Source organism: Sorex fumeus, unplaced genomic scaffold (assembly GCF_029834395.1).
Source record: "Sorex fumeus unplaced genomic scaffold, SorFum_2.1 ptg000044l, whole genome shotgun sequence".
In the NCBI taxonomy this organism is placed as follows: Eukaryota; Metazoa; Chordata; class Mammalia; order Eulipotyphla; family Soricidae; genus Sorex; species Sorex fumeus.
Window position 1 is genome coordinate 46,031,074 of NW_026606101.1, and position 72,089 is coordinate 46,103,162.

Sequence of the window (72,089 nt, forward strand, 5' to 3'; positions counted from 1 at the left end):
GGGGGTCAAACCTGAATCAGCTGCATGCAAGGAAAGTGCCTGACCTTCTGTACTATCTCTTCAGCTCTATGGAGAGTTTTATCAGAAATAGGTACTAAGCGAGTTCCAAGTTTTTACATTGTATAAGCGATCATGTGATTTTTATCTTTCCTTTTGCCTCTGTAGAGTATGGAATATTACATTAATTTATTTTAAATATTGAACCATCATCAGTCCCCTAAAGGAATTGCATTTGGTCCTGGTGTATAATTCCTTTGATATATTGATGAATTCAATTTTCAATACTTGAGTTTTGGCATGTTTGTTCATCAGAGATGTTGATCTGCAGTTTTCTTTTTTATGACCTATTCCTGTCTGACTTGAGAATTGAGATAAAATTGGCCTTGTAAAATATCACTGGAGAGAGAGAACACAGGGGATTGCCCTGCCACAGAGACGGGGGGATGGGGGGATGGGGGTGGGAGGGATATTATCCATGGTGGTGGAAAATGGGCACTGGTGGAGGGATGGGTATCTGATCATTGTATAATTGAAACCAAAGCACAAAAAATTGTAAATCTACAACTTTAAAAAAAATAAAATAAAATAAAGGGGGAAAAAAAAAAAAGAAAATAAAAATGTAATGCAAAAGCAAAAAAAAAAAAAAATATATCACTGGGAGCATTCCCCATTCTTTGGTTTTGTGGATACTTTCGAGAAGGATAGACATTATATCTTCTTGGAAAGCTTGGTAGAATTCACTAGTGAATCCATCTGGTCTTTTTTCCTTAAGGGTACATCTAATTACTTTTTAATTTCTGTGCTTGTGATTAGTCTGTTCAGGTTATTTGTTTCTGATTAGTATTGAAATTGAATGATTCTAAAAGTGTGTCCATTTCTTCTAGTTTTTTCGTTTCTATTTAGATTTTAGTAGTGATTATTTGTAATCTTTTTGTATTTCTGAAATATCTATTGTAATTTGGGTTTTTCACTTCTGATCATTTTATTAAGGGTTTCTGGTTGGTATATTTTAAGTCCTTTTTGTACCCTGATCCTATCTAAGGTTTTATAAATATGGTTTATACTACTATGAATTTCTCATTTCAGGCCACTTTTCCTGCATCTCATCTATTAATAGCTTATCAAATAAATTTTCTTAGTTTACAGATAATTTCTATTTATCCATTAATTTTTTACATACCTAAGAATTAGTCTCCCAACTTTTGGGTTTTTTTTTTCTGTTTTCTTTTATGATGCCATTACAACAAAGTCTCCAATGGAGACGTTACTGGGCCCACTCGAGCAAATCGACGATCAACGGGAGGGCCTTTACTTTACTTTTTGTTGGACTTTCAAAATTCTAATAATTTTTATTTAATTACAGAACTGTGATTTATTAAGTTACTTATAGTTGAGTTTTAGACATATTTTGACACCAACCCCACCAAATCCTACCACTAATACCAACTTCCCTCCCATATTTCATAACCACCTCCAAACACCACCCTACCCCCCACATGTCAATTTGACAGTCACAAACAAATTTCCAGTGGTTGCAGCTTAGATCTCATGTTTTCAGTATTACTGAGCCTATGCTTTGGATATAGGACACTACTACTCACCCATATCACCAGTATAAATGAAGTCATAACCACTGTTCTCCCATTACTTCTCATTCTCTTCTTCCCTCCTTGATTTCTTTCCTCTGTCATTTCAGTCTTTTAACACTGAGGTCAAGGGTGATCTAGGCACACCTCACACACACACACACACTTTTCTATAATACATTTTCCCACATGATTTAAATCTGAAGCATTTGTGATCAGAAAAACTGTATAATTTGATCTGCATTCATTTACCAAAGCTTTTTTTGTTATCCATTATGCAATCTATATTTTAAAATATTTCTGGGCAATTAGGAACAGAGGAAATTTCTTCATGTATCTAATAAGCATATGTAGTCAGTGATAACACTTGAGGCTATTATTTTCTCCTTAGCTGTCTGTGAGTACGATATAACCTGTTATGCAAGTAGGATGCTGAGACCCTTACTTTTTTTGTTACTGTGAATAACTTACTTTAGTTCTATCAATTAGTCTTTTATATATTTAAGAGCACCTGTGTTACATGCATAGATATTACTGACACTTATAGCTTATTAGTGAATGTCCACTTGAACTTATTATGCCTGTCTCTTATTACCATTTTAGGGAAAATTCTCATCAGAATATGGCATATTAGATTATATATATATATATATTCATATAGATACAGTAGTTCCTACCTTTTACTTTGTGCTCTTAGCTTGAAAAGACTTACTCCAGCCTTTCACTATTAGCCATTTGTTTTAGATTTCATATAGGTTTTCATATATATATATACATATATATATATATATATATCCAGCTGGAGCGATAGCACAGAGGTAGGACGTTTCCCTTGTGCGCAGCCAGCCCAGCCAAGCCGGGTTCAATTCCTCCGCCCCTCTCGGAGAGCCCAGCAAGCTACCGAGAGTATCTTGCCCGCACAGCAAAGCCTGACAAGCTACCCATGACGTATTCAATATGCCAAACACAGTAACAGCAAGTCTCATGATAGAGACATTACTGGGCCCGCTCGAGCAAATTGATGCATAACAGTCACGTTCCTCCCGTTATTAATCAAGATATATATATGCATATATATATATATATTGATGTCCTTGCTGGGGCACCATAGAGGGGGGGCGGGTTGAGTTTCCCTCTGCCCCGAGCAGAGCTCCAGCAGCCAAAGACCTCCAGAACCAGCCACAACCATGCTGAGACCACTCTCCACGTGCATCAAGGCTCTGGCAGAGGAAAAAAGGCATGCGGGTCCTGGGCCTGAGATCTCCAAGCCTACTCAGATCAGGGCTGAGCATCCTTCACCCAAATCCTCCATCTTCCAGAAGGCGGGGGTCACACCCACCAACTGCCCCACCCCCCCAGCACCATTTAATCCCATCAACGGCCAAGACCCAGAGACTATAAAACCCAGATCCCGGAAGCAACATCTTATTATCTCATTCTTACTTTGGACAACCTGGCAGGCTACTGAGTGTAGCCTGCCCACATGGCAGAGTCTGGCAAACTCCCCGTGGCATACCCAATATGCCAAATACCAGTAATAATGATGGGTCTCATTCTCCTAAAAGAACCTTGAATGTGGCACTTTTTAGAATTTCAGGGTTAGGACGAAGGAGACGTTACTGGTGCCTGCTCGAGGCAATCGACGAACAACAGGATGATTGTAATTGTGTGATATATATATATATATATATATATATATATATATGAGTCTCTTTTTTCTGTTTGTTTGGGGGCCACATCTGGTGATACTCACGGGTTGCTCCTGGCTCAGAACTCATGAATTACTCCTGGAGGGCTCGAAGGACCACATAGGAAGCCAGAGATTGAATCCCCGATGACCACATGGAAGGCACACACCTTACACACTGCACTATCTCTCCAGTCCCACAAAGCCTGCTTTTTTTTAATCCATACAGAAACTGGAATTTTTTCTTTGGTAAATTCAGACAATTTCAGATTTATGGTTATTATTATAATGCTATTCTACATTTTCATTACTGTTTGTATTTCTTGTTTCTTTTCTAAGAGTATTTATTTACCATTTATTTGTAAAGGTTTCCCTCATGATACAAGTCATTCTATTTTATCTCTAAGTGTATATGCTCATATTTTTATTTTGTGGTATCATGGGGACTATAATAATATTTCTGTATCTAAGACTATGTATTTTATATAGAACTCCTTTCTCTATTTATTATATTGCAAGTTTTGTTATAATAAAATCTGTTAGTATTTCTGGGAAGACCTTTATTTTTATGCCATATTCAATAATAATTTTACAGAATAGCATATTCTTGGCTGGAATATTTATCTTTCAGAATTTTGACTATGTCATTCCACTTTCTCCTAGCCTTTAGACTCTGCAAAGAAATATGATCAGAGTTTGATCTTATTTTTCCTAGCAGTCTTCAATACATTTTCTTTATGCTTTATAATTTATTGATGATGTGTCTTGGCAGAGTATTATTTTTTTGCATTTTGGAATTTGGTATTCTATCAGTTTACTGTACTTCTACAGCTAGTTATTTCCCTAGGCTTGGGAAGTTCTCTGTTATTACTTATTTAAATAGACTTTCTGTACACTTGTCTCATCTTGCATCATCTTCTAAGATACCCATTATGCTCATGTTTTCTTACATAATTCATCCTTTTTAGAGCATTCTGATTGCCTGAAAACTATGATGACTCTAAGGTCCTGGTGGAAGCTTGCCTCTGAAGATGCTGGGAGGAACCAGACACCTGCCACATCTGTCTGTTTACGGGAACAAGTTGGCCATAGTGAATATACTCAGCCTGGGAGCCACAAGGATTCTTCTCCCCTCCACAAAGGAGCTCACTGTAGCCCTTTAGACTGGCATGTTTCTCAGAGATTGGGCCCTTTCTTTACTTGGACTATAATTACGCAGACTCGGGATTCTTCCTTTACTGATGGCCTGAGTTTAGGGCTAATTTATATAGACTAAGGCTACTGAAGCTTATTGAAGTATGGTCTAAAGGCAGACCTCCTGAATGGAGAAGTGATGCAGGCTTCATTTACCTAGTTCATGAAGGAGCTCACTGGAGACCTATAAATTTGAGTGCCCACAAAAGCAAGACCATCCCCCTGATTAGATTGCAATTCTCACTGAAATGACTCCACAGTTCTCTGCTTTGTCCAAGTGTTGAGTGAAGCTTCAATCTCTCTTTCTATTCTACCATCTTGGACTTTTGGCCACTTGTCTTCAGAAATGCAGGGATTTAGGTTTAACAGATATACTCTAAGTGATGAGTTGGTAAGATTTTCATAGCATTCATTGTTGTTTTCTGGTTGTATTTTAAGAGTAACTTTCCCTGATACCATTTACTCTATAGTAATTCTATAATATTTTATTGGCATTCTTCTGTAATAATTTCTTCAATTGGAGTCCATCACTACTCCTTAAACATATGTCAGTGCCTACCCTATTGAGGATACGATAGATAGATCTAACCAAATAATACCTATAACAAACAATGAACATGTCATTTTTACTTCTTTTTATCCCTTCAAGTATGTTACCTGATCCAGATATTCCTTCATACAATATGCAAGTTTTCCATTATAATCTTTTGCTATATATAAACTACCTAACTTTCCTCTTTATACCAATTGACCTTTAATATGCCAATAACCTAACACCTTTATTACAAAACTACTACTACTTCTATAAAAGAAAGAGAAAGAAAGTGATAAAGAGAATTACTTATTGAATTTTTATCAGATTCTATCTTACTCAACTTTCACTTTAAGTTGAAGTCTTCTATAATTACTTTCCTTTATATATGACAAAATTCCTGCTTTTGTAAAATAGGAATCTTGCCTAAGAATAAAGATGCACATTTAAAAACTCAGTTCAAGGGCAGATTCCACAGGCTTATTAGCCCCTCTTATATCGTTCTTTCCAAAAGAATAGATGATCTTTGAGAGAGATGTCAAGACTAAACCCAAGTTAGTTTCTATGTGAAGAAACCAAGATCAGTCCCTGGTTCTCAATTTACAGAGTCTTCCCATTAGCTGCATCTCGAATTGTCTTTCCATATAACTTTATGTTCAAACAAAACAATAAAATAACCCATCAAATTGTCTCACTTTCTTAAAAAAAACAAAACCTAAAAAATTTCAGTCACTAATAGCAACTACATAACTAGTACACTTAATGATTCCTCCAAAGTCCTTCCTTTCCTGAGAATGTTATTTTGGACAATCAGTAATTTTGCCACTTCTAAAAGTGTGTCAAACAAGCTGTACCACATACAAAAGTAATTTAATGCTATTAAATAGCAAAAATTCTTTATATTTTTTAAATTTTACTTTTTATAAAGTTGTTCACAATAAATGATTACTCAAAAAATGCTTTCTATTAAAACATACAGCATTCTCTGAATCCACGAAAAACCCAGGTATGCAGGTATTATGACTGAAATCTCCAGGCTCACATGGAGTCAAGAGTCAGCACCCACCCCCCCATCTCCTTCTGCTTCCAGGACCCTAGAAATAACACTCACAAGCTGCCTCTGGGTGCATATAAGTTCATTAATTGCCATGCTCCAGAGCTTACAAATAAATCTCAGAGAGAGCAACACACTGCAGGGATGCTTCCAGACCCCCCAAACACCATCCAGTTAGAAATTTAAGTCCAGCTCTATTAAAAATGTTAGAATTCCTGGAGTGACATCTCATACTTTATGCCACTTATGTACCTAGAGTAGCACACCACATTTAATGAGATGTAAAGTAGAAGGCATTTTTGATCTTGATCAAAAAGTAAAAAGCATAGATATAGATATTAGCACACAAGGCTCAACTGTAACATATTAGTGATCTCTTATACAGGGACTTAATAGCTCCAAGGTGAGATAAAACAATTTTCACACATTTTCCTCTAAGGAAACCTTTTTGGATCATTTTGGTGGATTATTTATAACAAGAAATAGAAAATAAATTATTTAGGATCTGCCTTTGAGTCAGGCTTGGGTGGTGGTGGGAAAATGCAAAGTAATGGTGGTGGGAAGGGGTAATGGTGGTGGAATTGGTATTGGACTATTGAATGTAATAAATTATTATGAACAACTTTTTAAAAATTAAAAAAAAACACATGGCACTCCCAATTTCTTCAGGAAATAGACAAGTAGATGTAAATGGAAAGGGGGTGTATATAAATACAGAAGGACCTGTACCTGCCCCAAGGGCCCCTCCCTGCCCCAAGGGACTCATCCTTGGCAGGCAAAAACCTCCAGAACTCAACCCTTGCCAAGCTCACAGTCACTCCCCATACATTTGGGCCGAGCCTCACCCACAAGTAAACCTATCATACCTCACACCACTCGTACTCCAGGAGTAGTGTACCACAATTGAAGGGGTCTAACGTAGATGGTATAGATAGATAGATAGATAGATAGATAGATAGATAGATAGATAGATAGATAGATATCAGCACACAAGTCTCAACCCTTAACAACACATTAGTAATATCATATAAAAGGGCTTAATGACCCCTGGGTGAAATACATCAATCTTCACACACTATCCTCTAAGGAAAGTTTTTTGTAGCTTTTTCAGCGGTTTATTCATTACAAACAATACAAAATAAATTCTTTCAGTTCTGCTTTGGGTCAGGGATTGGAGTTCAGATGGAAATATCCCAAATATGGTGATGGGAAGGTGTAATGGTAGTGGGACTGGTGTTTGAATATTAAATGTAATCAAATATTGTGATCTATCTTATAAAAATAAGATTTAAAAAATAAGTATAAGAAAAAGAATCATGCAACTTGCTACTAAATGGATAGATCTGGAGAGTGTCGAACTGACTAAAGTTAGTTGGAAGGAGAGGGATAGAAACATAATAATCTCCCTTATATTAGGGATTTAAAAAAAACTAGAAAGAAAACAACAAATGCCCAAAGGCAAGAGACACTGAGAATTGGTCTTCAATAGGAAGCTTAGCATCGCAAGGTGAATGGGAGAGAAATATAAGGTGGGGGAGAACCACTTGACAGAGGGAAGCTGGTACTGGCAGAGGACGTGGTATAGAATCTTTTATGTATAAAACCCTACCATGATCAGCATTAGAAATCAGAGTGAAATGTGTTTTAATTATTTAAAAAAAAATTATGCAGTCAAACACATACATCTGCCTGTTGAATCTGACCCAAAGGCAACTAGTTTAAAAGGGCTGGTTCTATTTCTAATTTAAAAAATATATCACTGATGAACATTTAGCAACATAAAAATTCTTCATTATCAACAGCTGTTTACTTATTGTTCACCTTTCCATATTCCATTAAACCAAGTTTAATTAGTCAGATACCTATATATACAGTGCTGAAAATGCTCAAATAGAATAGGAAGTTCTTCTCACTGCCTGTGGAACATTATTCATTAATGTAAAGACTGAAGTGTATTTAATAGCCCCAAGAAAACTCAGGTCTAGTAGCCTGAATTTTGATACAGATTTTGATACCCTGTTTTGATGAAGATTGATAGGAAGTCAAAGAAAGTCAAAAAAGATTGTAGCACTTAGAATAGCATGGGAGAAGCTACATATAAGTGTTGCTTCATGTTTGGGTCAGATTGTAAAAGTTATTTCTTTAAAACTACTATGAGTTTATAGTAGGTAAGTTCAATGATTGTAGGACATCGAGAATAAAGTGAAGGAAGGCATGTTTCCACAGATAACTATGTGATTTCTCTTTATTTTATTTATTTACTTATTTATTTATTTATTTATTTATTTATTGCTTTTTGGGTCACACCTGACAATGCACAGGGGTTACTCCAGGCTCTGTACTAGGAATTACTCCTGACAGTGCTCAGGGGACCATATGGGATGCTGGGATTCAAACCCGGGTCGGCCACGTGCAAGGCAAACGCCCTACCCGTTGTGCTATCTCTCCAGCCCCGATTTCTCTTTATTTTTTAACTTACAATATTAATCTTGGTTTTTGTCTTGGGATAATAAAATCTAGGTAACCCAACCAACTTGCTTTACACTTGCTCTCATGAAAATTAAAAGTTTTGATAATACTGACTGTAGCTATAACTATGAAGTAAGGTATAATCTGAAATAACCATGACATCATTATAAACAAATTGGTTCTTGAAAGAAAGTCATCCTTAGGATAACATCTTTTTAAAATTTGGCAACAGAACTAAAATATTGGCACATTTAATTATGTAAGTTTGCTGAAAATGTTTATTTATTTTGTAAAATGCCTATTAGTATCTTTGCTAGAATCTTATTTTTAAATTATTTTTAAAGTAATTCTAACATAGCTTGTGAATTTTTTAAAACAAGTCAAAAATATATAAAATAAAACAAATAAAAAACCTTATTTTCTTCCACTTAACCTTTCCTTTACACATCTATTCTTTGGAAATTTTCTCTGTAGCTACAAGTTTATATATTTATACTTACAAGGTAAACTTAAACAAACATTACTTTTTCAACTTGTTCTTTATCATTTTTAGGTATGTTATGAGATGAGCCAAAAAATTACTACAGGGGTTAAGTAACTGCCTTGCTGGGATAACTCCAGATTGATCCCTGGCAACGTTATGGTTCCTCAAGCACCATTGTGATCCTTGAGTACTGAATCAGGATTAAGTTCTGAGCACTGTAAGATGTGGACCACCACCACCACCGTCAACAACAACAACAACAACAAAAGAAGTGTTGCACGAGGGTTTTTTTTCTAACTGAAAATCCCAGAATTTGCTTTACTGAACTTGATTTGATTACTGAATCAATTGAAAACTATGTACCTCGTTTGCATTTTTTTTTTTGCTAGTACAATCTATGGCATACATGAATTGCTTTAGTAAAGAAGTCAAGTTGGTAAAATTTCACAGTTTTAAATCTGTCTGTGCTCTGCTGTTTTTCAGAGTTGGGACTGGGAACCTCCACAACCCCCATAATTCCAGAAACTCTGGCAGCCACATTCACCTTCCACAGCCACCACCTCTCCCAATTCACAACTAAATCTCCCAAGAGATGCATGCCAAGCAGCTAAAATGTACGGAATCCATCAGTCCCTGCAGCTGAAAACTCCCAGCACCCTTGGACTGAATACCCATCCACTCAAAGCTCCAGTAGCAGCTGCACCCACAACCTACCACTGCAGTCACACCACGGACTCAACTCCACCGCCTCATGAATATTCTCTGCGGAGATGCCAAACTGCGAATAATTTCAGGTACTTGGTGCCCAGGCTGAAAACTCCGGTGTCTTTTGAAGTTGGGTTGGGTAATCTCCCCCCAACCCTCCATGCTTCCGGAAGTCCTGCAGCCAGGCCCATCTCCCACAGCCACCATTATGTCAACTAATTGGCACAGACCATCGATCCTGAAGTTTCTAGCCACCTTCTAATTTCTTAGTACTAAAATGCCAGTACAAGCACACCAAATTAGATGGTAAAGTAACAGACGCCAACTAAACTCAAATAAAACAATAACACAGATGCTCAACTAGCAGCAAACACTTGCCAAAGGATGCAAGGGAGTTATTCCTGGCTGTGCACTCAGAAATTACTCCCAGCAGTGCTCAGGATATGAAAAGCTGGGGTTCAAACCTGGGTCGGCTGCATGCAAGGCAAACACCCTACCACCACTGTACTATCACTCTAGCCCCTGCAACAAGAAGATTAATAAATGCTAGACAAGAACTTGACACTGTGATCAGATATAACAATTTTCACATAAATTGATTTTTAGACTTACTGATTTTAATATTATTTTAATATTAATTTAATTAATTTAATTCTATTTACTGATTTTAATAATAGAGCTTTGTTATGTAATCAACTCTAATTCTAGAATTCTATCAACAGTTGTAGTACTTTCTACATTAAAATAAATAAAAAATTTAAAAACTATCTCTATGATCTATTACCAGAACATTACTAAATTATTCTAATAGTTGTGCTTTGTTATAAACTATAATATAGCTATACACAACTGATACTATAATTAAGGCATTAATATGAAAGCAGTATCATAGCAGATTAGTGTACTTGTTGAATTTATTCGCTGACTATATTGCCCACCTCTTTAGAATTGGTTTTAGCATGCCTGAATTATTTTAAGGTCCAAAATATTGTATTATTTATATATGACAAGCATATTTAAACAATATATTTAACAAGCATATTTAAACTCCCAAGTAAACTCTTAACTATTTTTTAGTAAATTAACTCATAATTCTTTATTAAAAGAAGCAAAAAAGATTGTTTAAGCAATAAAAATTTGTTTGATTTTTAGCAGAATTTCATACAAAACACAAAACCCCACCAGCTTCTAGAATAATATTTTTATAATAGGCAATGTTACAGTTAAGTGGTAATTGGTTCTAAACATACCTTGCATAAAAAATACTGATTCGAAATTCCATCAAATACAATATTTCAAATACTTTTCTGTTGATATCGGCTTATCAATGTCTTGAGTGTCAACATAATAGTTCTTACTCTTCAGCAGTTTATCATTTGATTAGCTTATAATTTAATATACAATTAATTTTATATAACTAAAATTAACTACACAGCTTAGCCATAAGAGTTCATGGATTTAAAAAAAGTTATTCACTTATTTATTAATCATTTATGTTTGCTTTTGGAGATCAATCCTGGCTCTGCACACAGGAATTATGCCTGGCAGTATCCAGGGGACCATATGAGATGCCAGGGATTGAACCTAGGTCAGCCGCAGGCAAAGAAAATGCCCTAACCACTGTAGTATCACTCTGACCCCAGTTGGCATTTTTTTATTTGACTCAATTTTTTAAATGAAAATGCCACTGTGAAAATGTCAGAAACAAAAAGGAAATTTTTGAGAGTCCTTTAAGAATAATTATCAGTATCATCATTCCTTTCAATAAATCTCAAAAATTATTGAAAAGCAAAATTGAAAAAGTTTATGAAATTATCAAATTTAGGGCAAGTTATTTTTGAGACATCAGTATTTAAATGCAAACATTTAAGTGAAACATTTCTGTTATCTCGTTACATTTTCTGGCATTGCATGTATGCATGTATATGTAGTGGTGTACAGGCATGCACACACATATGATAGAACAATTTCTCAAAACTGAAACTAACTCATACAAAAGTATTGAAGTGGTGAGTATGTGCCCAGCATGTGCAACTGCCTGCATTTGATCCCATCCCCTCTAGCTGTGGCCCTGGTGGCCTTCAAGCACCACTGGGCCCAAATACTGTATCATGGATCCAAACACCTAACATTCCAGGCTAAGTATCTCAGAGGGGCCCTGGGCACACAGCACCTCGCCCATCCAGCCAAACTGCCAGTCATTGCTCTTATTTTTTTAAATGTATTTCAGGAACAAGATGAGACAAAACTCAAATGAGATACCACAATTCAATATCACTCATATGGTTGAAAAAGAAACTGCCAAAATGTTTAATTTTGTAAATAACTAATAAAGATGAAAATGATTCTAGGATAGCCTGATAAGTTATTTGTATTGACAGGTATTGTATAATTAATTTTTCATAACTAAGTTTCAACAATTATAGAAAAACTGTCTATCAAAAAGGGTGCTACTTGTTTATAAATGCAGCACAATATATCAAAATCATACAAAGACAAAGAGGTACACAGTACTTGTCCTTGAAATGACAAGGGGTCGTTTGGATTTCTTTACTTCTTAATAAAGGCACTTTATAGAGAGTCCCTAAATCAAATATGAGTATAATTTCCACTAAAACACAACTTAGTAACTTTAAGTAGAGAGAAAATTTTTATTTCTAGAAAGTTAATAAACAATAAACTTAGTTCTACATGATAATGAAATTCAGTCTTTATAATTTTTTTTAAATCACTCTAATTGATTTGAATTATTTGCCTTGGGAAGAATCAATGTATTGTCTACTTTTCTCATCAAAAAAGTGGTCAGGGAGATAGGGCAATGATGAGGCAAGAGCAAGTTTGAACCTTGATCCCTAATCCTTTCCCCCAGCTCACTGGGTATGACCCATGGCAGCACCTCTGAGCAAGCGGCACAAAATTGTAGACCCAAGTATAAAATCTTCCAGTCAGGTTGAATGACTATCTCTGAAATTGGCCCTGGATCCCCTGACATTTTAAGCCACTTTCACTTTCCCACAAAAAAAAAAGAGTAAATAACCCTATAACCCTGACTCTTCTATTGCAAAACCTTCAATATCCAGAATATATTCCAGAATTTTACCCCAATTTCTCTGCTCTAATTCTAGATATTTCTCTAGTCTATCAATAAGGAAAACCTTGTGCTCTAGTTTGCCTACAGAATTCTGATTCACACCTAACATTCCATAATTGATAACTTCCCCCTTATACCAAAATACTCCTAGTTTGGAAAATTAATATTAGAGTAACTCTCAGTAAAATGAACAAAAATGTTTTGGGTAGAGTCATTCCAGTTTGGGGCATCATGCTTCTTCAGCTAATCAAGAAACTTATTAATGTTTATTGCTATAATGCGGTTCTATCAGGCCTTGTTGTTTAGCAGTCAGCATCTATTAATGACACTAAAAATTTATTTCTATTGACAATAATTTTATAATCATCAATAATGCAGCTGTCAGGAAAAATGAAGTCATTAAATTTTCCTATAAATGGATGGACATGGAGAGTATCATACTGAGTGAAATGAGTCAGAAGGAAATGGACAGATATAGAATGTATAGAATGATTGCACTCATTTGCGGTATGTAAAAATATATATGTATATACACATATGTATATACAGTAGAAGAAGAATATCCATGGCGAGGGTAAGCGGGGGTTAGGAGGACTGGTCAATGGTTGGAACTAACCACAAATGTGTGTGGGGCTGAGGGTAGGTAAGATAGAGTAAAGACCACTATGACAATAATAGCTGGGAATGATCATACTGGACAAGATCTGACTGTTAAAAGTAGGTAAGTGATATCTCGATAACCTTTCAGTGTCAATATTACAAACCACAATGCTCAAGAGGAGAGAGCGGGAAGAAGGAGGAGGAGGAAGAGAAGGAGCAGGAGGAGGAGGAGGAAGAGGAGGAAGAGGAGGAAGAAGGAGGAGAAGAAGGAGAAGGAGAAGGAGAAAAAGAAAGTATCTACCATAGAGTCAGGCAGGGGTGGGGGATGGGGGGGGTGATGGGAGGGAACCTGGGGATATTGGTGACAGGAAATGTCCACTGGTGGAGGGATGGGTGTTGGGATAGTGTATGACTGAAATTCAATCATGAATAGCTTTGTAATGCTCTAAAAATAATTTAAAATTTTAAAATTTATTTTTACTGATAATTATTTTATAATTTTAGTATTTTATTTTTTTCTAATTTTTAATATTTTAATGCCTTATTTTGTTAAGGAACAATAGTTATCTTATAGACAATGGGGGCCCCAGCCAGTGATTATTTGGTTGGTTAGTATATTACAATCAGTTGGCTGTGCATTTTTTATTTTTGAAAATTCTAATGGTAAGGAAGTATTAAGAGCAAAAAGTTGTTTGGTGTTTTTTTTTAAATTTTTGGTCACACGTGGTGGTACTTGGGGTTTACCCCCAGCTCTAGGTTCAGGCATCCCTCCAGGTGGTGTTCAGGACCCTTTTGGAATGCTGAAAATTGAATCGAGGTTGGCAAGTGCCCTAATGCTATACTATCTATTCAGCCCCAAGAGCAAAGAGACTTTAAATGAATTAGAGTTTATGAATCATGTTGTGTAAATTTTTTACATGTATCTTAAATGGAATTAGAAACTTTTGGTTAAACGTAATACTAATTCTGTTAAAATGACATTATAAGAGACCAAAGTATATAGGGATTGTCCACTATCTTTTGAAAAGTGGAGGGCAACAGAGAATGGTTACTGGCAAAATGACTAAAGGGAACTAGCATACTGGATTATGAAGATTATGAAAATGTGGTATATGTACATACACAATGGAGTACTATGCAGCTGCAAGCAATGGTGAAATCATACAATTTGCTGCAACCTGGTTGGATCTGGAAGATACTGGTTCGAGTGAAGTAAGCCAGAAGAAGTAAGACAAACCCAGGATGATCTCATCTATCTGTGGTATTAAGATTACTGGATGAGGAAATTGACTGTAGTAAAGTGAGGATGTCTAATTCACCCTTGACCCCAGCATTATAGAGGAGAAGGACAGGGAAGGTAAGAAATCAAGGGGGGAAGAAGAGGAAAGGAAGTTAAGGGTAAACAGGGGCCAGGGTTTCTGTTATACTGCTGAGATGCATGAGTGCTATAACTATATATCAAAAAAGCAGACACGATAACAAAGAAAAAATGAGAGCTAAGCTGCAACCATTGAAAATTTGTAATGTGCCCATCAGGTTGACAGGCAGGAAATGGGGCAGAGTTGCGGGTAAGAATAGAATATGAGAACATGGTGGAGGGAAGTTAACTCTGGTGGTGGTGTTGAAACATTATATATCAAAAACTCAACTATCAATCACTTTATAAATCACAGCCTTTTAATTTAAAAATTAATAATAATTTGCAGAAAGAAAGAAAAAGAAGTGGGAAGCCAGAAAATAGGGTACCTGAATAAAAGGAGAACAAAGGGAAATCTCAGAACAGCTTGCCCTGAGCCAGAGAACAGCCTTCCAGGGTGCTGCAGGGACAGAGACCTTCAAGAGAGCTCTGCAGAGCTGGGAAGAAAAAGGAACTGACAGTGTTTGGAACTGTTTGGGCATTTGGAAAACTTATTAATAGACTTGACAGATCTACTGAAGCATTAGAAAAACTGTAAAGGGACACTCTGAACATAATTGACTATAGAGCTGCAGCTGAGAAGCAACCAAAATAAAATTATTTCAAGCAAAACAAAGCAAAACAAAAAACTTGGAAGATCTTATCTTGAAAAATAGTGCAAACTAATTAGGATATAAAAACATGTTGTATTCTGTAAGAGATCAAGAAGATAAAATATGAAACAGGAAAGAACTAAAGAAAAGGAATGCAGAGACAAGCTCCAGAGAATTCCAACCCCCCCGCCCCCGTACACAGTGACTTTAAAATACTGAGGGACTAGAGGTATGTTTCAAGTGACCACATCCTTGCACATCCCTGAATTTGAGTCCCAGCAAGCATGGCCCCTGCAACCACTACTGAAGTTGCCCTCACATGTCAAAGCAATGATGATAGCAACTCCAGTCCTCTTATCTTTTATAGAACTACATTGAAAGTTTAAAGTTCTCAAGCTCTGCCTAAAGACTTTAGCCATTAAATATGAAATATCTGAATTATCCAACACTGAAATATCTAATTCTTCAAACTGGTGAAACTTTTAATTTGGCTAAGTGGCAATACAGCTGTGGGAAGCCAGTGTTTCTAGATTCATGGAATATAGCAACCCTTACCATTCATGCTTCTTTGCATTCATTTTGAGATGACCTATCTCAAATGTCAACAGAAATGTGACTTATTGAGTAGTAATTTTAGGTCTTCAGTAGAAGAGGAATTGCTGAGTTTGCAAACAACAGTAAAATGTTTAAGATGATTTGTTTCCTTGTAAGCTTAACTTACTAAGTTTGTAATAGTTGTTAAAGTTCATGAGTAATTTGTTCACTTGAGTTACTGAACATTTGAAAAGTGAAAGTATCATTTATGTCTAATTTTTATAAACATTATTTGACAATGTAAAAAAATTTTAGATGATCAGAAATGAGACTGGAACACATACATTGCATGAAGGAGACTGAGGTTTAATTCTCAGCACCACAAGATCCTTGTGTGATTGGTCATAGCACTGCTGGGGATGAGTCCCTGCACACTGATCAAGAAGTAACCCTAAACAGATGTGAACCAATAAAAAAATTGTTTAGAAGAATTGAATCTTCTCAAAATAAATAGAATTTAATCCAGAAACAAGTAAAAGAAAATGGTGCTTTTTAATTTAAAAGATTGATTTTAAAATATGATAGATGACAGAAAGACAGTAAAGACTTGATGCACCTGACCTGGTTCAATTCCTGGCACCACATATGATCCCCTGATCTTCTCCAGAAGTGATCTCTGAGCTCAGAGTCAGGCATAAGCTATGAACACCAACAGCTGTGGCCCTGAAACCTAGGTAGGTAGAAAAAGGATATATGTGTATGTCTATCTATCTATCTATATGATATAAAATAGTTGGATATAAAAAGCTTAAAACTAGATTTTGACATTTATGTTCAGTAAATCAAGTATTATTTTAAAACACAAATATTATGCTTGTCCTTATTTCATTTTTATTTAAATTAAAGAACTGTGGTTTGCAAAGTTATAGATCATTGAGTTTTAGGCTTAGAATATTTCAACACCGATCCCTCCACCAGTGTCAACTTCCCTCCATCAGTGTTCCCAGATTTCATCTCCACCACAACCCCCACTCCACCCTCACCTGTCAACCTGACAGATACATTAAAAAGTTTCAGTGGTTGCAGCTTAGATCTCATATTTTCAGTTTTGTTGAGTCTGTGTTTTGGATACATGGCTTTACCACTCACCTATAACACCAGTATAACATAACCCTGATGCCTGTTCACCCATTACTTCCCATTCTCTTCTATTCTCCTTAATTTCTTTCATTTTCTGTCTTTCTACTTTCCAAACACTGGGGTCAGGGTGATCTAGGCATTCCCCTTTTAACTACAGTACATTTCCTCATCCAGTATTCTAGGTACCACAGATAAGTCATATCATCCTGTTTGCCTTTCTTCTTCTGGCTCACTTTACTCAACATATCTTCCAGTTCCAACCAGGTTGCAACAAACTGTATGATTTCATCATTCTTTGCAGCTGCAGAGTATTCCATACTGTATGTATAGGACATTTATCTGTCATTGGACACCTAGGTTAATTCCATATTTTAGCTATTATAATCACTTAATCACTTAACTTCCCGTTAGTCGTCGATTTGCTCAAGCAGTTGCCAGGAACGTCTCCATTTGTCCCTGTCGCGTGCTAGTGTAGCCCAGTGGCATCTGTTCGCTCTGGGAACATGAAGAGCCTCAAACCGATCGTTCATGATCTTGACGAAGAAGTCTGACCATCTGGTAGGTGGGCGGCCACGCGGTCTTTTGATATCCCGTGGAATCCAGTCAGTAACAGCTCTAGTCCAGCGGTCGTCTTTAAAATCTCATTACGTGACCAGCCCATCTGATTTTTGACACCTTGGCAAATGAGATAGCGTCCCTGATTCTTGATCGACGACGGATGTCGGAACTCTGGATTTTTTCTCTCATTTGGTGAAACGTGATATTCCAAGCATAGCTCTTTCTATTCTTCTTTGGGAGACCTGAATAGCGTTCTCATCCTGTTTGCATAGGGCCCAGGTCTCTGAGACATTTATTAATGCAGGAAGAACAGTGGAATCAAAGAGATGTGCCCGGAGCCGGAGGTTCTTCGTCCTCTTAACTATTTCTTCGACGTTCTTGAAGGTGTTCCAAGCCTCTCTCTTCCTCCTGCGCAGCTTGGGTGCCAGGTCATTTGTCATGTTGACTTCTCGACCTAGGTACACATAGCTGTTGCATTTGGAGATGGTCGTTTGGTTGAGAGTAAATGGGGCATCAGGAACGAGGCTGTTTCTCATAAACATTGTCTTCATAAGATTCAGCTGTAGTCCTACCTTTCCACACTCACGGTCAAAGTCGGCCAGCATTTGTGCCGCTTGGCTGATGTTTGGTGTTATTAAAACAATGTCATCAGCAAAGCGGAGGTGGTGTAGTTGCCGACCATCTATCTATCTTCACTCCCATTCCTTCCCATTCCAGTGGTCACATGATGTTCTCGAGGGTGGCACTGAAGAGTTTCGGTGAAATGGTATCACCCTGCTGCACCCCTCTCTTGACATCAACGATCACTTCTTTGTAGAATGGTGAGATCCTGGTAGTGAATCCACAATACAGCTCACGGAGGATCTTGATGTATTGGGCTTGAATACCCTGATTGGCTAGGGCTTCAATGACCGCTTCCATCTCAACAGATCAAAGGCCTTCTTTAAATCAATGAACGTTAAACAGAGCGGCATCTTGAACTCCCAAGAAACCTCAATGAGTTTGGTTATTAAGTGGATATGGTCGATGGTGCTGAATCCTTTGTGGAACCCGGTTTGCTCGCATGGTTGTACTTCATCTAGTGTTCTGCCAATCCTATTTAGGATGACTCGAGTGAACAACTTGTAGATGACAGACAATAGGCAGATCGGGCAATAGTTGCCAATGTCATGGATGTCTCCCTTCTTGAACAGTAGTACGGTCCTGCTGGTTTTCCACTGGGATGGAACCTTGCATTCAGACAGGTAGCGAGTGAAGAGCCGAGCCAGTGTATTGATGAGTACTGACGGCAGGTTCTTCAGGTGTTCAGGTCTGACCTTGTCTGGGCCGGCTGCTGTTTGTTTCTTTACCAATGAAATGGCGTGTCGGATTTCAGAAGGGAGAACGTTGGGAACGACATATCCATCCTGTGGAATTTGGTATGTCAGCAAGTGGACGTGGCTATTGAAGAGATTTGAGTAGAAGTCATGGATAATCTTCTCCATTGCCGTTCTGGAGGATGTGATGGATCCATCAGGACATCGGAGGGCAGTCATCTTGGTCTTGTAGTTGGCGAAGGACAGGAGGGCATAACGAATACTTTTCCCAGCTTCTGCCGTATCTACCAGTACTTCTGCTCTTCTCTCTTTGAGGTCTTCCTTGATCACATCTCTGCACTGCTTTGTGAGCTTGGACGTTAGCTTGCGGTTGCCTGAGGCATACGCCAAACCACGCTGACGAATTAGCTCAAGAGTTTTCAAAGACAGGCATTTTTTTGTGGCTATCTCTCTCTTGGCGTTCCTCGCACATTCATGGAGGTGCTGAACCAGTCGATCGTATTCCTTGTCAATGTTGTCAACAATGGCATCTTCCCATGTTGCCGTAATAGTGCCAAAGAGTTCCCAGTTGGTGGTCTTTCTGGGAGTTCTCTTTTTGAACTTTGCAGCCCTTTCTCCCCGCTCTGTGAAGTAGAATTTTGCACGAAGGAGACGGTGGTCCAATCCCGTTCGAAATTTTGGGACAACAGTGACAGCGGTCAGGCAAAACCGTCGATTGAATATGATGTGGTCTATTTCGTTGTGGAATCATCCACCGGGAGACTCATATGTCCTTTTGAGAGTGCTTTTATGTCCTGGGGGTAGAATTTCAATGGTGGAATTGCTAGGTAAAACTGGATACATATCTTACGCCTCACACAGAAGTCAATTTCAAGGGTATCAAAAACCATGAGATCTGATCAGAAACTATAAAGTACACTGAGGAAAATAAAGGCAGAACACTTCAAGATTTGGATCCCAATGGTGTCTTCAATCATCTGATAATACCGTCAAAGGCAATAAAATAAAAAATTAATAAATGGGATTATATAAAATTAAAGAGCATCCTCATGGCAAAAGAAATAAGGGCTAAAACTAAAAGACATCTAACTCAATGAAAAAAGTACTTACATTTAACACATAAGATACAGGTTTGATCTCTAGGATATGTAAAGCATTCACAAAGATTAAAAAAATATCAAGAACTCTATCAAAATATGTGGAGAGGAAATTAATAGACACTTCTCAAAGGAAGAGAGGTGGATGGACAGTAGGCACATGAAAAACTGTTCAGCATCACTTATCATCAGAGAAATCCAAATCATGATGACACTGAGATACCATCTCACACTAGTGAGAATGGCACCCATCAAAAATAGTAGGAACAATCTGTGTTAGCGGGGATATGTTGAAAAAATAACTCTCATCCACTGCTGTTGGGGATGTTGTTTGGTACAACTCCTGTGGGAAAGAGTATGGACAGTTCTCAGAAAACTTAAATTATATTGCCATGTGACTCATCAATTCCACTCTGGTGCAACTTTCTGTATATGTATGTTTAAAGTTAGAAAAAAAGGTTGAGATTTCTCTGACCTTAATTTTTTTGCCTTTGTAATAATATCTTGCTAATGAACTATGGAGAGGCTTAAAAGTACTTATAAGAAAAAACTTTTTAATCAAAATTAAAATGCTACTATACAAGGGGAGATGTTAATTCCATTCTGTATCTGAGGATCCTATAGAGAGTATGAAAATTGGTTCCAAGATTTTGAAGCTGATAACTAAATAAAGCTAAGGATTGGAATTATTTTTACTTAAAAAAAAAACAACTAAGGGACTGTCAACTGAAGATATCTTATGTATAATGTGCTACAAAACTTTTAAATGTCCTATAGTATGCCTCCCTGGCCCTTTGCTTTCTTCTCCTTTCTCTGTCCCTGTTCACTCACAGACCCAAAAAAAGATTAAAATAAAATTTCCAAACTTTAGGTTGTTATAATAGGCCTGAAAGGCAAAGTTTTCAGATGAAATAGCTGGATTCCTGGGGGTTGGGGGAGGAGAGAGAGAGAGAGAGAGAGAGAGAGAGAGATTGAGAGAGAGAGAGAGAGAGAGAAAGTTTGTGTTTGAGCCCAGAATATTAAAAGCCCAGCAGCATTAGGTCACAGAATGTGGAATAATGAATTATGTTTGGGAATCCCAGTTTTCCTGCTCAGGTGAAAATGTGTATTGGAAATGATCACACTCCAGACAAGAACTGAGTGCTGAAAGGAGATTAATAGATACACATTATAACCTCTCAAGAACTATAGAGGTAATACCCAAAAGAAGGGAGAAGGAAAGGGAGAGAGAGAAGGAAGAAGGGAAAGAGAGAATGAGTTAGAGAGAGAGAGAAGTGTCTACCATAGAGACAGGCTGGGGTGGGGGTGACAGGAGGGAAACTGGGGACATTGGTGATGGGAAGTGGACACTGGTAAAGAAACATTGGAATTTTGTATGACTGAAACCCAATCTTGAACAACTTTGTCACTGTGTATCTCCTGGTGAGTCAATAAAAAAATAAAATAAAGGGGGAAAAGTATATTGTTAATTCTTTGGAAAAGAAAGAAAGGAAGTTACCAAAAAAAAATGAAAAAGAGAATTTAGGCCCAGATATGGAGCACAATCTATTCAACCCACTTTCCCCGGGTCTGTTTGGATCCCTTCACAGAGGAAGGAACAGAAAAGTAAATGAATTGTCTACTGACGATGTACTTACTTTTGTAAAGGTAAAGTAAAGTAAAGGCCCTCCCGTTGATCATCGATTTGCTCGAGCGGGCCCAGTAACATCTCCATTGGAGACTTTGTTGTTAATGTGTCTGGCATATGGAATACTCTCGGTAGCTTGCCGGGCTCTCCGAGAGGGGCGGAGGAATCGAACTCGGGTCGGCCATGTTGGCTGCGTGCAAGGCAAACACCCTACCCGCTGTGCTATCGCTCCAGCCCTACTTACTTTTGTAAGGCTTTCAAATATCCTGGGCCGTGAGAGCAGGAGAATTCCTCCTCCATCTGCCCAGCTGAGGCAGGAAGACCATGATTCCCTCTGCCACCATTTCCTCTTGCAGTGCAGCTCCAACCCCACATACACAGGGAGCACTGGCTGGGAACTATTCCTTGATGCCCAGAGATGTACCCTCCTCTGGCCCTGCCAATCTCTCTCCCTGACTCCGTGCCACCTCATTCCCCTCACCAGAAATTGGAGGTTTTCTTGTGTGCCTGAGAAATCACAGATAACTCCGCCTCCGACTCAAACAATCCCTTTGGCTCTCATCATTTCAGTCCGGAAACCAGAACGGAAGCTTTGATGAATATTTAATAAGCATCTATACAGTACCTGTGGGAGACACCTTGAGGAGCCAGGGGAAATGCTCCTGGAAAGAAGTGATAGACATGATATGCCACCTACAATTACGTGTAATGATAGATTATATATCTATATATATACATATATATATAATAGACTCTAAAAAATGCTCATGGATCCATAAGATAGCACAGATGCTTCTAGACAGTATTTCCTGAACAATAGGAAATTTGAACTACTGAAGATAAGCCAAACAATTTTAATTGGTAGTATATGTTTTTAAGATATTAATACATATTAAAAATTACTCAGCAACTGTCATCTCATGAATACTTATTGTTTTAGACAAGAAACATGAAATATATGCTTGAAGATTTGACTCAACATATTTGAAACTAATATGTAAAAAATATATAAGGATATATTCTGAAAATAGAATAGCAATTTACTCAGTGACTGAATCCTTAAAACACTGAATTAAGGTAATGAATTATTATTTCGTTTGAAATAGAAGGAAAAGAAGGTGTAGTTGCATGGACAGAATGGACCTAGAATTTAAAAGGTTTGGATTAAGATGCTGGCTCTGCACCTGTGTGTTTTGTAAACCACAGTTTGTAAAACAAACTGATCTCGTCATCATTCTTCTCCTCAGTTTACTTATCTCTAAACCAAGGATTCACAGCACCTTTATAGCAACAATTTTATTTTAATATAACTATTTTCAAAAATTATATAATGGGTGCTCTCTTCTATAAAACAAATATTTGTGTATTTAGGATGCATCTGTGAACAAAGTGAATGAAGCATCTGCTTTCGTGGGGCTTACGTTTTACCTCAGGTTCTATGGGGTGAATATTTACATTTTTACATAGAAAAGGGTTTAAGGTCAATTGTTGGCAATTGCTTAAGGTGATTTGCAAAGAGGCAGAGTTAGGACTCAGATTCAGGGCTTCTGATTCACAGACTGTATTCTTTCTACACTACACACATTATAAAGAACATAGTTCAGAGTAAAATAGTTACACAAAATACAGAAGCTATCACTAACTGAAATGGCTATTAGATAATATTAACATATGCTCTTATTAAAGGTCTTTGATGATGCTAATCATATTTTAAAGAAATGAAACCCTGATGGCACTAAATAAGAAATAGGTCTTATGAAACAGATGCTACAGCAGATGGTAGATTGCTCCTTTTCTTCTTGGCATTTCCTCTTGAAGAATGTGATATGCAGAATGGTTAGGTATGCTTGACTTCTTGTGTCTTAACTAGTAGATATTTCTGGAACAGATGCTGTTTCCTTATCCTGAGCTCAACAAATTCACAAGTGCAATCTGCAATATTTTCTTTCCTAACACTCTTCCTATATCGTGCCCACTTTGTTGGCTTAATTAAACAACTTTATATCGAAATGTAGGTCAAAATAAACAGTTTTATAACAAGCATACCAAAGAAACTATTGAAAGTCTCCATTTTTTCTCAATATGGCTATTAGAACTTTCAAATAAGTCAATCAGTTAAATACATCTTCCATTCAATAGAAATTATCAGGAACAGCAATATGAACATTATCAAAAATACTAGCATGGTAAGATGTAATCTTGTCTTCAGGTATTTTATAATATAGGAGGGTCTTAGTTAGAAACACAACTATTTTAATACAAGGCAGAATATGGTACCAGTTATATAAGTAATTCCAAGGAAGTTTGGGAATTCAGAGGGGGAAAAGTGGAATGAATGAGATCAACTGGAGTATGGCAGAGTTAGTGTGAATAGATTTGCTAAAGTAAGATTCCACAGAGTGAGAGTTCTACAATCAGAAAAAAACAAAGAGAACTTTGCAAGCAGCATTTACATAACCGTGGAGGTGGGAATGTCTTGATTTTGACTAGAGCATATAAAATAAATGAAGAAACTGACTTGTGATGACCTTATAAATTAAGGCGAGCTATACACTGTAATGGGAGCTATTAAAGATTTTATACAAGAATAGATGATACAAGGGTTATCTTAGCAAGGTGTGTTACTTGAGTTGGATAGGATTGTAGGGGAGAAAAATATAAAAAGCAAGAAAATTAACAGAGATTCTCCTTATACCCCAGAACCCAGAAATGGAGGATCTGGAGTAGATATGGAACTTGTATGAAAATGAAGACAATGAATAGAAGAGATGTTGAAAGGTGTTGCTAATATTTCTCCACTAAAAGAGGGGAAATTTCATATCCTCATAAGAATTGCTACTATTTAATCATGATTGCTAAGCAAATAAATCACTAACCTCTTTGAAGTCCTAAAGTTGGTAACTTTCTTTCCTATGATTTCACAAATTGCTACAGAGTTTTATATTTGCAAATGTTTATTCAAATTATTTGAAGTATATCTTGAATACTGACATAATCTAAAAGTTAGAATGCTAAAAAAGAATTCAAAATAAGTTTAATTAAAATACTTCATATCAAATATTATATAAAATATGAAATCCTGTAATTCTTCAGTGTGATTATATAATGCAAAAATCAGGTATCATTAAATATTCATATCTTTTACCCAATGTAATTAATAAGCATGTACAATAAACAATGTTAGTATCTTACCGTGCACAGGACTTTATTAAAACAAACCATCTTTTTTAAATAAATCTCTAAATAAAACTAATTACAGAAATTAAAATTGTTCGTAGTTTGAGAGATAGAATTGTATTCAACTATATAAATAGACCAGCTCCTCTGGGCCAGAGTGAAAGCTACAGAGCTGTTTGCTGTGGCCTATATAGAATGAGTGAATGAAATCAGGCCATATGCTACAAAATGGGCTGGAGCAATAGCGCAGAGGGTAGGGCGTTTGCCTTGCACGCTGTCAATCCGGGTTCAATTCTTCCATCCCTCTCAGAGAGCCCGGCAAGCTACCGCGAGTATCCCGCACGCACGACAGAGCCTGGCAAGCTCCCTGTGGCGTATTTGATATGCCAAAAACAGTAACACGTCTCACAGTGGAGACATTACTGGTGCCCCTGGAGCAATTCGATGAACAACAGGAGGACAGTGACACAGTGATATACTACAAAATAATATTTCAGCCCATTCCAAAAATTCCAGTCCATAGTCAAAGGTTGGAACTAACCACAAGTGTGTGGGTGGCTGAGGGTAGGTAAGATAAAGAGGAGACTAGTATGATAAAAATAGCTGGGAATGATTATGCTGGACAAGATCTGACAGTCAAAAGTAGGCAAGGGATATTCTTGATAGCCTTTCAGTATCAATATTACAAACCATAATACTGAAAGAGAGAGAAGAGGGGGTGGAGAGAGAGACAGAGAGAGAGAGAGAAGTGCCAGCCATAGAGGCAGGCAGGGGGTGGGGGATGATGGGAGGGAACCTGGGGACACAGGTGCTGGGAAATGTACACTGGTAGAGGGATGGGTGTTGGAATACTGTATGACTGAAATGCAATCATGAACAGCTTTGTAAGGGTCTATCTCACAGTGATTCAGTAAAAAAGTTTAAAAAAAATTCCAATCCACCACAGAGAAGGAACAATTTTGCAACCCCAAATTTCAAGCACTTAAAAATAATGTTGTACCTTACTCTAGATGCAAGCCTAATACAAGAATTCTCTGCTCTGGGAACTTCCTCTTGAATTCCTTCCATATCTTTCTCTCTTCTTCAGTTGATGTGAATCATCTTTACCACCTCTAAGAGTCCACCCCAAAGCTGAGCTCATTTTTTGATCTCCCATCCCCTTAGTATAGGTCATCTCCCTTGAAACCACTAAGCTCCCCAAAATCAGAATCCACGTCTTGTTTCTATAGCTGCATGTCTAGTGTGCTACAGAAATCACTGAGAGTCATATGAGCCTCCACTTTACAAAATTCATTCTATTCATGCTTTAAACGCTTAGGAGAAAGCAGAAGATTCTTTAAAACTTGTAATAAAAAATTGGATGAATCTCCAAGGCCTTGATGTCAGTTGCCAGATTCCCAGATCTACCTGGGGTGCAGGTTGGAGTGTCAACATTTCTCAAATGTTATTTATTCTTACTGATGATCACCTTTTCTCCTCCTCTAAGCCCTATTATAGCCCTCGAATGAATCATATAATATATTCCAGCATTTTATTTTTCATAAATTGAAGTTTTTTTTTTCTAGTGTTTTGTTTTGTTTTCCTTTTGTAGTGTATCTTTCTCTGCCTTTATCACCTTTACATTTTACAAAGGCCTCTTCTCTCTTGGGAAATATTCATTATGTTTTGCACTATAAATGGAAATGATGTCATTATATTCCATTTTGGAGTTTCTGCTCAAACTGCTGTTTCACAGGAATTGAATATAAACTGAGACTTTCTTCTTTTCGCAGTGGCTGTTTGTGTTGATCCTGCCAAAGTGCTACAGACTTCCGTCTCACCCATTTTAAATTTGTTTTGTGTAACACTGTATTTTGTGTCTTAAGCAGTGGAATTGCACTGAAATTGCTAGACAGTGTGGATGATCAATGAAGTGCCACCATAGAGTTTCCTATAGATGCTGAGTTTCAATCTTTAATTAATCTCCCAGATCCTTCCTGGCTCTTGCCTTTGGACACACAGAGGATTAATAACAAAGAGGAACAGCCTAAACCCTCTTAACATAATGCATTTAGTGCACACAAAAGACATTTAAAACAATAAACAGAAAATTAGAAAAGAAAAAATAGAAAGAAAGAAATAGCTTTAAGTCTGGCTAAGGAGAAGGGTCTAATCAATCGAGCATTTGTTTTTCCTCAGTTCATTACATCAAGAGGACAATTTAAAAGGCATAGGAAATGCCCTTAAAGGCTTGAATTGCTTATTCTTTTCATCTTTCCACTCAAAGAACTGTTGAAGCATTATCCAATTCCACTGAACCATTAGCCGATGATTCAAATCATTTGTAATATCATCTGTAATAACATATGACCGTGTCATTTCTATAGGCTGTTCTCATTCTCTACATTAATGAAATGTTTCAGTTAGACAGTCATTTGTTCTGAAAACTAGGCATGGTTTCCATTTTAAAAGCTGAAGAAACTTAATAACCAAGTATTAACTTTAACATTTCCTACAGAAGGGAAGTAACAACAGTGATGAATAGCTAGGTAAAGCTCTTCTTATTTGCTAGCCTACCTTTGTTTTTACTTAAAATCTTAAGATATCTTCTATTGCTCAAACTTTTAACTGTATGACAAAAGTACAGTAGTACAGAATAGGTATAGCTATTAAGCACGTTTTCTAGAACCACCACCAATGTTCAAGGCTTTGGCCTTCTCAGTATTGTCCTGGAAGCATAAGCAATTGACTTATATTTGACTTACATTTCCAAGCATAACAACTGACTTATAGTTCCTTTCCTCAGTTTCCCTTCCACCAAATGAGAATAACTATAACTATGTATGTACTTGTGGACTTGCTGAGAAAATTACATATATATGTGTGTGTGTGTATATAGTTTGTGTACATAATCTATATATATACACATATATAATAATAGTTAACAAGCAGTTGCATGAATACAATTATAGCTATATATAATATATATGTATGTATGTATATATATGTGTGTCCATATATATACATATATATATAGAGAGAGAGAGAGCACTTGCTTGCTTATAGACCTCCTTTATATGAATTTATGTTGAATCTCACAGTAGGGATTTGAGATGATAGTCTTATTGCCATTTAGTATCTGAAGAACTGACATAAAGGGGCATTATGTCACTAGTTCAGTGGTCCCCAACTCACAGACCTTAGAAGTTAGCACACAAGAAGTTGACTAGGCCGTCTGATTCTAATATGGCCTTAAAAAAATGCTTTAATGACAGTACCTTGTGACTTACAAATTATAACTATCCTTCTATATAGCAATTTATAATGATATGGAAAACTTTCAAAATGTGAAATTAAAACAGTTTGAAAAAATAAATTTTAGAAAATTGGATCAATCTTTCATTTAAGATATTTTAATATTTGAAATATTAGATTCTCCCTTTGGAGCAGCCCCTAAGACAAAGCACTCACTTTAAGTTTAAAATTTTAGTAATTGATTTCACAAAGATCATTTATGCATGCTACTGATGTGTATTTATGCATACATTTTTCTGTATATTATCACTTACAAATCAAAGATCATATTACATCCTCATAGTAAAATGTTTAATTGCTATAATGTAAAGCTTTCCATATTAGTATATAATTCTTTTTAAACATTTCTGTTTTAAATGCACTATTTAATATGAACATAATATAGCAAATCCTAATTAAATGCAGGAGCATAGGCTAAAAATCAGAAGGACTCTGCTGCTACTTACTAGTTGAAGGTATTAGGTAAGTTATTGCCCTCTATACTTTTGTCTCCTGGGCTGAAACAATAGCACAATGGGTAGGGTGTTTGCCTTGCACAAAGGCTGACATGGGTTCGATTCCTCTGTCCCTCTCGGAGAGCCGGGCAAGATACTGAGAGCATACCGCCCACACGGCAAGGCTTGGCAAGCTACCTGTGATGTATTCAATATGCCAAAGACAGTAACAAGAAGTATCACAGTGGAGATGTTACTGGTGCCCGCTTGAGCAAATCGATGAACAACAGGAGGACAGTGCTACAGTGCTACATTTACATATAATATAGACAAGGAAGTAAGCCCTGAGCACTGCCAATGTGGTCCAAAAGCCAAAACAAATTTTAAAACTGCAACTATAGAGCAAGAAAGTTAACTTACAAAATGATAATGACTGCTAACTATAAAAATGTATTTTATATTTTATTTGTAACTGGATTTTTTCATTATTTTGGCAGGAGTAGGATCAGAATGAAATGATTCTGCTAAATTAAGAGGAGACCGAACAGGGGGAAAAGATTCTAATAATCAGTGTATGTAGAGGGCAGTGGCTTGTGATTATAGGGCAGGAAAGATGGAGCCATGGGAAGCACTATTAAAGCAAATTAGGTCATTAATCTTCTGACTAATGAAATATACACCATATTTAAGTGAGTTCTCTAACTCAACATCACGATGGTAATGGTTTCTATGTTAACATCAAGAAAGAAAAGCTTTGGCCAATGGGTTCTGTTCCCTCACCCCCAACCCCATTTATTGCCATTAGGCATATAGAGGCTGATGGTTTTAGAGATAAAAGGAATTTTAGAGCTAAACATGTCACTAAAAATAGACATCACTATGACTGTAACAAGTCTCTCTTATGACAAGTTAGCACAATGCTTTCAACATTAAATAAATTTTTTTTAAGTCTCCATCCAATGTCACTATACTAGGGGGGTAAATAGGACATTAGAGAATCAGATCGTTTCATTCCTTAGAAATGGTGGCATCTACTTTCACAGGAAGCAGTCTCATTTATTTTGAAAATGACTCTGTTTGGGTTTTCTTCACTTACTGATCATTAAATCATTAATCTTCTGACTAATGAAATATACACCATATTTAAGTGAGTTCTCTAACTCGGCATCACGATGGTAATGGTTTTATGTTAACATCAAAACTCCTTAAAACTTTTATCCAGGTTATCCCTACTGGTATCATCACATATAAATGGAATTATTCTATGGATATGAAGGCATTAAAAGATTACTGTATAAAAGTCACTTTATGGAATGTTAACTTGATCACTTGACATCCTGTTACTCATCGATTTGGTCAGGCTGGTGCCAGTAACATCTCCATTTATCCCTGACACACGCTAGTGTAGCCCAATGGCGTCTGCTCATTCCAAGAACATGGACAGCCTCAAACAGATCTTTCAGGGTCTTGACGAAGAAGTCTGACCATCTCGTAGGTGGGCGACCATGTGATCTTTTGACATCCCATGGAATCCAATTGGTAATGGCTCTAGTCCAGCGGTTGTCTCCAAATCTCATTACATGTCCAGCCCATCTGATTTTCGACACCTTGGTAAATGAGGCAGCGTCCCTGATTCTTGACTGTCGACAGAGGTCGGAACTCTGGATTCTTTCTTTCATTTGAGTGAAGCGTGATACTCCAAGCATAGCTCTTTTGATTCCTCTTTGGGAGACCCAAATAGCATTCTCATCCTGTTTTCGTAGGGCCCAGGTCTCTGAGGCATATGTTAGTGCAGGAAGAACAGTGGAATCAAAGAGATGTGCTTGGAGCTGGAGATTCTTCGTCCTCTTAGTAATTTCTTTGATGCTCTTGAAGGTGTTCCAAGCAGCTCTCTTCCTCCTGCGCAGCTCAGGTGCTAGGTCATTCGTCATGCTGACTTCTCGACCTAGGTACACATAACTGTTGCTTTCAGAGATGTTCATTCTGTTGAGAGTGAATGGAACATCATGGAATGTTAACATAGGGATAAATATAAGATCCAACAGCCTATTCAGAAGAAGGGAGTTTCACTTATTTGACAGTATTTTCAAAGACTGAAAATTTTTTTTACAAAATCATTGAGGATTAAAAAGACTAAAAATTATAACAAAAAAAAGAAATGTCAAGAGAATGGCATATGGGCTAAGAGGAATAGCTCAATAGTTTAGAACACCCACTTTGCAAGTATATAATCACTAGTTTGATCCCCTTTGCCACCACATGGGACAAGTGTGATCCTGGCAGGTTTTTTGTTTAAGCTTTGCTCTCTGCAATTACTGGCACTCTGGCAATTTCCAACTGCAGACAGGTGGGTACAAGCACCAAAACTAAAAGTTTGCAATCCCTGGCATGAAATCCCATTTTGAAAAACTATGTATGAATACCACAGTGAAAAAATGAAACACATGGTGAGTACATGTTGAGCACCACAAAGATGTGTGACTAGTGTCACAATCAGACATTGTACTGCAACTAATGAGTGTAACCCCTAGTGAACATATATGCAAACACCACAACAAAGGGAGTGCAACCTCATTTAACACAGCAGACAAGTATGAAAGCAACACAATGAATATACAGACTCAACAGCTAAACTATACAATTACTTTGTGCAAACCAAGCATATGTGCAATTACCAGTCATTACAACATCAACAAAAAGGAAAGAAAAGGAGAAAAGAGAGGATTTTTTTTAAAAAAAAGAAAATGACATAATACTTCAATAATAAGCCAATATTTTATTTTTACTTAACTAATATAGTTACAAAAGATTTTTAAATTTATTATTTATTTATTGTCCTGGACCAGAATATTAAGTAGAAGGAAAACTCTAAAGAGAATAAAAATAATGATATATTAAACATAAGTTGACCTCTTTCCCCCTCATAAAATCTTACTACAATAGCAGCAATTTATATAGTCATAAAAGCAAAAAAAAAAAAAAGGCAGTGGACAAAGAGATACAAGTAAAATTTTGAGTTTGAAAAGAAGCCAACAGCAGAACCAAAAAAAAATGTTGCTGATGGAGTAATAAATGTTAGCTCATTTATAAAGATTCAGAAATTGGGTAGGTACAAGTAGAGCAGGCACAGAGTACAGGTACCTAATTTTGAAGAATTAATTGCTATTATACCTGCATGTGTAATTCCTACACATTCCCGTATTTGCTTTTATTGAAAGTGTGATATATGAAAAAATATGAAAAAGAAATGAAGTATGAAGAAAAAGAATAGGAGCCAAATAGATGATACGGCCAGTAGGGTGCTTGCCTTACATGCAGTTCACCCAGGAGTGAGCCCCTAAGCACAGAGCCAGGAGCAGCACAGCCCCACCTCCTCCCTCCCCCATCCCACACACACACCCCCACAAAAAAAGGTGGGGAATATTTTGGAATTCTGAAAGGGTACTAGTATGAGCTACCTGGACTGAAAATTTTAAAGGAAAAGTAAAGGTAAAATAAGGACATTTCAAAAATAATATCAATAAAATTCATATTTAATTTTTTTGGTGTACTTTTTTCTGGATGATTCAAATTTTCTTTGAGAAACATATATCACTAACCAAAAATTTTAATTCAACAAAACTAAGTTGACCGTGTCATCTTTTTTTGAACTTCTTGGTTTCCAAATATTAAAAATACTGTTTTCTAGGTACATTTAAAAAGTCTCCTTACCACCTTCTCTAGAATTATTCTAGAAATTACTATTAAATTCATTATTCTCTTCCTATGAAATTTATCTTTTCACTTACCTCCCTCCCCCACAAAACACACACAGGGACACTTACACAATCAGATCAGCTGTTAGCAGTCCTGGTGGCTTTTCCAGCTCCAATCTTTCTGTGGTCTCTAATAGTCTGCCAGTTACCTCAGCAACAGCTCTCTCATACCCTGAAATGCAGAGTCTCCAATCATTATTGACTGGTTGGAGGAATTGATCGGGATGGGAGATGTGTGCTGAAAGTAGATAAAGGACAAAACGTGATAGTCTCTCGGTATCTATACTGCAAACCATAATGCCCAAAAGTAGAGAGTATGGGGGAAATTGTCTGCTATAGAGGCAGGGGGAGATTGGAAAGGGGTGGGGGTGGTATATTGGGGACATTGGTTGTAGAGAATGTACACTGGTGGAGGGATGGGTGTTTGATCATTGTATGACTGAAACTCAAACATGAAAGTTTTGTAACTGTATCTCATGCTGATTCAATTAAAAAAAAAAGAAATTCAGAGTCTCTTGTTTCCATTAAATGTTCACCCTCTAGATTTACATTTCCAAGAAAAGAGGTAAAATGACCTTAAAGTAATAAATACATTTTTTCTTTTCACTCCATTATTTCTCCTTCCTTTACCACCATCTGAGCACAGACCCTCATCTGCATTTCATCGGATCAGAGAAATAACTCTTTTTTTTTTTCAGAGAAATAACTCTTAAAAATAATCTTCGGGGCACGGAGATTTTCCCCTTCAGTTATCTGGATTTGTTACCCTATTCCACGTGGCTTTGTGTTTGCCTTACTTGTGTGTTTTTCTTTTTCTTTTATTTTTTTCTAATTTTGTTTTGGGGACACACCCAGGAGTTCTCAGGGCTTACTCTTGGTTCTGCACTCAGGCATCATTCCCAGCAGGACTCAGGGCACCATACATGGTGTCAGAGATCAAATTCCAGTTGGCCACATACAAGGCAAATGCCCTACCTGCTGTACTATCTCTCTAATCCCATTTTCATGCATTTCTTGTGATCCGCAAATTTTTCTGAGACTTGGAAATCTCTTTCCCACTCACATGTCTATTTCTTATAGTCCTGAATCACTTGTCATGATGCAGCTTCAATTCTAAGAGTATGAACCAGACGCAACTTAGACCACTTAAAATTAGTCTCTCTTCAGCTACCTTCTCTCTGAAATATTTGAACCTCTATTCATGCTCCTATCTCAGGATGTTGCAAATTAATACCATCAAGAGACACCCAAAACATCCATATAATTATCCTAAGATTCATAACAGAGGCACAAAAAGTATTGAATTAAATTTCAGCTTAACTGGCACAGTGTTGAATATTGTCAAACGTACCTGAGAATGCCTACACAAAAGCTGCCTGATGCTCAGGGTAACACATCAATTTTTTTCATTTTTTAAATTCAGGTATGTCATTATGTCATATCACTTGTCAACTGCTTAAACTGTAACATCTTCAGTATTAGTGTAGAGAAAATTTTAATTCCTGTGGGCACATTTATCTCATTCTTTGGCTCATTTTTGCTTCATAAAGGAAAATTAATTTTCTGATGTCTAGATGAAGGGAAATTGGTGAGTCCATTGAGGTGAGTAATGATTTAAGATAAAGGAAAAGTCAATGCCTGGAGAGCTGTAAAATTCCATATCTGCAGTCTATTTTCTCACAGAACATTTTAGGGAAATGAATGGAAATTAGTTCAATAGGCACCAAAATTTTATTACAATTTTGGCACTTATAAAAAACATATAAACAAGAGAACAAGTTGCATTATAAATTTCAGGTTATTTTGGCAAACTTCACTAAAATTCTATCCTTTGAAATATTCATAAACAACACACATTTAGAACAAAATATCATTTTTAATTCCATAATCCAACTTTTTACCATTTTTATTTTATGACTCACAGCAAAAAATGCAATATTTAAATGTAAACATGTTCTGCTAAAATTTTCCCATTCAGTTTTTAAAAAATAACATGTTAATAATTTCCTTGAAAGAGCTTAGTTTAATTTATATATAGCTAAAACATATCAAATTGTATTTTTTCATTCTCTTACATAAGAAACTATGTACTTATAGTATTTCTCTAAATAATTTGACGATATTATGTAAGCGCATTCTTCATTAGCTACTACATTTCATGTCAGAAACAAAACCAACATTACATGGGAGGTGGGGATGGAGAAGGAGAGAGGCTAGATTATTTCAAGAAATTGGCTCATATAATTATGGGGCTGGCAAGTCTTACATCTGTAGGACTAGTTGGCCATCTGGAGACTCAGACAAGAACTTAAAATCTTGAGTCTGAGATTTGTAGGGCAGGCAGGCAGGTTGGAGACTCAACTCAAAGCAGGATTTCTAAGTTACGGTGCTTAGGTAGGCTTCTTTCTACTTTCAGGAACCCTCATAGATTGCTTTTAAGGCCTTCAATTAAAGGGACAAGGCCCAGTCACATCATTAAGGACAATTCTTTACTCAAAGTTGTCTGATAGTGAATGTTAATGACATCTGTAAATATCTTCACAATAACACCCTCATTCGTATTTAACCACTGAGAAGCACAACCTAATAAAATTGACATATAATATTAACCACCACCACAGCCAATTAATATTTATTGAGCACCTCATCAGGGTCTAGTTCTAGTCCAGACACAGTTTCTTACCTTCAAGGCCATCACATCATTATGTGGAAGACAAAAGAGTAAATCAACAATTACATAACAGTATAGAAACCATTATACAAGAGGTAAGGTGGTTACGATTATTGTTTAGCCACAGATTTTTTTTAAAAAAAAAGGTAATTATCATACTAAGAAGGGTAATAATAGGATCAATCATTATTTTTCTTCTAATGAGGTAGACAGAATAAAAGGAGAAACAAAATATGTAAAAGTAATGCAGTGACCATGGATATACAGGCGTATTTGGTTTGTCTGAAGCAAAGAATACAGGTGCCACTAAGACAGAAAATTAAGATGGTAGCTGCAAAACATAGAGAACTTTATGTGCCGTGCATCTGAAAAATATTCTAAAAGGTATCCAAATTCATCTTTTAATAGCCTTATAACAAAATTAGCATATCAGAAAGATAACTTCTGGATAAAGATGGGAAGAGGTGTAGTAGCAGTGATATGGAGCTGGTTTAGTAATGCCGGTGATAGGCTTAAAGCAAAGAAACAAATTTGAAAAGTGAGGAGCGACAGCTGAGAATTTATAAATATTGTAGTAATGGGGTGAAAAGAAGCAAACAAGATCTTAGAAAGAGGGGAAAAAACAGGATTTAGTAACTAATTGATGAAGGATAAGGGAGATGGATGCATTCATGACCAGGCTTAGCACTATCTGTAATACTGTCCTCCCCTTGTTCGTTAGTTTTGCATGAGCGGGCACCAGTAACGTCTCACAACAAATTGTGAGACTTGTTGTTACTGTTTTTGGCATATCAGATATGTCATGGGGAGCTTCCCAGGTTTTGCCGTGAGGACGAAATACTCTCGGAAGCTTGCTGGCCCTCCGAGAGGGGCGGAGGAATCGAATTGAGGTTGGCCATGTCGGCCGTGTTCAAGGCAAACGCCCTATATCGGCTGTGTTATCACTCCAGCCCAGGTTTAGAGTTTCTATAAATATGAATAAGATGGGGCTATACCGTGTATTTTAGCAAAAGAGGTAAAGCATAATGACAAGGTTAATGTGATTTGGGGGGGGGATTTGGGGCCACACCTGTGCTCAGAGGTTATTCCTGGGGCTGTGCTCAGGGATCACTCATGATGGGCTTGGGGGATCATATTGAATAAGGGTCAGCTATAAAGTGATTTTAAAAACAAATTCAGGAAAACAACTATTCCTTTACAGCTATTCCTGTGGCTGTAGCTATTACATTTTTCCACAGGAAGAGCAAAATAATAACAAATGTAAATCTTTAAGGCACCTAAAAATTGATACTTAAATCTGTAACTTAAAAGTTTACTAGCAACAGAAATTACTATTTCATAAAATTGATTTAAAGAATCCAAAATTCTAAATAAGTTAGTGATAAATAGGGCAACAGTTAGCTTCCCTCCAGAACTTGGAAAGAAAATTTTCAAGTAAATTGAAATAAAGTTAAGCAATAAAAACAAATGTCCAATCAGAAAAATACAGAATCTTAAAGTAGATGACAAACTGTATTAACAAATCAAATGTGTTTTAAAATGACAGCAAAAATAACTTAGTGCTGCAGGATTAGCATAGTTGAGACCATTAAAATATTTTTCAAGGAGAACACCCAGTAAGTATGAACAGCTGGTCTTCCTGGCATATATAGTCCTATTACTGAAGTATGTGAATAAGCTTAAAATCTGATGCAATTAAAAATTCAAATTAAGACTTTTCCCTCTGATTTTAGGTACTTTGCTATACAATTTGGCTTCTGAAGTAGAAGCCTTTAGAAGCCTATTTTTAGTTCACTACATACCCATGTCTTCTTTTAAGCAAAACTCTTCAGGAAACTGTCACTTATTTTGCTCCAGTAATGAAGGATATGTACCTGCTATGTTCTTAAAAACTCATCTCTAGTAGGATAGGTGAGATAGTACAGGGATTACAGCACTTGCTTTGCCTGCTGAAAACCCCAGTTTGATCCTTGGCATTTCCTGGAGTAGCCTCTGAACACTACCATTGTGACCCCAAAACAGAAACCACAAGTCCTCTAGGCTCAGTAGGAAAGAACAGAAGTCAGAGTGAATAAAAGAGAACATTCTGATGACATCCTTTGAGATCTTGAGTGAAATGAACCCATGAGTGAAATTATACTTGAAAGTGCATCCTCCTATTATTTTTGGTTACACTAAGTATTAAATGCTAGGATTTTCTTATGCCAGTTAAATTTCAACCCCTTATTACTTCTACTAGTCACACAAAATACGTCGGGAATATAACTGATGCCTAAATTACTAGTTCAAAGTTCTAGACATGGATTGCTTCTGGTCTTATTTTAAAAAATTAACTGAATCACCAACATTAGCAACATCAGATTCCAGGTAAGTGGTAAAAGGTAATGTTTAAGCTCACTGAAGGCCAATGCACATCATATTTGGTATCTGCCCCATCCACCTCTTGAAATGGGACTCTCCTCTAGAGTGTATGCCTTTTCCCTGCTACCTAACTCCCACCAACAGGTGAGACCATTCCTCCTGGCTGCTGACTCAAGCCTTACCTAGCAATCTACCCTGGCAGCTATCTGCCTCCAGAACTTCAGAGCCATGTGAGCCAGCCTTGTCTTGCACCTTTCTCATTCCTACTTTCTATTGTGATTCTAGTGTTCCTACTGCAGCCCCAGTCTTTCTGCTGACTTCCAAGTCATAGAGTTGAGACTTGGGCTCTGCCCCTCCTGGTCCTGTCGAGAAATTCCTTGAAGGCAGCAGTGGCACATAAATGATAGCCAGATATTGTGATTGGCAAATTGGATAACTGCTTAGACCATCTAGAATTCAAAGTTCTACCTTAAGCACACAGGACGCATACATAATAATGAAAAAGAGAAGGAATAACAGTTTCTTTAATAGAGACCGAAGTTCAGATAAGTCATTAAGTTTATCAAAACTCAACGCTGCTTGATGATTGCCTCAGAACAGTGTTCTCTTTGATGTTTACTGAGATGAAGAAATCAATGGAACAGAGATTCATTTAACTACAAGATCTATTGATAAAAAATATTAAAGTCACTGAAATAAAAATTGAACAAGCTAAAGAACACAGCAGAAAAAATGGAAGCTGAAAACCACATCAGTGACCTTGAAGACAAAGCACAAGATATCAAGAAAAGAAAGAAGAGGAAATATAAAATAGATTTCTTTGTTTGTGTTTGGTTTGGACCACACCTAGCAGTGCTTAGGGATTACACTCAAGGATCAGTCCTGTTAGAGCTCAAGGAACCATAAGAGGTGCAGTATTGAACTCAGGTCAAGGTGCAAGGAAAGTACCCCACTGCTATACTCTCTCTCCAGCCCTAAAAGAAATGTTTGAATAAAGAAAATTTAAGATACTTAATGGGCAATAGCAAGAGGAACGATCCTGAAGGAGAGGAACAAGATAGTAAAGGATGGTTAAGGAGATAATCACTATCACTATCATCCTATTGTTCATGGATTTGCTCCGAGCAGGCACCAGAAACGTCTCCATTCGTCCCTGTCACGTGCCAGTGTAGCCCAATGGCATATTGGAGGTTCTTTCAGGGTCAGGGGAATGAGGGCCATTATTGTCACTGTTTTTGGCATATTGTGTAAACCACTGGTAGCTTGCCAGGCTCTGCCTTAATAACTTAACTGCCTCAGGGCTAGAGGGATAGCACAGTGGGTAGGGCGTTTGCCTTGCACGCAGCTGACCCAGGTTCGATTCCCAGCATCTCGTATGGTCCCCTGAGCACTGCCAGGAGTAATTCCTGAGTGCAGAGCCAGAAGTAACCCCTGTGTATTGTCGGGTGTGACCCAAAAAGCAAATAAATAAATAAATAACTGCCTTAATAACTTCTTAAGTTATTAAGAGATAATAACTGAGAAATTGCCCAGTATGCAAGAGCTGTGCACAGATCCAGGGGGCCTAAAAAGTACCAAACAAAATAAAAGGCCCTCCCGTTGATCGTCGATTTGCTCGAGCGGGCCCAGTAACGTCTCCATTGGAGACTTTGTTGTTACTGTGTTTGGTAAGGTAAAGGTAAAGGCCCTCCCGTTGATCGTCGATTTGCTCGAGCGGGCCCAGTAACGTCTCCATTGGAGACTTTGTTGTTACTGTGTCTGGCATATCGAATACTCTTGGTAGCTTGCCGGGCTCTCCGAGAGGGGCGTGTTTGGCATATCGAATATTCTCGGTAGCTTGCCGGGCTCTCCGAGAGGGGCAGAGGAATCGAACCTGGGTCGGCCATGTGGGCCGCTTGTAAGGCGAATGCCCTACCGCTGTGCTATCGCTCCAGCCCAGTATACCAAATTACATTTTAATCAAAATGGCCAGAAAGAAAGAAAGACTAGTTAATGCAGCAAGACAGAAGAAGAACCTTAAATACAATGGAAGTAACTGCAGGTTCCTATTAAGCTAAGCTAAATTAATTCTGGTGGTAGTCCATTTTTGGGCCTGTCCCTTACATTTTCAGTATGCAGAAAAGCTTTCATCTTTGCATGTTTTTCCCGTAACTCCTTTGTTGATGACCTCACTGTATTGACCTGTAGATGGTAATAAAAGGAGATTTCAGGGCTCTCTACCTTTGTCGCAAGTCTGAGAGACCTGGGCCCTCCATGACATAAATTTCTTTCACATTCCTTGTCTCAGTGCCTCTAACTGAACGAATATTCATGCAACAATCCATATTTCATACCATACTCAAAAGTTAATTCAAAGCAGATCCAATATCTATATTAGACTAGAGTTCATAAAATACATTGAGGAAAACAAATAGAATTCTCCAGGATCTAGATTGGAAAGATGTTTTGAATTATTTGATTTCTCTTGCAAGATAAAAAAGAAAAACAAATAGTAGTACATGAATTGTAAAAGAATTTCACATGGCAAAAGAAACAAGCTACCAATTGGGAGAAGACAATTGCACATAATAATCAAATAAAGGCTAACATCCAAAACACATAGAGCTCTCACAAAATTCAGCAATAAAAAAATAAAACATTTTTATTACCATTTTTATTACCATTAAAACATTTTTATTACCATTCATATATATAGGGAAACAAATTAAAGGTATAGACAATGTCAATTGCTAATAAATCCTAGGCACTGAATTACAAAATCAAGAATACCAGATTGAGAGGAAGGGATGGGGAAACGGATGAGGTAGACTGGAAGTAACACAAGGAAATTCATTAATGGACAGCCCTTAGCACACTGCACGTTGGTGGTGGTAAAGTGAGATAACTACACCAAAACCATAACTTTCCATCAACAGTGACAGATGGGGCAGGGAAGATCAGAATCTAATCAGAGGTAATCTAATCAAAATAATAATGGTAGGGGTCATAGGCACTTTGGTGATTTTATATATCAGTACTTTATATATATCAGTAATTTTATATATCAGTACTATAAGCACGGTTGTTACCAAATTGCTTGTAGTGTAACAAAAAATAATTTTAAGAGGCTATATAGCCATCCAACTGAAAATATCACATGTTTCACAAATTTGTGGCTTTTTATTACAAAGTAAATGACCTGCAGAAATGTTTATCAATTTTATTTTAAAAATTAGACAAAATAAAAGCAACTTTAATTTTTTTATCTTGATCAATGTACTTAAACTCAATTTTTATAACATACTTATTTTCTTAGACTGAAATCCATAAACTTGACTAGCAGGTTGTCAACCTGTAAATCAAGATGGTTGAAAAACCTTAGAATGCAATCATACTAAATGACTAGATCATAAGTGCGATACTCAAAATACTTCTCAGGCAATTAGAATGTAAACATTTCTAAAAGTCAAGAATACTACAGACCCCTTCTCTAAAGGAGATTCTTTCTTTTAAGCACTTAAGAAAATCACTCCAAAGCTTGTTATTGAATCACTAAAATAATAATAAATGCAAGTCAAATAACTAGGTAGATAATGTCCAAAAGTGAAATTAAATTAAGGGAACTGAATTGTGTTTTAAAATGTTCTCATCAATGCACAACTCAAAAATAAAATAGATTATGAATGGAACAAAGTTATATATTGCTTATTTAAAAATTCAAAAATTTCTCAGAGTGCAGATTAGTGAGTTATGAATAAACACTGTAATAGAGGTAGGCCTGATGTTTGTATAATAACTGTATTTTAAATTTTATCATTAATTTTCTTAAAACATTTGGGCAGAAGAGAGAGCCTAGAGGTCTAAAGCTCATGGAAAGCTCTGCATGCGGAAGGGCCCAGTTTCCATTCAAGACACTGCATGATCTCCGAGTACCTCCACAAGCAATAACCAATACCACAGGATGTGAGCCAAGACAAACAAGCCAAAAGAAAACCTGGGATATTTCTGGAAAGTTTAGTCCAATGATAATTATAAGTTTTCACATTTCTTACAGTTTCTGAGGTTACACATCATAATTTCAAATTATTGGGTAAAAGCAAATTAAAACCACAATGATACCTCTTTGTACTCACTCAGGTAGTCATAATGATAATAATAATAAATCACTCTATCACTGTATCACTGTCATCCCATTGTTCATCAATTTCCTCGATCAGGCACCAGTACTGTCTCCATTTGTCCTAGCCCTGAGATTTTAGCAAGTGCCACATTGGAGGCTCTTTCAGGGTCAGGGGAGTGAGACCCATCATTGTTACTGAGTTTTGGCATATCAAAAAAAAATTCCTATAATTTGTGAAACAGAAGCATCAGTTTCCGTGGAAGCCTGCTAGAAAAGCAGAATATCAGAATTCTCCACCTAACCCACAGATTAGCAAGACTCCTGCAGGTGATGTACCAAAAAATAGGGAGAAAAGATGAACAGAAACTTCCTCAAAGAATGGCCAAGAACACATAAAAAAGTGCTTTACAATTACAATTATCAGGGAGATACAAATCAAAACGACAATGAGGTACACTCTCACTCCACAGAAACTGACACACATCAAAAAGAATAATCAGTGCTGGTGTTGGCGTGCAGAGAAATACTCTCATTCACTGCTGGTAGGAATGCCAGTTGGTCCAGCCTTTCTGGAAAACGATAGACATTCCTCAAAAAACTAGAAATTGATCTTTCATACAATCCAGCAAGACCACTCCTGGGAATATACCCTGGTGGCCAAAAACACAATGCATTAAAGCCATTTGCATTCATATGGTCTTTGCAGCAGTGTTCACAATAACCAGAAACTGGAAACAACCCAAGTACCTGAGAACAGATGAGTGGATAAAGAAACTATAGCATTATCTACAGAATGGAACACTACACAAATGTTAGGGAAAATTAAGTCATAAAATGTCTTTATCTATGGATAGCCATGAAGAGTATCATGCTTAGTGAAATGAGTAAGAGGGAGAGGGACAAACATAGAATGACTGCACTCATTTGAGGAATTTAAAAAAAAAAATCATAGCATGTAGGTGATATCCAAAGACAGTAGAAAAAATATCCAGAAGGACTGGCCATTGTAGAAGGGATGAGTGTTAGAACATTGTATGACTGAGACTTGATCATGAACAACTTTATAACTGTATATCTCACAGTGATTCAGTCTAAAAATATTTTAATAATAAAAAAACTGAAAGAGCACTTAAGTGATTTTTCGGACCCTCCAAATGAATATAAATAAATTGTTTCAAAGTTTACATTAAGCCTCAGTGGGATTAGGCATTAAGCGACTAACCAATAAAATAGCAATAGAAAACAATTTTTTCCACAGCACAGATGCTTTTTGGGTTAAAAACCTTAATATATTAAAAGAGAATGTAATATATCCAAAAATAATTGACAGAAATATAATCAGGGAGCAGGATTTTACTAAGTTAAATGAGAAAAATTAATATAGATAATATGAATAGTGTTAATAAAAACACCATAAAAGCAGATGCCAGAGTGATAGTATGTCAGGGTAGACGTTTGCCTTGCCTATGGCTCTCACATTTCATCTTTGACACTATACCCTGAGCCAGGAGTAATCCCTGAACACAGTCTTTTGTGCTCCACCACCAAAAAAAAAAAGAAAAAAACAAGCGAAGAACACCACAAGATTTTTGCGCTGTGTGACTAACATATTAAATGTGGGTGATCAACAGTCCCAGGCAGCACCTGATGTCAGACCTTTTGACTTAACCTAGAACCCCACCTTGTGAACTGCAAACCAAACCTGCAAATTGTAAAAAGACTATCAGATTTGTAATGTGAAAAGAATTGTTCTTCCGATTTTGTTAATAATAGATTTTTCTACACAAAATCCATGATCTTAACTTTACGAAATACATTATAAACTCTAATGATTTCCTAGTTACAATATGGATCTCGCATATGGCCATTTTAATGCTTTTTTTCAGAGCACTGGATAAACAGTCCCCATCTGATAATGGCAGGAATTTTATTCTTCCTGGTGTCTCTTAGACATTGCAAAGTGTCTGGGAAATATTTCAGACAGAATTTGTACAGATTCCTGTCTCTGCAGCACATATGCTTTCACTCTGACTCTTAAAGTTCCCCTTGACTAACTCTAACTGGCATGGAATCCACATAGTGGTAATAGTGGTAAAGTAAAAGTAAAGGCCCTCCTGTTGATCATTGATTTGCTCGAGTGGGTCCAGTAGTAATAGTGGTAATGACCTTTTATATCTTTTGTTGGTATCTGGTACTTACTTCATCCTGCCTTCATTCTATCCACCAAATATATTGATATTAATTCAATCTTGGCCTTCAGTCTTCACCTTGAAAGAAATTATTTCTTCATCTCTTTACACACAAAGGAGACAGAATAAATACCACAGCAGAAATTTGTAGCCTCACAATGATAGAGTACTTTCTAATTTGCCACAATCCTTCTCTCATCCAGGATCATAAGCACACACAAATTCTGAATAGGAATAAATTTAACCTCTTACACATCTTACACATTTTCACTTATACATCCAACACTAATTTGCCCTTTCTGAAGTAACAATCACTTTAATTTTTTAATGATAATTCTTATCTCTCAGGAGCCTTTCTTTAGGTTTTTGTTTCATTTGGTTGGTTGGTTGGTTGGTTGGTTGGTTGGTTGGTTGGTTGGTTTGGTTGATGGGTTTTGTGGTTCATTTCTGGCCATACCAAGTGATGGTCAGGATTGTTCCAGATGATGCTGGAGAATCATGCAATGACGGTGATCAGACCCTGGGTTCTTGCATGCAAAGTACATGGTCCAGCCCCTTAAGCCATCTCTCTGATTCTTAGTTCTTTTATCTCTTATCACACTCCTAATTCCTTCAACTCCTATGAGCCATATTTTAATCCTCACAAATATCACAAATGTCAGTAAATGTCTGACTCTAGTTCTCAGATATATCATAGGATGGAGTTGGAAATTAATAGAAGAATGAAATTGGAAATAAGAGTAGAACTCAAAGTTTCTCATATCTATACATGCTCAGTCTTGATCTCACCATCTCTACATTTTGAAACTAATTATATTAGTTGTACATTTTGAAATACTATTTTATACTAAAATTTTTGGGGTCAGTGTTTTCTATACAAGTATAACCTCAAATATTGGAAATGCTTCCCTCAAAGTCTACCAATTTTATTTGGCAAAATTACAAAGGTAGAATATGAACCCAATAAACATAGACTTTAAATTTAACAAGGACTATTAAATCTACTTAAAACATAATAAATAATATTTAATAATTGTCTCAGGGGTAAACATTTTAAAAATTAAACTAATGTTGGATTATACAAACAAAACTATTTCATTTAGAAAAATAAATTTATCAAGATTAAGTGACTGCAAAAGCCATTAAGTTAGAAGTAAAACATAACCCTCCAGATGCTCACTTTATTTCTCTTTGTTCTATACTGATTGCATTACCAAACTGGTCTTTGGGGTTAAAGCATTTTGCTGCAAGGACCTATTCATTCAGTGAGGAGACATTTATTCAATCTAATTTGAAACAAGTGACATGCAAAAAAGGGTGATCTATCAGGAGTGAAAAATCTTAGTTCATATATCCCAAACCTAATGTATATTCATGGGCTGGAGCGATAGCACAGCGGGTAAGGCATTCGCCTTACAAGCGGCCAACATGGCCGACCCGAGTTCGATTCCTCCGCCCCTCTCGGAGAGCCCGGCAAGCTACCGAGAGTATTCGATATGCCAGACACAGTAACAACAAAGTCTCCAATGGAGACGTTACTGGGCCCGCTCGAGCAAATCGACGGTCAACGGGAGGGGCCTAGGGGGGGCCTAATGTATATTCATATGAAGTTGTATAGACACTTAAATCCTAGCATCCTCATCCTTAAAATGAGAGGTTACACTTAAATCATCCAGAGTTCTCTTTCAGGTCTCTATAGTTCAATTAAAATTGTGTGTGCTGATCAAATAAACAAAATTTCATGAACGAATATTTAAAGTTTCCTGAATACTTCTTGAAATTAAATTTAAGATGTTCACTTGGAAGATTTAGGTGATTGAATTAGTGTTGGTGATTGGTATCTGATGAACATTTTTATAATGAAACTAATAATTTAATACTTGTCACTATTTCCAAATAAAAATGCCAATTATTTTTTAAAGATAGATGTAATGAAAACCTTGTGCATTCAATAATATATATTTAAAAATCTAGGTGTATAAAATAATTTTACTGATTCCTCCATTTTTTAAAAACTGAGCTGTCTGATAGTGATAAACACTTAGAAATAAGTCCCCAAATGCATTTTATACATAGATACTCTAATGAGCATCCCCAGCCAAATTTGGCATCCAGTTGAATTATATTAATCTAACTAAGGTAAATTCTTCTCATATAAGTAGGATTGGAGAAAAAGATATATTTTGATAAATACTTTAATATTTCAAAAATGGAGATTATATTTTTTTATAAAATCCTAAATGTGCTTAAAATAAATTGCTATTAACAGAACAGTACATTAAAATAGAAAAAGAGACTACCTTTGTTCTTTCTCTTACAAACTTATAACTGTGGGTCAATGTTGACCAAGTTCTTTCTTATTACAAACAATAACAGTATAAGTCTACAAAAAAAATGTTATTTGTAGTGAAGATGGTGCTAAGATTAACATTCAATTCTATTCCCCCACACTACACCACACTCTTGTATTTGTTTTACTTACTCATCTGTCATTTAAATACAATAAACTACCTCTTAAGTTATACAATTTCGGGCTGGAGCAATAGTGTAACAGGTAAGGTGCTTGCCTTTCATATTATTGACCCTGGTTTGATCCGCAGGACTATACTCCATATAGTCCGTGAGCCTGCCAGAAGTAATCCCTGAGTGCAGAGCCAGGAGTAAGTCCTGAAGTGTCCCCCCAAAAAAGTTATGCGATCTTATCAATTAACATACGTATATGTTAATTGATAAGATCGCATATATACACACACTTTTAAAACCATCACAGCAAGTGGGGCTGGAGCAATAAATAGCACAGCGGGTAGGGCGTTTGCCTTGCACGTAGCCGATCTGGGTTCAATTCCCAGCATCCCAGATGGTTCCCTGAGCACTGCCAGGGGTAATTCCTGAGTGCAGAGCCAGGAGGAACCCCTGTGCATCGCCGGGTGTGACTCAAAAAGAAAAAAAAAAATCACCGCAATCAATATAACATTTTCCATCATCCCAAATAGTTTTATAAAGTTTTCTTTGTATGGCACACCTCCTTTCCCCAATCCCAAGTGTACCACTGAGTTGATTTCATGTACTACAGATTAGTTTGTATCAATGAAACTAATAAATTATTTTGGGATTTTTATTTAAATTAATTACTTAGCATACGGTAATCTTCATGGTTTGAATTCTTTTGCTCAGCGTAATAATTTTAAGATTCATCTATCTTATTGCATATATCATTGTATGTGTCAATGTTAATTTCCTTTTTATTGCCATGTAATACTCACAAGTTTATTCAGTTACTTGTTGACAAGCACTTAGATTATTTCCCATTTGGGGTTATTACAAATAAAAACCACTATAAATAATCATATACAGTCTTATGCAGACATAAATTCCTTTTTTAGGCAAATATCTAGAAGTAGCATGTTTGGGTCATAATGTTATTTTGATTTTGATTGTGGTGATGGTTTTAAAAGTGTATATAGATGTGTTAATTGATCAGATTGCATGACTCTTTTTTGTTTGGGTCATAAGATAGATATTGATCAAATAGATAATTTTTAAAATATTTGAACTTTACATTCTTACTGATATGAGAGTTCTAGTTGCTCCATAAACACGGTAATACTCGGTTTCTCCATTTTTGATAAGCATTTTTGTTATTTTTATTTTGGTTTAACTACTCAAGGATATGTTATCTTGTAGTATTGTTATATTATCAAAAATCCTTAAATTTTTTTTTTATCTGGGGAAAGGTTGATCAGACAACACCTGGAAGAGCTCAGAGAACACTCATGGTTCTGTATTCCAGGATTATTCCTGGCAGTGCTTTAGTACCATATACAATGGCTGGACTCAAATCCAGACAGACTATATACAAAACAAGCACCTGCTGTTTTTGTTTGTCTTTGGGACACCCTAAGCAGTACTCAAGGATTACTCCTGACTCAGGGATCACTGCCAAATCACTGAGTTTTTGAGACCCAAAAACTTTAAAGGAAAAAAAATACTAAGCTTTTTCTTGAGTACCAAATTTGCAGAGGTTTTTTTTTTTTCAAATGAATATATCTAGGTTGTTAATGAGAGTGTGATAAAATAGAAATTTTATTTACACAGCGGGTGTTTGCCTTGCACGCAACCAACATGGCTGACCTGAGTTCGATTCCTCCGCCCCTCTCGGAGAGCCCGGCAAGCTACCGAGAGTATCTCACCTGCATGGCAAAGTCTGGCAAACTACCCGTGATGTATTCGATATGCCAAACACAGTAACAATTGTCACAATTGAGACGTTACTGGGACCGCTCAAGCAAATTGATGAACAATGGGAGGACAGTGACAGTGACAGTAAAGTAAAATTTGTTTTTTTAAACAAGTGGTGCTGAAAAAACTGGTTGGCCTTACACACACACACACAACACACACACATAATAACTCAGTTCTCTTTCTGATTCCCTGCTCAAAAGTCAAATCAAAATGGATTAAAGACCATGATATCAAACCTAACTTTAAAGGTACATAAAGGAAAATATAAATAGAACTCTCTGACATTGAAGCTAAAGGCATCTTCAAGGACAAAACACCACTGGCCAAGCAAGCAGAAGCAAATATAAACAAATGGAGCTACATTAAATTAACAAGTTTCTTCACCTCAAAGAAAACAATGACCAGAATCCAAGCACAGCTCACAGACTAGGAGAACTATTTGCCCTCCACTCATCCAACAAAAGGCTAATATCCAAGATATATAAAGCACTGGTAGAACTCAACAAGAAATAAATATCCAACACTATCACAAAATGTAGAGCAGAGACCAACATAAATATTCTCAAGGAAGTACAAAATGATGAGAAGGCATATGGGGGAAAAAATGATTTACATCACTAACCGTCAGGGAAACACATTAAGACAGACACACAAAAACAACATTAAGACGTCAACTCATACCAGAGAGATTGGCATGTATCAAACAGAGCAACAACTAGTAATAGCAAGGATGTGGGAGGAAAAGGACTTTGTTCACTTCTGGTGGGAATACTAGCTGGTCCACCCTTTTTGGAGGACGATATAAACATTCCTCAGAAAACTAAGAATTGAGCTTACATATGAGCCAAATGCACTGCTACTTAAAATAACAAAGATCTACAAGCAGCCCAAGTGCACACTGACAATAAATGAAGATATGCTATATAAAAAAGATGTGCTATATATATATATAACAGAACATTATTAAAACAATTAGAAAAGAAGTAAGCTTGCCTGCAAAATGTAAAGAACTATAAGATCATGATAACTGACGTATGTTAGAATAAAGGAAAATAACAAGGTATCTTAAGCATATATGCTACAATAAACAGAGAAAATACACACAATGTCCAACAAAAAACAACCCTGAAAAAATTAATATTTCCAAAGGAGTAGTAGAGAGAACTGTTGGACTGTAGTATAGGGGAAAGTGCAATTTGATGGTGAGGATAGTGTGGCAACATATTAAGCATTTCATTTTCATTTCATTTCATCATCCTGTTATTCGTCGATTGCCTCGAGCAGGCCCCAGTAACGTCTCTTTCATCCTAGCCCTGAGATTATATTCAAGGCTATTTAGGAGAATGAGACCCATCATTGTTACTGGTATCTGGCATATTTGGTACGCCACGGGGAGTTTGCCAGACTCTGCCCTGTGGGCAGGCTACATTCGATAGCCTGCAAGTTTGTCCAAAGTAGTAATGAGACAATAAGATGTCATAAAAAAAAAGTTTTGATAAGATGTCATGCGGCCGCAAATGCGGCCGCGTGGTTCCGGGATCTGGATTTTATAGTCTCTGAGTCTTGGCCGCTGATGGGATTACACGGCGCCAGGGGGCCAGGTGGTGGGTGTGACCCCCGCCTACTGGAATTTGCAAATTAAGCATTTGCAAACAATATTAACTCAATAAAAAATAAATTATGAAAAATGTCATCAGTAACTGATGATTTGTTAATTAGTTCATGAAAAACCAGAAAATTCCACAGAGAATTAATCAACATTTATTAGGGAATAAACTCTGTATTACTCATTGGGTTAAAGAATCCCGAGAACAGATGACTGGTTAAAGAAACTTTGGGGGGCTGGAGCGATAGCACAGTGGGTAGGGCGTTTGCCTTGCACATGGTTGATCCGGGTTCGATTCCTAGCATCCCATATGGTCCCCCGAGCACCGCCAGGAGTCATTCCTGAGTGCAGATCCAGGAGTAACCCCTGTGCGTCGCTGGGTGTGACCCAAAAAAAAAGAAAGAAAGAAAAAAAACTTTGGTACATCAGCACAGTGGAGTACTATGCAGCTGTTAGAAAAGATAAAGTCATGAAATTTACATACAAGTGGTACTACATGGAAAGTACCGTGCTAAGTGAAATGAGACAGAAAGAGAGGGATAGTCATAGAAAGATAGCATTCATCTGGGGAATATAAAATAACAAAATAGGGGACTAATATCCAAGAATAGTCGAGATAAGTACCAGGAGGTTCACTCCATGGTTTGAAGGTCAGCTGCACATTCTAGGGGGAAAAGCAGCTAAGATAGAGAAGGGAATGCCAATTAAAGGGTGTTGGGAGGATCCTCCCAACATGGGAGATGTATGCTGAAAGTAGACTATAGACCAAACATGATTGCCACTCAATGTCTCTTTTGCAAACCTCAGCAACCAAAAGGTGAGAGACAACAAAAGGGAATGCTCTGCCACAGAGGCAGGATGGGGTGGAGGGATGGGGGTGGGGTGGGAGGGATACTGGGATCATTGGTGGTGAAGAATGGGCACTGGTGGAGGGATGGGTATTTGATCATTGTATAACTTAAACCCAAACGCAAAAACTTGTAAGTCCACAACTGTACCTCATGGTGTTTCACTAATAAAATTTTTTAAAAAAATAAATAAATGAAGAATCATTGACATTTAGATCAAGAGCCCTGTATCTACTCAATAACTATAAGTAAAAAAGTTAATTTATTTTAGACACATTTTCTTTGAAAAAATACAAAAAAATGTTTAATACAATTTAGGTTTCCTTTGAAATATTTGCTGTAATGGCCAGTGAAGGCCTATATAAGATCCCCTTTGAAGAAGTTCGGGGTCTTGCCTCACCTAACTGACCTGCGTGTCTGTGTAGGCGGCTTGACCCTGGCTAGCCAGTCTTACAATAAACCTTGCTTGCTGTTTGCAGTCTCTGGAGTCTCTTTGTCGTTAAAGGGAGATCATGATCTGCGCCCTAACATTTGGAGGCCCCAGCGAGATCTCCCGACGGCAAATGGGCCCAGAGAGCGGGTTTTGAAAAGGCCTTAAAAAAAAATTTTTTTTTTCTGGGGAATATTCCATCTGTTCTGTGGGGGGACGGTGTCCCCTTCTGGACCGCAGCAGGGAAGTGGCCAACCCTGACTGGGAGGACTTGGGGGGACATAGGGTTTCCTCGAGCCCTCATCTGTTCTGGAGGCCTCATCTGTTCTGGAAAATACGGCGCCGGGAGAAGACCTGGAAGAACCAAACCCTCCGAAGGTGAAAATCACGTGCACGCCGTTTGGGCATATTCGGGAGTCCCAGGGTGACTGGTGAGTGTGGCGTGCACCCGTGTGAGAGAGTGGACCGGTCCGAGCGAGTGCAGGAGTGTGATCTGTGCGTGTGTCCTTAGTGTGTGTATTTGTCTTATTATCCTTCTCTTAGTTCTGTTTATTAAGATTGTTTAATATGGGTCAGAATCAATCGACCCCCAAAGCCTTAATTCTTAGCCACTTCTCTGAGGTCCAAAAGAAAGCCCAGCATATGGGTCTCATGATAAAGAAAGGTAATTTCAACACTTGTTGTTCATCAGACTGGCCTGCTTTCAGGGTGGGCTGGCCCCCACAAGGTTCCTTTTCACCAAACCTCGTGACACGGGTAAAAGAAGTCGTTACCCGCCCGGGAGCCCGTGGGCATCCTGATCAACTACCTTATGTTCTTACGTGGGAATTTCTCCTAGAAGAACCTCCCCAATGGCTCGGTCCCTTCTTATCCTTTTCTCCAGCGCCTGTTCCCCCTCCCGTTGCTCCTCCGGCACCTGTTCTTCCAGCCTTTCGGGATCCTGCCGCCTGTCCTATCTTGGCCCTTCAGAAGGAAGCAGAGAAAGAGATTCATGCTAAGGCAGCCGTGGCCCTAAGGGGGGCAGCAGACTGCACCCTGAAGCCACGGGAGAAGGAAATCCGAGATAGAGCTGTTGAGGCCATTGAAGCAATCCTAAACCCTTCCTGGGAACCCAATCCTCCACCGGCGGTCCTCTCTGACTCGCTTTATCCTCCCCTCACAGACTTTGACACCGAGATAAGACCTCCTCCTTATGTCCCCATCCCTGACCTGGCAGCAGCCCCTGGTCCGGCTGCAGACTCTACTCAGGATGTCGGCCCTAGCCGACGGCTTCGTCCACGTGGAAACCTCCGGCCGAGATGGGAGATCCTGTCTCTAGTTCCGGACCAGGCCCCCATTCTGTTTCTTTGTTCCCTGTGAGAGCAATTGGCCACCCAGGTGGCCAACAGTATCAGTATTGGCCCTTTTCATCTAGCGATCTATATAATTGGAAAATCCAGAACCCTCCTTTTTCTGTGGATCCAAAGGGTCTCATAGGTCTCGTGGAGTCCATCATGAACACCCACTGTCCCACATGGGACGACTGCCAGCAACTCATCCGAACTCTCTTCACGACTGAGGAGAGGGAGCGCATCCTCGTTGAAGCTCGAAAGATGGCGGGAGATGATGGGCGGCCCACCATCCTACCTGACCTCATCGAGGCGGCGTTCCCGCTCAGCCGACCTAACTGGGATTTTGGGACGGCAGAAGGTAGGGAGCGTCTCCGAGTATACCGCCAGACTCTCATGGCCGGTCTCCGAGCGGCCGCTAGACGGCCCACAAATTCCGCCAAGGTAAAAGCTGTTGTCCAAGGGGAAACCGAAAGCCCAGCCGCATTTCTTGAGCGATTGTATGATGCCTACCGGCAGTATACTCCCATTGACCCTGAGGCTGACCTACACCGCTCAGCAGTGTTGCTCTCCTTCATTAGCCAGGCAGCCCCTGACATAAGAAGGAAGTTAAATTCCCGGGAAAACCTGGGTAGCATGACCCTCCAGGAGATGCTGCATGTTGCCGAGAGGGTATACAACTCTAGGGAGAGTAAGGAAGAAAAAGAGGATCGGTTGAGGCAGGAGGACAGGGACAGGCAGGAGAGACAGAGAAAAAAGGATCGGGAATTCCAGAGTAGGGAAAATCGGAAGTCAGAAAGAACTTACTAGGATCCTTCTGGCAAGCGTAGGGAGCCAGCCCAAAGGGAGAGGGCCGCCTAGCAGACCAGGCCTAGGTAGGGATCAGTGTGCCTATTGTAAGGAAAGCGGGCACTGGAAGCATGAGTGCCCATATCGCGGGAAGAAGCAGGAAGGGTGGGGAAGGAGACAAGAAGATGGGGAGGGGAAGACTGCTAAAGATAGGGCCAAAATTCTAGTAGCTGAGGAGGAGGAGGACTGAAGGGGACGGGACTCGGCTCCCCTCCCCGAGTCTTGGGTAACTGTTTGTGTGGAGGGGAAACCAGTGGGGTTTATGGTAGACACAGGGGCCCAATACTCAGTCCTGAATCAGGCCATGGGGAAACTTAAACCTAACAAAACCAGTCTAGTCCAGGGGGCCACAGGATCAAAAATCTACCCTTGGACCAGCAACCGCCAGGTGCATGTAGGGAAACATCAGGTCACTCATTCATTCCTAGTGGTGCCCGACAGCCCGGCCCCCCTTCTGGGGAGGGATTTATTGACCAAAGTTAGAGCCCGGATCCACTTTGACCCTGATGGGATTAAGGTTATGGATGGGGAAGGGGCTCCTCTACATGTCCTAACACTCTCGGTACGTGATGAACACAGATTATTCAGGAACTTGGGGGAGGATAGTGTGAGGGGGACGATGGCATATTGGTTGAAGAAATACCCCTCCGCATGGGCCAAAGTGACAGGCATCGGTCTCGCCAGACATGTTCCACCAGTAGTGGTGGGGCTCAAAGCTTCCGCCCAGCCGGTCAGGGTATGACAGTACCCAATACCAGAAGCAGCCAGGCGTGGCATCTCCCCGCATATCCACAGACTTTTGAAAGAGGGGGTTTTGAGACAGTGTCACTCAGCTTGGAACACCCCTCTCCTGCCTGTCAGGAAGCCTGGTATCTCAGATTACCGTCCAGTGCAGGACTTGAGGAAGGTGAATGAGAGAGTGGAGGACATCCACCGGACGGTGCCAAACCCCTACACCCTCCTGAGCCATTTAGCGCCCTCTCTTAAATGGTACACCACCCTGGATCTAAAGGACGCCTTCTTTAGCATACCCCTGACTGAGAGCAGCCAGTTGCTTTTTGCATTCGAATGGCAGGAGGAGGGGAAGGTGAGACAGTTAACCTGGACGAGGTTGCCCCAAGGATTTAAGAACTCTCCGACCCTGTTCAATGAGGTCCTTAGCCAGGATCTCGAGCCCTTTTGACAAGCACATGAGGAGATAACATTGCTGCAGTATGTAGATGACTTGCTGCTGGCGGCCCCCACCCAGGAGAGCTGTAGATGGGCTACAGGGCAGCTTCTCGCCCTCCTGGGGGAACTGGGGTATAGGGCGAGTGCAAAGAAGGCTCAAATATGCCAGGAGACTGATAGCCCAAGTATGTTGGGCTATCAGTCTCCTGGCATACTTGGGCTATCAGCTAGAAGGAGGGGCGCGATGGTTAACAGAGGAAATGAAACAGACCGTCCTCCATATCCCCACCCCAACATCTGCAAGGAAAGTGAGGGAGTTTCTAGGGTCGGCTGGATACTGTAGACTCTGGATCCCCAATTTTGCTGAGATTGCAAAACCCCTGTATGAGGCCACCAAAGAGACTCGGGATTGGGAATGGACAGAGAGTCACCAGGCCACTTTTGAACGTCTCCGAGTCGCGTTATTGCAGGCCCCGGCCCTAGCCCTGCCTGACCCTTCCAAGCCATTTACCATCTATGTGGACGAAAGGAAAGGGATAGCTAAAGGGGTACTGACGCAGAAGCTGGGCCCTTGGCGAAGGCCAGTGGCCTACCTCTCAAAGCGGCTAGATGCGGTTGCGGCTGGGTGGCCACCGTGTCTCAGAGTAATTGCAGCAGTAGCCCTCTTGGTCAGAGACGCTGACAAGCTGACTTTCGGGCAGGAGCTCCACATAGTTACCCCGCACCCGATTGAAGGGATCCTGAAACAGCCGCCAGGGAAATGGATAACCAACGCCCGCCTCACCCATTATCAAGGACTTTTATTAGATAGTCCCCGCATTGTTTTTGCCAGCCCATCCACCTTGAGCCCCGCCAGCCTGCTGCCCGAACCGGACGCAGTCTCGCCCAGTCACCAGTGCCTTGAAATATTGGCTGAGATTTCCCAGGCAAGGCCAGGCCTGAAGGACATACTATTGGAAAACTGCCCCTTGAACTGGTATACGGACGGAAGCAGCTTTGTGCTACAAGGGGTAAGAAGAGCGGGGGCCGCGGTGGTGGACCATGAAGGGGTGGTGGTATGGAGCAGCGCCCTGCCCCCTGGACCCTCAGCCCAGAAGGCCGAACTGATGGCCTTAACAGAAGCCTTGGAACGCGCAGAAGGGAAGCGGGTTAACATATATACGGACAGTCGCTATGCCTTCGCCACCCTGCATGTCCATGGCGCCATCTACCGAGAACGGGGATTCCAGACTTCTAACGGACAGGAGCTCAAGAATCTGGCAGAGGTCCAGCGTCTCTTAATCACTTAATCACTTAACTTCCCGTTAGTCGTCGATTTGCTCGAGCAGGCACCAGTAACATCTCCATTTGTCCCTGTCGCGTGCTAGTGTAACCCAATGGCATCTGTTCGCTCCAGGAACATGAAGGGCCTCAAACCGATCGTTCATGATCTTGACTAAGAAGTCTGACCATCTGGAAGGTGGGCGGCCACACAGTCTTTTGACATCCCGTGGAATCCAGTCGGTAACAGCTCTAGTCCAGCGGTCGTCTGGACTAGAGCGTCTCTTAATGGCAGTGGACAAACCAAGGGAGGTAGCCGTCATCCATGTCCCTGGGCACCAAAAGGGGGACAACCCAGACGCTGTAGGGAATCGTCGAGCGGACACGGAAGCCCAGAGAGAGGCTATGGAGAGCACTCCCGCCATGACCCTTTCCCTGCCAATGCCAGAACTCCCCAAACTGCCGTCGGAGCCTCAATACTCCCCCACAGACCTGGACTGGATACAAAGACAGTGGCCCACAGCCATGGCTAGAGACCCCAGGACGTGGCACCGAAGTCCGGACGGGGCCATAATTCTCCCTCGCCAGCTAGGCGAATTCCTGGCTAGCAACATTCATCGGACCTCTCACCTGGGGCGCCGGAAGCTAGCGGAGCTACTCACGGCTGCGCGCCTGGTGTACCCTGCTATGACCGCAAGCCTGCAGCAGATCACTGACGCCTGTACTGTCTGCGCCCAGATGAGACCGGCCATGCGGAGGGGCATGCATACAGGTAGCAGGGAAGCGGGGAGGAGTCCGGGGAGGAGTTGGAAGGCAGATTTTACAGAGGTTAAGCCAGGCAAGTATGGGTATCGGTATCTGCTAGTTCTGATAGACACCTTTTCGGGCTGGGTGGAAGCTTTCCCAACAAAGCACGAGACTAGTCGGGTGGTAGCTAAGGTCCTGCTAGAAGAGATCATACCCCGATATGGCGTCCCTGACTCGATCGGGTCAGACAACGGCCCGGCTTTGTTAGCAAGGTCCTGCAAGGCCTAGCCCAAGCTATGGGAACTGATTGGAAATTACATTGTGAATATAATCCCCAGAGCTCTGGGCAAGTAGAGAGGATGAATCGGACCCTGAAGGAGACCTTGACTAAATTGGCTCTCGAGACTGGCGGGGACTGGGTGACACTCCTACCCCTCGCGATTTTCCGAGCTGAGGAACACTCCCTATGTACATGGGTTAACACCTTTTGAAATCCTCTATGGGGCACCCCCACCCATCACGCGAAGGACTCTGGCTCCGCCAGGGGAAGTTGTTGTGCACCCGGACTACCTGACAGTCCTGCAGACTCTATCCCGAGTGCACCAGCAGATATGGCCGCTGGTCAAGGCATATCACGAAAGGGAGGGGGAGGGACCGGAGCACAGACTGGTGCCAGGGGATAGAGTTTGGGTGAAGGGACACAATGTTAGAAATCTGGAGCCCCGATGGAAGGGTCCTTATGTTGTTCTTTATACCACCCCCACTGCCTTGAAGGTTGATGGAATCGGGCCATGGGTTCACCATTCCCAAGTCCGACCAGCAGGAACTGCAGGAGACGAGGAGGGAAGTGCCCTACAGCCTCAGCCTCAGCCGGGCCATCCTTCAAATCCCCTCAAGCTCTGGCTGGTACGAGGTGCTTCTGGACACAGGAGCCGCGCACTCGCTGGTGCATCTACCTCCTAGGGGTGTTCCTAGTGGTCGTCATTCCAGTATGGTCGGCCGGAAGCCCTCATCAGCCCTACCAGCAAACCTGGGTCCTGAGAAACAGAGACACCCATGAGGAATGGAACCTGACTACGAACCCGGCTAGCGCATTGTGGACCTGGTGGCCAGATCTATATGTGGACTTGGAGGAGGTCTTGGGTATTTTTTACTCCCTTCCTCAGCAAGGGAAGGTACATTACATGAGGAAACGGGCAGTGGGAGATACCTCCTCGCTCCTGGACAGACAGGCTCTCCGGAAAAATGGGTTCTTCGCCTGCCCTGGCTATAAAACTGGAGTATGGCGCCGGGAGTGTGGGGGGGTGGAAAGCCTTTACTGTGCTGCCTGGAAATGTGTAGTGGCTAATGACGGGGAATGGAGGTGGCCAGTAGCTCAGGAGCTGATCAATATGCAGTTTATCCACCCTTTTCAGCAGGGGAGAGCGGTCCCGGGGTCCAACCAAATCCGAATTTCCTTCACTGAGGCCGGAAAGAAGGATAGGAGGTGGGTGAACGGGCTAACCTGGGGCCTCTTGCCTTACAAAAAACCTTGGAGGGGAATCCTATTCCAAATATTGCTCCGCTTTGGGCCAATCTCCACTCCAGTGGGGCCTAACACCATATTGAGGCTACCTAGTTTCAAGCTGGGCCCCACGAGACTTAGGCCAGCCCCGACCTCCCTGGGAAGCTCTGCATTTGCCAATGCTGGCTCCCTTGGCCCTAGCCAAGCCACGGGTACCACCCTTCAACCCTGATCACTGAGTGCTGCCAGTCCCATCCAGACCAGGGATATCACCCCCCAGTCTCAATCCCTGAGCTCCTTGGAGCTTTTGCTGCATGCCGCTTATGTGTCTTTGAATAAGACAGCCCCAAATCTGACGGAATCATGCTGGTTATGCTTTAACCCTGCACCCCCCTTTTATGAGGCCATCGGGCTCAATGCCTCATATAATGTCAGCATCTCTGTCCCCCCCCCCGATGGTTGGGACCCTCGCCCCAGTACTGGCTTAACCATAACTCAGGTCAGTGGCCAAGGGAGATGTATAGGTACAGTTCCAACTGAGAAAGCTAGACTATGTGCCCATACAGATCCTGATCCGGGCTGGAACAGCTCAGTGTGGGTCACGCCATCTGTTGGAGCCTGGTGGGTGTGCTCACTCTCTGGGCTCACTCCTCAACTGGCTGGATCAGTATTCGATGCCTCGCGGGAATTCTGTCTGATGGTGCTGGTGATGCCTAGAATTATTTACCACCCCGCCGAGACTCTTATTTCCTATCGGTCTGGACAACCTGGAGAGCATCCTCGAGTTAGGAGGGAGCTCTTCACCACCCTGACCCTTGCCACCTTGTTTGGAATAGCGTTGGCCGGGGCAAGCACTGGCATCGCCTCCCTGGCCACACAGCATTCTGGCTTGCAGTCCCTCAGGGCAGTGGTAGATGAGGACTTGGACCGCATTGAAAAGTCTATTAGCCTGCTTGAAAGATCCTTGACCTCCTTGTCTGAGGTCATACTACAGAACAGGAGGGGGTTAGACCTATTGTTCCTCAAGAATGGAGGGCTCTGCGCTTTGGGAGAGGAGTGCTGTTTCTACGCTGACCACACTGGGGTTGTCCAAGATTCTATGGCCAAGCTGCGGGAAGGCCTCGAACAACGTAGAAGAGAAAGCGAGGCCCGGGAGAATTGGTTTGAGTCTTGGTTCAATCAATCCCCGTGGATGGCCACTCTCCTATCTGCTTTAGCTGGACCGGTGGTAATTATCCTACTTATGGTAACTATAGGCCCTTACATTTTAAATCGTCTTGTGGTATTTGTCAAAGACAGAATTAATACAGTTCAACTCTTGGTCCTACGGCAACAGTATCAGACATTGGGGCCCGCTGAGGAAATTACTCCTCTGTATGAAGAGCCCACTGAGAAAGATTCCTCAATATGAAGTAGAGAAAGGGAGGAATGTTAGGTCCCTACGGACCCTGAGGGAGATTCCAGAGTTAAAACTCTATAAATTTTAACTCTCCCTTTCCTGCCCTCCTTATCTGTTACCTCCCTTAGGAACTCTTCCCTTATCCACCTCCGGAATGCAGGGCTGAGAATCAGAGGAAGCCAGGTGATAACCAAATGTCCAAGTTACCTGATGCCCACTAGTCACAATGCCTATGTACGTAAATGCTGATCTTTGAATCTATAGGCTAAGGAGTGATGTACTTTTACATGGATTGGTTAAGAAAGCATATGTTGTTACAAATCTACTGGCTATGAAATGCGCGGGCTTTGCTGTAACGGCCAGTGAAGGCCTATATAAGATCCCCTTTGAAGAAGTTCGGGGTCTTGCCTCACCTAACTGACCTGCGTGTCTGTGTAGGCGGCTTGACCCTGGCTAGCCAGTCTTACAATAAACCTTGCTTGCTGTTTGCAGTCTCTGGAGTCTCTTTGTCGTTAAAGGGAGATCACGATCCGCGCCCTAACACAATGTTTCTCTTGAGTTCTTTTGAGTAAAGTGATATGTTGGCAATATCCATTGCAAAATTAATATTCAAAATCTCCACAATTACTTAAACCCTGAGTCATTACTTAACTTTTTTACATCCATAAAAGCTGAAGCTCGGCATCCTTTGTCAGCAATTAAGAGATGGAAGTTTTGGATGGGAACTTGGTGATATTCTTCTAATCTAATGATGCTTCATAGTATAAAAACCACTCCAAGAAAAAGTAGGAGGATACACTCTCAGTCAATGTAAGACTTAAACCATAGATTGAAAATGAACCTCAAATATATGCTTAATATTAAAATAGTAGTGAATAAAATGTCCTTTTCTATCTATTTTGCTTATTGGATATTCTAAAAAGTCCTTTATATTGATATAAGCAATATATTGTAAATAGCCAATGTAATCCCTGAAGTGGAGGAATTAACAGAAGGTGTTGGATGTCCTCTTCAATCCATCTGCCAAACTTCAACTCTGAATCCCCACAAACATGAACAGAGAGAATGTCTGTGTTAGTGTTTGAGTTAGTTCTGATACCAGATAGTACTCTTTGTAAAAAAAATCCTTTTTAATTATGAAATGTGAAATTCTGTCTAAAAGAGATGATGATGATCTTAATGCTTTAATGACACATTCATGTCATTTACTGACCAAATGGTCTGCTGAAGCAGACAGATTTCACAATAGAGTGAGAAAACAGTGATTGTAAGCATATGTGTATTTACTCATGCAGACTCACAAGACTCTCTTCTTTAAAAATCAATACCATATCAATAATGCAATCTCTGAGTTAATTGGAAGGAGAAAAACAAACCTGCCATATTAAATCAGTGTGGCTCATTTAAATTGCAATGGTTTTGTGATTTGTACTCATCTTGCAGGTTTCACTGCATTTCTTTTTTCTAAGTCTTAGGCATCTAAGTAATTTATATCTAGTTTTTTGTTTTCACATATTTTATGAGCATTTTTAAGTCTTCTTTCCCTCTAAAGAGAGAGAAATATTCATTCTTTGATAGAACATAGAATGTATTTTTGAAGAAAGAAGAACAAGCTTGTCTTTCCCCTTTTTGTCACTCTGGCGAAAGTATTTCAGTAGCAGTTTCCTGTGGCAATTATAATGATCATTACAAAATGTAAAAATAGCATTTTGTCTGAAACATCAATCTCTGAACCTGGTTTAAGTGGTACCACCCTGAGGCAAAAATCCACCTCAGTTGACTTAGGTTGAGCAAAGTGAAACAACCAGTCTCACAGGTCAAAACAGTCAAAAGCAGCATTTTTCTTATCCTGCAGCCTAGTACATACTCAAGCTTCTCTTCCTTCAAGAACAGCCTGTCCTAAAACCTGCAAAAATGCATCAAAATAGAGCTCTTGGTTGACAACTAACCTTGACTGCTGCTATCCTGATTTTGATCAAAGCCTCTCAGACAAATTAGAACCTGAAAGTAAGGCCTTTGTAAAAATAAAATGAGTATATATGTAAAAGGAACTATTGAACATATGCTGGCTTGATATAAATAAAGAAACTGAGAAGGAATATATAATAAGATAATGAAAGTGGGACACTGTCTTGGGGAATACTTGGCCAGTGAAAGGGAGACCCTCTTTTTGTTAAGTGGCCAGAAATTAATCGATTGGTTTGAGGCAGGAAAGTCAGAATTCCCTGGAACAGGCATCAACAAAATAGTCCTTTAATGGAGTCTTTTTACAAATGTTCTATTCAAAATAGTATTCAGAAGTAATCACATGGGGCTGGAGTGATAGTACAGTGGGTAGGGCGTTTGCCTTGCATGCTGTCAATCCAGGTTTGATTCCCAGCATCCCATATGGTCCCCTGAACACTGCCAGGCATGAGTAATTCCTGAGCGCAGAGCCAGGAGTAATCCCTGTGCATCAACGGGTATGACCCAAAAAGCAAAAAAAAAAAAAAAAAAAAAAAAAAAGTAATCACATACTAAACATACAATTTTCACAGCTCAAAAGCATTCTTCCATGATATTGTTCCAATATTCCCACAAAGAACCCAACCCATAACTAATTATAGGAAAACAGGAACAAGAAGGGTTTGTTCATGGTTCAGTTCTGATCCCATGTCATACCAATATTTGTTGGCAACAATATCCAAGAGAGTTGAGTTTTATTTGATACTTTGAAATTTTTATTTCATTTCCTCTGGAAGAAACACTTCAAAATAGGAAAAGAGGCCAGAGAGACAGTTCGAGAGATAGTGTCTTGCCAACCCCAAGCACAGCTGGGAGTAAATACTAAGCATAGTCAGGTGGAACTGTCCCAACTCTCCACCACAAAACAACAACAACAAAACCCAAGAACAAACCAAAAATCACACAACAAACTCCTCATGACATAGGTCAAGATATGGAAAAATATGAGGTTCTATTGCTTCCATGCATACTGTTTATAATTTATCTTTTAGGAAGAAAATTCTTTATTCCAAGAAAAAATGAGGTCATATTTCTTAACAACTGGCCAATGAAGCCTGACCTCAGATACTATTTCATGACTTCCCTGTGTTACCAAAGTTTGAGATTAAGAAAGATAATACATACTTCCAAAAGAAATAGATATGACCAAAACACATCCCCGGGATCTAGTTTGGCGCTCACACCACCACACTGTGCACTGCTCTCAGAGCCACCATGTGGCTCTGCCTGGTGGGACTGTGGGCATGAGAGGTGGGACAAGATGGGAAGATGTGACATAAACCACGGTCCCATCACAAGGTCCTTATTTCCACTTGCCTGGTTCTCCAACTCTCTCACCTACCACCTACAACTGGGAGGAGTGCCCTTCCTTCTCAACGTGGATCCACCCAAGGGGGAGGTGCCTGTCTGGTCACTTCTACTGCTCAGGTAAATACTTCTGTCCTAAAAACAGATCACCTTCCCTGGCAGCCTGAGGGCCAGATCTTGGGAGGAGAATGACTTGTTCAGAGCCTTTCCAGTGGGGAGATCTCAGTATCAAGTTCAAAGAATGTTTCTCAGTGAATAAGGCAACAACTCTGCTGATGCTTGGCCCTGCTCCAAATAGGTGAGGTACATACTCCAAGTTATTAACCAGTTGGGGAGTCCCTCTCAACCATGACAAGACCCCTCCCCACCCAGGTCAGAGGCCCCTTCCCACCCAGGTCAGGGACCCCTCCCCACCCAGGTCAGGGGGCCCTTCCACCCCAGGTCAGGGATGCCATCCCTATCCAGGTCAGGCAGGGCCCCTCCCCACCCAGGTCAGGGACCTCTCCCCACCCATGACAGGACCCTTCCCCACCCAGGTCAGGGGGCCCTTCCATCCCAGGTCAGAGATGCCATCCCTATCCAGGTCAGGCAGGGCCCCTCCCCACCCAGGTCAGGGACCCCTCCCCACCCAGATCAAAATCCCACTGCCTGTGGCACCTCTTCCCCCCTCCCTATAGTCTTCAGCCCCCATGGCATCCTCTGATCACTGGCCTCTAGCCACTGTCTTCACTATTTTACGGAGACCTGCCCACATCCTTCTCTTCAGGGTCTCCACCCTACAGCCCCAACTCCTGCATCTCCAGTGCTGAGAAAGTGTCCAGTGAGGGGAGTTAGGCTGCTCTGTGCTTTGGGGAACACTAAGATTTCCTGCGGCTCCTCCAAGGGGACCAGCTGGGGCAGTTGGCACATGGTTTCTCCTGATGCCCACGAGCTCCAGGAACCCGCCGCCTTTCCAAGAGCTGAGTGAACTCCTCCTCTCAACATGATCAGGCTTCTACCAACCCCAACGCCACAACCCCAACACAGCAGACAAAACATTTCCTGGGGAGTCAGTATTATTTAATGGGGACGCATCCAGGATCAGGGGAAGGTCCACCTGTTTTCTGGGCCTACAAGGTGCCCAATAAGACGTTCCACGTGGCTCACGGGGGGTGTGGGGGGGTGGGGGGCTGGAGAGGCTGACGCAGGGCAGGGCTGGGAGGGCTCCTTGTGCAGTGTGTGTGTTCTCCCTGGGGCAGTCACTGTCAAGGGCTGCTCCCGCCTTCTGGGCCAGACAGGCAGCGCCTCAAGCATCTCCTCAGCGCCCTGGCCATGTCCCATCCATCCTGCGCAGCCTCCAGCACTGCCTGATCTTGTGACACAAGTCCAAGAGGACGTGGCCCAGGCCCGAAGGGCCACTCCTCGAGGCAGCTGGCTGAGCGCCAGGGTCGGCGACTCTGGGGGCTGCTCCCTGGTAGCCTTGGCCTCCAAACGGGGTACTGCAGGAGCTAGAGACGAGGCGCTGCTGGAGGAGGACAGGGAGGGCTCCGGGGGCGGCCCCGAGGATGACGAGGAGCCCGAGCGCCGGCCCTGCCCGCCCTCTCCTCTCGGCCCGCTCGAGGGGTTCTGACGGTGGCCTGTTCGGGGCCGCCGGATCCTGGCGACCCGCCTGGGTCTTGAGGCAAAGGACCACCTCGTTATCCGCACCTGGGGAGCCCCGGCTCTGGAGTCAGGGACGGGCCAGGGACCCCGGTGGCGGCCGGAAAGCTCCTCTGTGGGACCTGCCGGCTGAAACCCAGCCGGGTTTGTAGGGACCGAGTCGGTGTCCGGTGTTTCCGGTTCCGGCCCCGAAGGCCTGTTCCAACACGGCGCCCTTAGAAGAGTGAGGAGGGACAGGAGGGGGCCCCACAGCCGCGTGCAGACTCTGCGAGGGTGGAGGGTCTTCCCAGCCGGGCGGGGCGGTAGGGCATGGCCAAGTGGGGAACAGGGGACCAGTTTCCACGGAGAGGCGAGGGCCGAGAGAATAGAGCGCGCGAGCCACAGAGGCTGTGGCTGAGCGCGGGGCAGCGGGTCTCCCGGGGAGGCTGCGGGGCCCCCCAGCTCTGAAAAATGGGCTGTTGCGAACAAGGACGACAGCAAGAACCGTCGCGGAGAAGCATGCTTTTGCTTGCTGGTGGACTGCGGAGGAGAACCCTGAAGTTTCCATTGCCTGCAGACACCGCAGGGCACGTTTCCCTGTGGTAGCTTCCCGGAGTGCAGCGGGTTCGTGAACTGGTTGATGTGGCTGCAGAGGACAGAGTGGAGAGATCAGAGGGGAGCAGAAGAGGGACGCAGGGCTTGGCAACCTGAGTCTTCCCCACCTTCTGCCACCCTCACTTCCCCACGCACTCCGCCCCCTCACCCCAAAGCCTGCCTTCCTGCTCCCCAAACCGGGGCCAGCAGCAACCCTCCCTCCCCAGCCTGGACAAGTGTCTCAGCTTATGACCACCTTCCTCTGAGCAACTCCGGAGTGTCCTGCTTTCAGGGAGGGGCTATGGGAGCCACCATAGTCAGAGGCCAGGGCCCTGGGACTGCACAGGGAGGAGGGCAGGGCTCACCCTGGGACAGTGCAAGTGCCAAGGGCAGACACGCACCTCTGCAGATCGAACGTCGCCTTTTTCCCCCGACTCTGGCCCACAGCTGAGAAGAGAAAGACTTCAATGAGCATTTGGGGCCCAATTTTTCACTCCTCTCTCAGAAACTCAGATATTTGTGACCCAAAACCAACAGAACTCCTGCTGTGAACAGAGAGGTAGATTAGCCCCTTAAGTTGATTGTTCGAAGTGACCAAATGTTTTGTTTACACTTTTCCATTTTCCTCCTGTGTACAACATGAGGATTGTGTTGTTGATAGCATGCCCCAGTTCAGGGAAAGTCTGACTGGGAAGACCCTGTGTTTCCTATGCTCCCTCACGCAGAACTCCACGTTTTGAACCAGGGCCCAGGTCCTGCCTCTGTTCTCCTGATGAGCTAATGTGGAGGAAGGTTTGATGTGCCCTGCAAACCTTGAGAATTCTGCTAGGAGATTTCTTTTCTCCAGAAGCTGAAGCGGGATCTGGGAACATTGTCATAGTTAGAGTTGGGAATCTGCCATCCTACCACCCTACCTTCACATTCCAGCCTGTGAAGTTCAGGGGACCCCTGTTTTCCTTGAACCCCTGCCCCGCCCAGTCTGTCCTTCTAGAAGTCATACGTTCTCTTTAGAGACTCAACTAAGGTGTTTCTCAGAACCAAGCAAACTCATTCTTCAGTGCGGCAGGAGAGCTAGAAATCACCAGCACCACCCAAACTCGCTCAGGCACTGTCCCTGGCTCCTACCTTTCGGTTTACTTTCTTGGAGAAAGCCCCCAAACATGCTACTACCAGGGGAAAAAAAGAAAACAAAGAATGTCTGCACCTCCAGGGAAAAGGGAATGGGGTCAGCACTGAACATTGCTGAGCCTACGCTCAAAAGGACCTCAGTCCATGTTGCCACCAAGTCAAATAGAGTCCATAGAGTGAACTTAAATAGTCTTGAGACAATTGCCAGAGCCGTGAGTGAGTCGGTTTATATAGCACTGCCGCCTGCATCACAAAGCACGGGAGAGCCCAGATTCCACAGGGTTCCACAGGGTGTGGTGTTCATGGCCCCTCCCCCGCCTGGTTACCCAACTGATTATCCCTGCCTCTGGGGTCCTTGGTGTAGGCCCCTTCATTCTAACTGCCACCCTGTTTTCCAACTTCCCCCTCCTCCTGTCATGGGCTTTATTCCCATATAAATAAACAACTGGTTCTGTCTAGAAGCCGGCTCTTTCCTGTGTCCTCTTGACTCTCTGAAGCCTTGTCTTGACTCCTGACAACCTATTGCTTATCTGAAACACCGCCTGAAGTAGACACTCAGGAATATCCCTGACTCCACATCATCCTCTCAAGCCAACACGAACAGGTCTTGACAGAGTTCTTCTGCACTTAGGTGTATGAATGGGGAAAAGATCGTTTTAGATTTTGTTTCAGTCCATCTTTCCCATTTTTAACCACTGTTGCTGAATCAATAAATATGACCAAATTGTGGCCAGAAATAAAGTATAGTGGGTAGGGTTTGCACACAGTTGACCTGGGTTTGATCCCCAGTACCCCAAATGGTTCCTCAAAGTTGCCAGCGATAATCCCTGAGTGCAGAGTCAGCACTAAGCCTTGGGCACTGCCGGCTGTGAAACAAACAAAATGACCAAAATACTTTTAATATTTTCTAATTTAAAGTAGAAAATAAATGCAAGTAAGCCTCTCACAAAAAAACAATTAATTTAAATAAATATGACAGATTAATGAAAAATGGTAAGTCAAATAAAATCAATGATAAAATATTCCTTTAAAAAATGTTCTTGAGTGGGGGATATGGCTCAATTGTAGAATACATCCCTTGCACAAGTGAAGCCCTGAATTCAATCCCTGGCACTGCAATCAACCAAACAATACCATTCCTATACTTCTGTACAGGATACTACTATAGTTGTTCTTTTATTCACCAGTTGTAAACAAAATTTAATAATAACATTTATATGTAATGATTTTGTTAGTACAAATTTACATTTAGAAAGTACTGACTCTGTACCAGACACTACACTAAATATTTTATATATGCCCACTCAAAATTACTGTGAATTAATTATTATTATTATTAACCTAGCTTTACAGAAGAGAAAAGATTAAGTAACTCACCCAAGATCAGAAGTGGTAGTGCTACAATTTGAACTTATATCTAATTTTATTTTCTTTCTATAAGAAACCCTTTAAAAATTTGAAAATTTGAAGAAATATAAATATTTAGAATTCCTAAAAATGCTCAAAGTAATACTCAAAATAAGTATACATCATTTTAAGTTAGTTGCATAAACTTAATTTAGAATCAAAAAGATAAATATTAAATCCCTACTTCTGTTGACAGCAACATTTCCAAGTCTCATACATAGCACTTGCCAACAGCTAACTTTATGATACATTTTACAGGAGTAACTAAAAAACTACCAGTGTGGAAATTTCCTGCTGGCTCTTCTCTGGCTGTGGAGTTTGGCAGTGAAATCACCTCTCAAATCTAAAAAATCTGGAGGCCAGAATATTCCAAGACCAAGTTCTTTCCCATGTGTTCTCAGATAATAATACTCATTTTGCAACTAGTTAGTTCTATTTTCATTTTCTTGCTAGTGAATTAGACCATACTCATTTTACTAAAACATTTAGTATTATCCTGCTCATACAATGAATTTTCATGTTCATTAATATAATATACATAACTGACTTTAAAACATCCACTAACATAATCAAAGAAAATTTAATCAATATTTGTCTATAAATCATGAGAAAATATAGCATATTTAGAAGCATTTCTATTGTTTTTGTCTGTAATTGAAAAAAGGTATATGATGAGAACCTGTAGTGATTGCCAGTTCTCTACATATCTCAGACTTTATTTGCATATGGATACATACCCCTTTCATTATTTTTCTTCCCCCTCCAACTTTTCACCATTTTTATCCTTAACTCTTTAATGTGATGCATATGGGTGTTAAAAAAAGTTTGTTGACCTTTTGGAAAGTAATATGGAAGTTCCTCAAAAAACTACAAACTGGGCTCCCATTTGACCCAGCAATACCACTTCTGAGAATATACTCTGAGAGTCCAAAACCACACAGCAGAAACACATCTGCACTTCTATGTTCATTGTAGCACAAATTCACCATAGCTAGAAGCTGAAAACAACCTGAATGCCCGAGAACAAATGTATGGTTAAAGATACTATGGTACATCTACACAATAGAATACTGTTAGGAAAAGTGTGATTATGAAATTAGTCAATAAATGGATAGACTTGGAGAATATTATGCTGAGTAAAAGGAGTCAGAAGGAGACTGATATAGAATGATTGCATTTATTAGTTTAATATTAAAAACGTATGACACTAATATTCAATGCCAAGGAAAACAGGCCAGGAGGACTTGCCAATGGTTGGTCAATGGTGTGGGAGATGGATGTAGTTAAGATAGCAGAGGATCTATTCAATATAGTACTGGAAGTTCTTCCCATAGCAGTTAGGCAAGGAAAAGATATCAAGAGCACCCAGATAGGAAAGAAAGAGTTTAAACTATCACTATTTGAAGATGACATGATACTATACTTAGAAAATTCAAATGACTCCACAAAAAAAAAAAGCTCCTAGAAACAATAGGTTTTTATAGTAAAGTGGCAGGCTACAAAATTAACACCCAAAAGTCCATGGTTTTACTATATACAAATAATGAAAGAGAAGAAAGAGATATTAAAAAAAAATCCCAATAAGTTACCCCCCCCACACACACACACGAGTGGCTCTCTTGCACGGCCATGGCCTCAGAGGCACATGGACCTAATTTGGAACCCAGCAGCTTTTGGCAGAAACGTGAATGGACTATGCATTAAGCTACAGCGCTGTGTACCCTCCTCCCCCCAGGATAGAAATTATGTCTGTCTCTTTTGCCTTTTTCCCCCCTGGTCACACAGTGGCCGCCACCTCAGAGCTTATTGGACAGGCAAGTATGAGCCAGTGGTGACGGGGCAACTGCGGCCTCATGGGATGGGGGGTCGGAACCGGCAAGTCCTTCCCGCCCCACCAAGACCACGAGTTGCCATCCCAAAAGTGGCTCTCTGGCACGACCATGGACCCAGAGGCACACAAACCAATCTCGGAACTATGCAGCTTTTGGCAGAAAGCCCTCCAGACTTAATTAGTAAAATATTAAATAAATAAGGCCCTCCCATTGATCATCGATTTGCTCAAGCGGGCCCAGTAACGTCTCCATTGGAGACTTTTGTTGTTACTGTGTCTGGCATATCGAATACTCTCGGTAGCTTGCCGGGCTCTCCGAGAGGGGTGGAGGAATCGAACTCGGGTCGGCCATGTTGGCTGCGTGCAAGGCAGATGCCCTACCCGCTGTGCTATCGCTCCAGGGGGCTGGAGTAAAATATTAGAAATCCAAAATTGCACAGCCTTGTTAGCGGCCATGTGACATCATATGGTCTTCATAACCAGCAATAGAAAACAAATTATTTCACGATGCCTTTTCAGCAGGTCTGATTGTTGGGGGAAAACTCCAAATAATAATGGGGCATATTTTGTCAAAATAATGAATGTAATCAAAGCAGAGAGAGAGTTAAGTGGAAATCATGTGCTCACAGGCATAGGGAGGAGTGGGATGAGGGGTATATTGGAGGTGTTGGTGGTGGAAAATATGCACTGGTGAAGGGATGGGTGTTTGATTATTGTATGACCGAGACTTAAACCTGAAAGCTTTGTAATTGTTCTCACACTGATTCAATAAGTAAATTTTTAAAAATAGTAATACATAAATAAATAAAAATATACTGGTAAAAAAAAATCCCGTTCACAACAGTGGCTCAGAAAATCAAGTACCTAGGAATCAGCTTAACTAAAGAGGTGAGGAACCTATACAAAGAAAATTACAAAACACTACTTCAAGAAATAAAAGAAGATACTAGGAACTGGAGACACATCCATGCTCATGGATCGGGAGGATTAACATTATCAAAACAGCAATACTCCCCAAAGATTATACAGATTTAATGTAGTCCCTATTAAGATACCTATGACATTCTTCAAAGAAATAAACAAAATACTCCTGAAATTCATATGGAACAATAAACCCCCACGAATAGCTAGGCAATCCTTTTGAAAAAGAAGATGGATGGCATCACCTTCCCGAACTTCAAACTATACCACAAAACAGCAGTAATTAAAACAGCATAGTATTGGAATAGAAACAGACCCTCAGAACAATGGAACAGAGCTGAAGATTCTGTAACAGACCCTCAAATATATGATCACTTAATCTTTGACAAAGGAGCAAGAAGTGTGAAGTGGAATAAGCAGAGTCTCTTCAACAAGTGATGCTAGGAAAACAGGACAGCTACCTGAAATAAAAAAAAAAAAGAACTCAGACCTCTTTGCCAGGCACAAAAGTCAGATCAAAGTGGATTAAAGACCTCAATAACACACCTGAATTCATAAGGTACATGGAGGAAAATGTAGGTAGAACCCTCCATGACATTGAAGCTAAAGGCATCTTTAAGGATGAAACACCACTGACCAAACGAGTAGAAACAAACATAAACAAATGGAACTACATTCAACTAAGAAGCTTATGCACCTCAAAAGAAACGGTTACCAAAATACCAAAATACAGGCTATGGAATGGGAAAAAATTATTTACCCAATACCCATCTGATAAGGGGTTAACATCCAAGATATACAAGATATTAGTAGAACTATACAAGAAAAAACCTCTAACCCCCATCAAAAAATGGAGAGAAGAAATGAACAGAAGCTTCCTCCAAAAAAGTAATACAAATGAACAAAAGGCACATGAAAACATGCCCTACATCACTAATCATCAGACAGATTCAAATCAAAACATCAATGAGATATCACCTCACACCACAGAGACTGGCACATGTCAAAAAGAACAAGAACAATCAATGCTGGCATGGATGTGGTGAGAAAGGGACTATCTTTAATTGTTGGTGGGAAGGACGACTGGTCCAGCCTTTCTGGAAAACAAAATGGGCACTTTGTTACATCTACACAATGGAATACTATACAACTGTTAGGAAAGATGAAGTCGTGAAATTTTCTTGTAAGTGGATGGACATGGAGAGTATCATACTAAGTGAGATGAATCAGAAAGAGAGGGACATAGAATGACTGCACTCATTTGTGGAATATAAAATAAACATGAGACTAGTGGAATATAAAATAAACATGAGACTAAACCCACGGACAGTAGAGACAAGGGCCAGGAAGATTGCTCCACATTTGAAAGTCTGCCTCATGAGCTGGGGGAGAAGGCAGCTGGGATAGAGAAGGGATCACAAAGTCAATGATGGTTGGAGGGATCAGTCAGGATGGGAGATTTGTGTTGAAAGTAGATAAAGGATCAAACCTAATGACCTCTAAGTATCTGTATTGCAAACCATAATGCCCAAAATTAGAGAGAAAGAGTATGGGGTAAATTGTCTGCCAAAGAGGCAGGGGGAAGGAAGGGCTGGGGTTGGAGGGATAGGGGGGCACTGGGGACATTGGTGGTGGAAAATGTACACTGGTGGTTCAATCATTGTATAACTGAAACTCAAACATCAAAGCTTTGTAACTGATCTCATGGTGATCCAATTTATAAAAGCACTAAAAAAATTAAAATAAATAATATTATAAAGCTGAAAAAGATAGAGGAGGATCCATTATGACAACACGAGTTAGAAATAATCACTCTGGACAAGAACTAAGCCTTGAAAGTAAGAAAAAGGATATAGATTACAAACTTTCAGCATCTGCATTGCAAACTATAATGCCTAAAATGGGACAGAGAAAGAGAAAGAGAATGAGAGAAGAGAAGTGTATATGATAGAGGCAGGTAGGGGTGGGAGGTGGCTTGAAGGGGTGAGAGGGAAACTGGGGACACTGGTGCTAGGAAATTATACTGGTGAAGGGATGGGTGTTGGAACATTGTATGATTGAAACCCAATTATAAACAATTTTGTAATGCCTTATCTCACAGTGATTCAATAAAAAAATCTGTTGAATAGATAAGTTCTATGGCCTATCAAACTATTTCACAGAATCCTTTAGAAATAACAATTAACTGTGTGCCAAAGGTTCTGGATGCAGCGCTGACAATATGCAAAATCC

The 72,089-nt window shown here is 40.1% G+C and overlaps 1 protein-coding gene across 1 annotated transcript; it reads left to right on the top strand.

Annotated features, from left to right (window-relative positions):
* Positions 1 to 9,618: 9,618 nt before the first annotated feature.
* LOC130030660 (uncharacterized) lies at positions 9,619 to 57,107 on the top strand. The gene is given in 8 exon segments (XM_056122028.1): positions 9,619 to 9,800; positions 51,498 to 52,069; positions 52,168 to 52,909; positions 53,025 to 54,313; positions 54,345 to 55,409; positions 55,675 to 56,400; positions 56,403 to 56,593; positions 56,595 to 57,107. Coding segments are annotated over 8 exon segments (5,280 nt in total).
* The last annotated feature ends 14,982 nt before the right edge of the window (positions 57,108 to 72,089 follow it).